The sequence below is a fragment of the Enhydra lutris genome, unplaced genomic scaffold (genome assembly GCF_002288905.1).
Source record: "Enhydra lutris kenyoni isolate GAN:26980312 unplaced genomic scaffold, ASM228890v2 scaffoldscaffold13, whole genome shotgun sequence".
Lineage (NCBI taxonomy): Eukaryota > Metazoa > Chordata > Mammalia > Carnivora > Mustelidae > Enhydra > Enhydra lutris.
Genome location: NW_019154097.1, coordinates 37,132,443 through 37,200,797, shown reverse-complemented (window position 1 = coordinate 37,200,797; position 68,355 = coordinate 37,132,443). Strand labels below are relative to the sequence as shown.

The following is a 68,355-nucleotide window of genomic DNA, read 5'->3' as shown; positions in this document are numbered from 1 at the left end:
CTCAGAAGGAAGCGAAGGAGCCCAGCATCACCTCATCATCTCCTGGGAGAGCGCGCAGAACCCTCCCCTCCCGGGTGCCCAGCGAGCCGCTTCGATCAGCACCCAGAACCAATGGGGCCACCCCGGACCCCTCCCCTACAGATGGGGAAACTGAGGCCCCAGGGGACAGTGGACAGGAAGAGTCAGAAGCAGATCTACACCCAGGGAGAGCTTGGCTTTGTGCACAGACAGGAGCCCCGGAATCCAGCCTGCATGGGGACGGCCCTGGAGGGTTGGCTGTCTGCTGGACTGAGCTGTGTCCTGGGGTCCGCCAAGCCAGGGGACTCCCCCAGAGCGCCAGCCTGCCTGGAGCTCGTGAGGCTGTGGACCCCTGCTCGTGCCCAGGCTCACCGAGTGGGGGTCTCCAGGCTGGAGGAGGCGGCGGTCCCTTGCTCTCCTGGTGAGCCACGCCCAGCACATCCTGTTTGACCACATCTTCCCCAATTCTGTGGACCTCCCCTGGGGGCCGGAGCTGCAGATGAAACGTTGCGGGCAGGTCTGGGCCCCGGAGGGTGTCGGCCCGCCTTTCCTCATTCCCGTGGCAGCCTTGTTTCCAGGCCCTCGGTGGGGCAGCTGCCTGCGGAGCTCTGACCAAGGGCACTGGAGTCTGGGCCTCTAGGAACAGATGCCTAGAGGTGGCTGGTCACGGGTCCCCCGGTGGAGAGGTGGCCTTCCCCTGTTTCAGGTAGCAGTGTCCCTCCGATGCCCCATCCTGTGCTCTTCTTTGGGGGGAACACGTGGGGCTGGTCCCAGGGAAGACATTCCCGGGGGAAGAAAGAGCCAGAGGGCAGGCAGCTCCCTCGTGGTCCTGTAGAAGCCAGGCGGCTTGCCTTGTGGCTGAGCGCCCCACTGCCCGCGTCCCTGCAGGGGGACACGGCAAACCCTGCTCGGGCCACTCGGCTCTGGGAAAGGCTGCCCTCAGGAGAAGGTGTCCGCGTCCTGTTGGAGAAGTGAAACCTGTGGAGGGTCAGCCCATTTCCCCTTCCGCTGTGCAGAGCCCCGTGCCTGCTCCCCCATTAGTTCTGGGGCTAACACACCTGCCTCCCCGGTGGTCTGCACAGTCGCCCCTCCCCTGCAGGAGCTGAACACGGGACGTGCTCGGAGCCTTCTGGAGTCACCCTACTCTGAACCTTCCAAAGCGTTCCCCTGACAAGTTTGAGTACAAGGTCGAATACAAGCTGAGTTTGACCCCCGAACTCAGGCAAAGCTGGGCATGGAACCTGCTGAGTCCGTGGACCTGCCTGAGGCCCAGCACGCTAGAAAGCCCCCATCCCTCACCCCAGAGGACCTGGCAGGACGGGGGGTTCAAATATCCCCCCTCATCACCTGGGAAGGAGTAGACATCCCCCCAGCCGGCCCTGGGAGACCTGTGAGAAGGGCACGCCACTTCGAGACCACTGTATTTCTGGGCACTCCTCCCTTGTGGTGGGGAGGAGACGTGCTTGCCACGCTGTGACCTGTGTCCGTCCCACTCTGATGACGGACCGGCCGGTCTATCCTGGGAAGCCAGTGCACAGGTGGCCCACGGGCGCATTTTCCAAAGGACGGATGAACTGTGAGCCCCTGTCTGGGCCCTACCTCACCTGCTCGCAGCCCCGCCTGCCTCCACCCCCCCCCAGGCCTCCGCTGTCCCCACTGGCAGCCGCGCACAGACGTCAGCCAGGAGGGCAGGGGTGGGCCCTGTGCACAGAGAGCAGGGCCGGCTCTCGGGAGCAGGGAGCTGGGACAGGCCGGGGTCTCCACCCCATGGGGCTGGGTTCCGGCGACTGGCACCCCCGACCCCGGGACTCCTGAGGCCCCGCGGAGCCTGGACCTGAGCGAGAGGGGCAGGATGGTCCACGCCTAGGCCGCCAGCAGAGTCAAGTCCCTTTTGGGGAGACACAGCCTCCAGCGGGAGTCTCACATGTGCCCCATCCCGCTGTTCCGTGGGACCCGGGCACTCACAGACGTGAGGCCCAGAGGCCCAGGCTGGGTGCAGGCTACCCAGGGCTGGTTGTGGCCAAGGACTCCCAGGACTGGGCTCTGGGGTGGCGAGGAGCGAGGACCGCGGCAGATGGAGCATCCGGGAGCAGCACGCAGGGCGACCCAGTCCCAGGCTGGGTGGGAGCCCTGCTCCCCACGAGCCGCTCCTATCTCTGGGTGACCCTGGGAAAAAGACGCCTGCCTGTGGGGAGGGAGGGAGGGGAGGAGAGGAGGGCCCAGAGGGGCTGCTCCGCTTCCCTGGGTGGGGCGGTGGAGACCCAGGCCTGGGGCCGTGCTGGCCTCTGTCCTCCTGGGCTTCACCCGGCGTGGGGAGGGGGGCAGCGGCTGAGGCCGGGCTGATTGTGTTAGACAGACCATTATCGACCCACCTCTGGTTTGTCCCTGGTGCCTCATTTCAATAAACAGCGGTTTGAAAGAATTAGCAGTGGATCCGGCTCTCTCCACCCCTTCCGCTTGGCCGCGGTCTTCCTCGGGTACGCTGGGATCGGGACGCCAACGCTGGTCCCGTGAGAGTCTCATTTGTTCCTGGGACGCAGCCCCTGCGCATCAGGGTCCGGCAGCGGCCTCGTTGTTTACGTGCCCTTACACAGACCGTGGGCAAGGCCTGCCGGATGGGGGGCCGCGGCAGAGCAGCGAGGAGATGCCCTCAGACCGCATGTTAACCCTGGGGCCAGCCTGGGGCGGGAGAGAGCAATCCCAGAGTCGCGCTCGGGACTGCGGCCAAACAGGGCCTGTGGCTTAACTCCTCCTCTGCAAAGTGGGGGAGATGGCAGCTGTGTGCATGTGTGTGCCTGTGTGAGAGTGCACGTGCGCATGCCTGTGTGTGAGTGCACGTGCGCATGCCTGTGTCCGAGCACGTGAGTCCCCGTGTGCAAGAGCACGTGTGTGAGCCCGTGTATGAGTTCATGTGTGCACCAGTGTGTGAGCGCACGTGTGTGCCCGTGTATGAGTGCATGCATGTATACCCATGTGTGCGTGCACGTGTGGTGCCCGTGTGGTGCATTGTGCTCATGTGTGCATGCAGGTGTACCTGTGCACACAAGTGTGCGTGTGAGCGCACGTGTGCGTCCGTGCATGTGCACACGTGTCTATGCACATGCACAATTGTGTGCGTCTCCGTGTCCGTGCACACATGTGTGTCTGTGCGTAGCTGTGTGCACACGCACCGTGGGTGCCATGGCATAATGTGTCACATGGCCAATTTCCTGTTTTCCACTCACAGCAACATTTTCCCAAGTTCATCAATACTCTTCAATGGCTGCACAATCCTCCGTGGACTGGTTGTAGCATAAAACCCTTAATGGTGGGGCGCCTGGGTGGCTCAGTGGGTTAAGCCGCTGCCTTCAGCTCAGGTCATGATCCCAGGTCCTGGGTTCAAGCCCCGCGTCGGGCTCTCTGCTCAGCAGGGAGCCTGCTTCCTCCTCTCTCTCTGCCTGCCTCTCTGCCTACTTGTGATCTCTGTCAAATAAATAAATAAAATCTTTAAAAAAAAAAAAAAAAAAAACCCTTAATGGTGTCCCCCACACGTAGACTTTTGGGAGGACGCTGTCTCCTCACTATGATAAATAATGTTGCTAAAATGGGCCACACGGGACCCAGCCCCGAGCTCCCTTGGCCTCGAGACTCCTCCTGGCACCCACAGGCCTCACGGTCCCCAGAAGCGAAGACTTATGCCTGTTGCTCCTCCCTTCTTCCTGAGAGTCGAGAGCCGTCCCAGGTGTCCGTGTTGCTGGTCTCTCCCGCGCAGGTGAGCGGGGCTGGGGGCGGGCAAGGTGGTTTGCTGACCGCACGTCCAGAGCGGTGCCTGGCCCACGGTGATTTTCCCATCGATTCCGACAATCATTGTCTTTTTCTTTTCTTTATTTTTTAAAGATGTTTTTATTCGAGAGAGAGCTTATGAGCGGGGGGGAGGGAGGGGCAGACTCTCCTCTGAGCACAGAGCCCACACAGAGCCCTGAGGTTATGACCTGAGCCAAAACCGAGACTCAGTCACCCACTGAGTGAGCCACCCAGACGCTCCTTCATTTCGGCCACTTTAAAGGTACGACTCAGTGGCATGAAGCACGTTCATGCTGGTGTGTGTCCGTCCGCTCCATCCGTCCCCGCAACCTTCTCATCTTCCCCAACCGGACGTCTGTCCCCGTTAAACGCTGATGCCATCCCGGCCCGGAGCTCCCGCGGCTGGTGTCCTGCTTTCTGTGTCCGGGAATTTGACTATTCTTGGTGGGTCTTAGAAACGGAACCAGATGGCGCGGGGCCTTCTGCATTGGCTTCTGTCGCGGGCCGGTCATCCTCAGGCTAGCGCACCCGCAGCACGCAGGGAAGAACACAGTGCCGGGTTTTAGTGGGGCGCTCAGGCCAGTTGCATGTACCGTGCTGGATGTCCCCTGCCATCTGCTGTCCCTCCCTCCGTCGGCTCCCGCCCTCTCCCCACGCCTCCTGCCTCCTTCGCTGGATGGGATGTGTTCACTGTCCCACCGTATCTCCTCCCTTGACTTATTAGTGATGACGTTCTATTTAGTGTTTTTAGTGGCCATTTGAGGGATCGAACACCCTTAACTCACCGCGGTCTACCTTCAAGCGCTATCTTATCGCCTCCGTCCACCAAAGCACCTCGTTGCGGCGGACCTCCGTGCCCTCCCCAGCCCAGGTGCCGTCGTCCCACACTCCGACATACACCATACACCCCGTGACACATTATCACAATGTTTGCCTAAAACAGTCAATTACGTAACGATTTTTTATTAGAAAGAAAGCATTTTCTATCACCCGTAGGGTTTCCATTCTCTGTGCTCTCCATTTCTTTGTGTGGATGGATCTTCCCACGGGGAATAACTCACTCTTTGTCTGAAGGACTTCCTTTGATGCTTCCTGCGCTGCGGGTTTGCTGGGGAAGAATTCTCCCAGCTCTCTCTTGCCTGAAAAGCCCTTCTCTCACGTCGTTTGTGACGGAGATATCTGCCTTTGTAGAATTCAGTGGCGACGAATATTTTCTTTTCTTTTCTTTTTTTTAAAGATTTTTATTTATTTGACAGACAGAGATCACAAGTAGGCAGAGAGGCAGGCAGAGAGAGAGAGAGGAGGAAGCAGGCTCCCCACCCAGCAGAGAGCCCAATGCGGGGCTCGATCCCAGGACCCTGGGATCATGACCCGAGCTGAAGGCAGAGGCTTTAACCCGCTGAGCCACCCAGGCGCCCCGTGATGAATATTTTCTTTCCGAGCCTCCGAGATGCCTGCCCTGCTTCCGTGGAGGCGTCCTCTGCACGGATGCGCCCTTCCCCGCTGGCTGCTTGCCTGGTGTGCTCTTTCTTCATCGCTGGTTTTAAGAAACAAATGAGCTTCGGCGTCATTTTCTTCCTATTTCCTGTGTTTGGGGTTTGTAGAGCTTCTTGGACCTGTGGGTTTACAGGTTCCATCAAGTCGGGGAAGGTTTTGGCTGTTAATTCTTCATGTACATCCCCTTCTCTGTCTTCAACCTCAAGGACTCCAGCGGCAGGTGCATGAGGCCAGCTTTTGTGGCCTTTTCTCTCCGTGTTTCTGTTGCCGTGTCTCTGAGTTCACGTGCACCTTCCCTTCTCTAGTGTTCATCTATCCCAGGCAGTGGATTTTCCTCTCCAGAGATGTGACTCCGGTCTTTGTGTCTTCCAAGCCCTCCTTTGTATGCCCAGCCTTCCCTCCTCCTCCTGGGGCATAGGGAACACGGCACCAGCGCCTGTCCCAACAGGCTTCTTGCCTCATTCTCTCACCTCTGTCCTTTCTGACTCATTTTGTTGCTTTTGCAGTGTCTTGGGACATTTTGTCCTGCTTCTTTGCCTACCTGGTAATTTCTGCTTGAGTGCTAGACAGTTAGATTCCCGCTAGTCAGGCAAAGGATATTTTGTGTCCCCGGAGATCCTCATGAGCTTTGTTCTGGGACATAGTTCAATTACTGGGAACAGTTTGCCCCTTCGGACGCTAGCTGCTGAGCCCTGCTGGTCTGTTAGCGCGTCACTAGCTTGGGGTTAATTTGCCCCCAGAGCTGAGCTGAGGCCCTTCTGAGCATTTCAGCTGATGTCCTGGGAATTATGAGGCCTCTCACCCGGGTCATGGACACCTCTACACTCCTGGCCCTGTGTAAGTTCTGAGGATTCCTCTTACTTTCCCATGGTTCTCCGGCCTGGGCGCCCGCTGCACATGCCCAGCTGGGCAGGCAGGAGACTCCGGGTGATGCCCCGTGGCTCCCGGGAGCCCCCTCTGCCTGCTCAGCCTTCTCTCAGAAGACTGCTGGCGCTCTTTGGGTTCCTCCGCCCACACCAGCCCTGACAGCACCTCGTTCGCTCCCCATCTCCCTGGATCCCTGTCCGGAGCCGCCTGTCTCCCAACGTCAGACACCTCCTCCGTGTCCCAGTGCGCGGCCCACAGGAGGTGGGCGGGGCTGGCCAGCTGGGAGCTGTCCCCGGAAGTGCAAGCAGCAGAGCCACAGTGTCAGCACGTGGGAGGGACTCGAGCACCTGGCTGCTCCCAGGGCTCTCGGAACAATCCCCGTGTTCAGCCCAAATCCCGAGCTCGGGCAGCTTGAAGCCCAGGAGGAAGGGCTGGGGGTCTCCCTATCATGCTCTCATCTGTCCCGTGGAGACAACGAGGGTGCCCAGAGAGGCCCCTCCCCCAGAAACACCACTGGCTTATAGAGCAGGGTGTCCAGCTCCCAAGCACTGGCCACATGCACGGGGTCCCCCCATGGCCCTGCTGGGAGGCTCCGGAGATCTGGGCCGCGGCCGCTCTCTCAAGGGGCCTGGACACAGGCTGATTGCAGGCAGGGTGGTGACGGTCTGTTTCCACCTAACATAGGAATAGTGACCCGAGTGCTGTATTGCAAAGGAATTCTAAGAGAAAAGTGGGTGTCTTGGGGGCTTGCAGACTCCCCAGGTGTGTGCGGCGAGTCCTGGGGGAGTTCTGGGGGCTCTGGTCTCCTAGGGACGCATCCTTGGCCTGCGGTCCCAAGACCGGTGCCTGGATGGGGACCTCCCTGGAGGGGGTGTCTGGAACTCAGCTCAGTGCTTTAAGGTTCCACATGGGTTATAGCCGTGCTGGGGGCGGGGTCGATGGGGGAGCAGGGTTCAGGGTGCCCGCTGTGGGGGAGGCCAGACAGAGAGGGGAGGCTGAGGATGGGAGGGGGTCCATCTCCTCCCGCAGACTTCCTGAGGCCCCTGGCTATGGACCCCAGGGTCCTCATGGGCACTGTGAGAGGGAACCAGCAGAGCAATGGGAGCCAGCAAGGAGAGGCATGGAGGGCCCTAGTCCTTAGGGAAGGTGAGGGTGGGCTCGGGCAGGGAAGAAGCAGGCATGTGCGGGCTGGGGGAGCAGAGGAGCCTCCATGGGCAGAGGGCCCTGTGCCCATCGCCTCCCGCCTGCTGGGCCGGCCCCGAGCCCCATGGGCACCGTGGCCGTTCCCGATGATGGATCACAGAGACTGCCCTGATGTAGCAGATGTGGGGCTGCACTTGGCCTCAATCGCTCCCCAGGGGCCCCGATCGATGGCGGCCTGTGATGAATGGCTCCGGATTGATTTTCACTTAATTGACAATTTGGTGAACCTGTTTGCAGAATCCCAGGTTGGGCCCGAGAGGGAGCCTTGAGGCAGTAGACAGTGGGGTCGAGGCCCTCTGGGCTGGGGTGGCCGCCAGAGGGCAGCAGAGGCCAGCCAGCCATGGGGAGGGGGCGGCCGCGCCAGGGCTCACCCCGCCCCTGCCCCCGACGGCCCCCCAGCAGCCCTTCCCCTGCCTGGGGACTCACGTTCGGGAGTGCGTGTTCAAGGCCTCTTGCCCAGTTGGAACGGCGTCTTTAGTCTGGTCAGGAACCCCCAGAAGAGGGGTTGCGGCAGCACTGATCACAGAGGAGGATTGAAATCCCCAGGCTGGGATTTGCTCCCAGCTCAGCTCATTAGCTGCATCACCAGGGTGCTGCCTCCGGGCCACTCTGACCCTCAGCTTCTCTTCGGTCAAGTAGAGCCCACTCCAGCCTGCCCATCCCCCCACAGTGCTGTCTTATCACTGCGTCTGTCCTTCCCCGCCAGCCGTGGGGCACCCTCCCTCTCCCTGCCTCAGCCTCCTTCCAGGTCCTGGGACACGCCTCGGTTCTCCCACCTCAGGACCTCTGCGGTGGATGCTCTTCGGCTGGAATGCCCCCAACCCCTGGCCTGCACACGGGGGCCCATCTGCCCTCCCTGCACCCCAGGGCAGGCCTCGCTGGGCTGACGCTGACCGTGGAGCCCAGAGCACCCAGGTTGTTCCCAGGACAACAGGAAAACAGTCCTCAAGCTCACCTCTGCTGGGGCCCCCGAAGGCGAAGCCGTTGTAACAGGAACCCCGGGTAATCCCCCCGGGGGCCAGCCAGACAAAAGCTCAATTAAGTCAACAGGATTGCAGGGGGGACTGGGAGGCTGGAACTGACCCCCAGGAGCAATCAAAGAATGTCCCCTTCTCAGATGTAGGTTGCCCAGGGTCTGATTTCCCTCCTGCGAAATCGATGCCACCTGGAGTCAGAGGACGGTCCTCCCCTCCCCCAACGAGACAGCCCAGGCACCCAAGGTCCTTGGCAGAGCTGCCCAGCGGCTGAAACCGGCCCTTCGGCCCCTGCCCTACTCCCACACCTGCCCTCTCCCCTGGCCCAGAACCCACACCTGCCCCCCAGGGGCTTCGTGGACAGGAATGGGGCAAGGTGCCTTGGGGGAAACTGGGGCACCAAGTGGTGAGCTCTGGGCTGTGGAGGGTCCCCACCTTTCTCACACAGTATTCGTGGGTCCCTGGAGCCTGTTTCCCTCCGCCTCCGGCCTCCGAGGCTGTTCTGGGGAGGCTGATGGGCCCCTCTGGGGAGGTACTGGCCACTCTGGGGGCTCCCGTTCTGCTGTGGATGTGGGAGACAGGGGAAGGGGGCAGCAAGCCTTTGACATCATCTGGAAGTGGCCTTGGACCTGGCTCCCTCGTCCCTAGCCCCTCAGGCTGCTGTGAGTTTGAGTGGGTGATGTCATTTCGGGGAGGCTCAGTTTACTCCTCTGTAAGTGGGCTTGGGGCTCCACAGTGTAAATTGCTACAAGGATCCACAAAGACGTCCGGGGCCGCAGGCTTCCCTTGGTACCTGGCGGAGTCCCACCACGCAGCTCGCGGCCACGACTGCTGCTGGTGGTGACAGCCTCCGGGCTGGGAAGCCCCCGCATGCAGGTGTGAGGGGGTGCGGGGTGGGGGGTGGGGGGTGGGGGGTGGGGCATCCCCACCCCCCACACTGTCGGAGTAGGTGGTTGGTGAGCAGTGGGGGCTGAGGAAGCCTTCGGTCCTCTGTCCAAACCCGGCATGTGGGAGCAGGGCGGGCGGGCAGAGCGGGGGGGCCCCGGACCGCAGACGCACGGGCTTCAGTGGACAGAGGCTGCCTAGGGCCCCGGTAGCGACCCAGAGAGGTGACCAGCACACCCCGCTGGGCTTATTATTTTTGACCCAGAGCCATCCATTCCCCGCGGACTGACGCCTTGACCGTGCAGAAATTGCTAGAAACAGGGGGCGCCTGGGTGGCTCAGTGGGTTAAAGCCTCTGCCTTCAGCTCAGGTCATGGTCTCAGGGCCACAGACCAAGGGACTCCTGGGGCCACCAGGAGCTAGGACAGGCGAGTGGAACCCCTCCTCTACAGCGTCTGGAGGGAGGGCGGCCCTGCGGACCTCTTGGTTTGGGGCTGCGGTTCCAGAGCTGTGGAGAGTATGTTCCTATTGCGTGAGGCAATAGGTCTCAGGTCTGTGGTCACTGTTACGGGGGCCAGGTCAGTGATACAGCCCCAGGGGCGTGTGGCCCCAAAGCTGAGTGCCTGTGCCCTTGCCGCCCTGGAATCCGGCTCCACACAAGACCCACACCCGCTCACGGGAGCAAGAAGTTTCGGCGACCCTCTTAGCATCCCTGGGTCTGAGAGGTCAACAGACAAAGACAGACGAGCAGAGGAAAAGCACACGCGTGCGTCTTCAGTTTAATCTGAGTTTTCTGTGACGAGGGAAACTTCACGGGGCAGCGAAGGCCCAAAGCGGCTGGTAACTCGCGCGGTCGACGGAGGGCAGACAGGCCCGGAGAAGCACGACAGACCGGTCAAGGAGTGGGGGGCCGCGTGGTGACCTGGGGTCCGCTGAGCAAGGCCTGCTCGTTCGGGTTCTTCCCGGGGTCCCCTCGCCTTTGGAGGTAAGGGTGCTCCCGTCCCGGGTGTGGGGAGACCGCCTCTCACAGGAGGTCTCGGGACGGATTCAGGGAGAGCCTCCGCCAGCATCAAGGCTTCAATATGCCCGGGAAATGGCATTTTGGAGCAGCGGGCCCCAAACCCCGCTGGCAGCCCCCTCCACGCCCACCCCCCACCCGTTGGCCCCCGGCTCTCCTGCTCTGGCCGGACCCATCCACCCAGCATGCAAGCCAAGACCCACTCCGGTGACCCCAAGTGGTGCAGGCCACACACGAGGTGCCCAGGGAGCCAGTGCAGAAGAGTGTGCCAGGCGGAGGACACAGCAGGTACAAAGGCCCTGAGACCGGAGAGTCAAAAAGGATCCAAGGCACTGGGGGCCAGGGTGGGGATGGGTGAGTTGGGCTGTGAGGGACTGGGCATCGGGCTGCCCGCCCTGACCGTGAGTTCCCCGAGGGAGGGGCAGACCTGAGGGTCCGGGGCAGTGATGTGGCAGGTGTGCACCGGCACTAGGGCAAGCAGGGGAGCGGCCTTTCTGGGGTCACCTTTCTGAACACAGCCCCAGTAGCCGGGAGCCTCTGCCCAAAGTGTCATGGGCTAGCCTGGGCGGCTGGGGTCCCAACTCGCTGCCCGTCTCAGCTTCACCCATGGTCTGTCCAGCGAGACAGCCGTCCCCAGGGCCTGGCCCAGAAGCCCAGGCATAGACCCTCCTCGCTGGGCAAGAAAGCCTGAGCTCCTAGGACATTGGACCCAAAGGGTCCCCAGAGCCCTGCCGGGCCCATTCCTGCCCCCCTTTCCTCCCTGAACTATGCCGGAGTTTGCAGGGCTCAGAGGCACCCCCGTGTGTAGTCGGGAGAGTTATGGGTGTTCATAGGGGCCTCCCCTCACCAGCGGCCTCTGACCCTGGGTGGCCCCCCACCCCTCCCAGATGGGACTCCCCAGCGGCTCCCGGAGGGGCGGCTCTCTCCCGAAAGCAATCAGCCAAAAAGGCCTGAGTGCCTCCGAAATGACTTGCTTCATCAGCATAATGGAGTCCCAGGAAGCCTGGGGTTAGGGCTTTTGTCTCTGGTGCCAGAGCCTAAGCCCCTGGCTGGGCCGGAATGTGGGCGCGAGAACCACCCTGAAACCCGAGCTCCCCATTCTGTGTGGGCTCCCGCCTAGTTTGCTGGGCGGCTCTGGGAGATTCCGTTCTGTGGCAGAGCAATCTCCCCGGCACTGGCCCTGGGGTCAACTCGAGCAGGGCCGTAGATGTTTCTGTTCCAGAATGCAGACCTCGTTCCTTTTGGTTTCTGAGACAGGTCTGCTGTATTCCAAGAGCAGGCGGGTCTAAAGTCCTGGGTCAGGGGCGCCTGGGTGGCTCAGTGGGTTAAGCCTCTGCCTTGGGCTCAGGTCATGATCCCAGAGTCCTGGGATCGAGCTCCCGCATCGGGCTCTCTGCTCAGCAGGGAGCCTGCTTCCTCCTCTCTCTCTGCCTGCCTCTCTGCCTACTTGTGATCTCTCTCTGTCAAATAAATAAAATCTTTAAAATAAAATAAAATAAAATAAAGTCCTGGGTCGTTCTGCGAACCGCTTTCAGATGCTCCTGGGGCCAGAGGCCTGTCCCGAGGGGATGCCGGCCACCTTCCGCCCAGGGTCAGGCTGTCCTTGGTGCAGACCTCCAACGTACATCCCTGCAGTGGCCCTGGCTTAGCTCCCAGGTTAGGGACCTAGGCTCCGAGGATGCGGGGAGGTGTGGCTGGAGAAGCTGGCCCCAGGAGCCCAGTGGTCTGACCCCTGCCCCCAACCCCAGCAGGGAAGGTCCCAGAAGCCAGTTCTGGAACTGCCCAAGGCTAGCCCGCAGGATAGGGCCTAGGCAATGGCCCCAGGTCTCCTTGCGCAGGTCCTGTCCCGTGCCACCGTGCCCTGAGAACGGCTTTGTTCTTCTTACTTTGGAAATCTGCAGACATTTTCGACCAAGAGCCCAAATGTCCCAAATGTCCCTCTGCGGGCAGGCAGCTGGTGGGGGCCAGCAGGGAGCCCCGCCCAGGGCCCCTTACCGCTCACTCTGGACGAGCACAGTGACCTGAAGCAGAGCCGGGAGCACCAACCTTTTCATCAAGAAAGATTTAATTTATCGGGAGTGCGGAGTCACAAATCATAGGCCTGGAGATTTATGGCCTCCAGGAGCGGAATTGACCACCGAGAGGAGGCGGCATTCCCAAGCTCCACACTCTCCTCTAATAAAGTCGGAAATGTACAGCGTGCCCGGCCCACACCAGGCACCGCGGCAGTGTGCGCCCGCCTGATGGAGGAAGCTGAGTCGTCACCGCATGCGGGGGAGAAAGCACAGTGGGCACCTCCCCTGCTGGGCCTCCGGGACTTCGGGGACAGCCCAGGACCCTGGCAGGGGAGGTGGCAATTCTATAAGGGAATGGGGGAAGGTTTGTGTCCTGAAAGTCGTCTCCCCAGCTCTCAGCGAGGAGCCCCGTGCCCGGAGGGGAGTCCTGGGGGAGAGGATACTGGAAAAGGCTAATCCCTGTCCCTCGGGACCCTCCTCTGGAAATGCCGGCTCCCCAAGGCCGCCCCGCGGGCGTGCTCCTGGCCGGGACTGTGCGGGATCAGGCCAGGGTGGGGACCTGACCCTCAGGCAGGGCTCCAGAATCAGGCGCTGGAGACTAGGCTTGAAGGCCCTCGGACGGTCCACTGAGGAAGCTCTCCAGACACAGCTGGGAAAACCGAGGCCCAGAGGGACAGGATCTGCAAAGCCGCAGGCGGCCCCAGCGGTCTTCATCAAGGGTCATTGAGGGCCAGACACTCAAGGGGGCTGTGCAGGCTGGGGTGGGCCTCCTGGTGCTCTCCTCCACACACAGGGCCTGCCTCTGCCTGGGGTCAGGCTGCCCGGGGGCGGGGGGGGGGTGGCGGCTGCCTCGTGCCCTGGTATCAGACTGGATGGCGAAGCCCTCCTGGGCCCAAGCCCGTTCCTACCAGACAGTGGTGCCCACCCCGCCCCGTCACCCAACAGAATTTATCTAGGTGACAAAGTTTAGGGTAACCCTTTGACCTCCACCCAGTCCAGGACACAGGTGACTTGGAGCCTCTGTCGGGGTGGGGAGCTTGGGATGAAGACCTCTCTTCGGCCGGGAGCTCAGAGAAGTGGTTTTGGAGCAGGAGGTGGAGTGTGTGCATGTGGGCACGGCACGGCGCGAACGGGCCCGGGCAGCGTGTGCGCTGCGTGGGGCAGACAGGGCATGAACGTGCAAAGGGCACACACATGCACACGCGTGTCCGGCTTCGCCTGGGCTGTATGTGGATACCCGCGGGGAGACCCACCCTCGCCCAGCAGCGAGGACGCCCTGGGGTGTCCCCCTGTCCTGCCCGCTGCCTCCCCCAGATGCTGCTCAGGCCCTGGCGGAGCCCCACCCTGGCACCCCGGACCCCCTCCCTGTGGCTTCCCCCAACCCGCGGCTCTGGGACCACCCACTCGTCCAGCCCCTGCCCCCCACCCAGCACTCTACTTAATGTCTTTCTCATAAGCAGTTTTAAATTATAAGCCCAAATGAGGTCTATAAATTTGAGTTCATAAAATTCCACGCACATCATTTTCCAGCAGAAAAGGCTCTCTAAGAAATATTTTCCCTGAGACCCCCTGTGTCCCCTCCCTTTGCAATATGACATTTATTCTAATATTAAAATGGCACGTGTTCTATAAATCGTGAGTCATTAGTACTCTCCATTGATTTTCCCCACAGCCCCTCGCCCGGGGTAGGAGTCGTGTGCAAATACCAGTCTATTTGATTGAGATTCATGCCCTATTTGGGGGTCAAAGAGCGAGGCCCTGTGAGCTTGAACTTCTATCAGCCTAAAGCTGATCGATACTCAGAGATCTATCAGGGCTGGCCGCTCGCACAGATTAAGTGGCCATAAATACGGGGCGGGGGGTGCGGCAGGAGGGGAGAGGGGCAAGAAACTGGGGCCATGCTCCCCGTCCAGCCAGGGTCCGGAGCTCTCCAGCCTGGGGTGCTGGACCTGGGGGGAGGGAAAGTGGGGCACGGGGCCACGATGCGGGCCGGAGAGGCTGCTGCTCTCAGCCGGGTGAAGGGCTCCCCCTGACTCTTCTGGAGGTGGGGGGTCCAGGGAACAGCCACTGGGGCCTGGGGGAATCGCCACGGACCCCAGTCATGGCCCAGGGACTCCATCCGCGGAGCAGAGGGGCTCACGGGACTCCAGTGCTGGAGGACCCCACGGTGGAAGGGCACACAGGGTGGGGTCCCTTCCTTGCAGTGGTAACTGGGGATTTAAATTCTAGCTGCGGATCCTTGCCTTGGTGTAGGGGCCTCCCAGGACTGTGCTGCGGTCTGCCTGGATGCTCCGTTCCCGGACTCTGGCCACATGTCCTTCCTCCCAGGGCTGCTCCCCAGGGCGGGGTCGGGGGAAAGACAGGGGACCTCCTTCTCCCCCTGGCCCTTCAAGGCCATCTGCAGCCACCTGCCCAGCACTCCCAAGGACATCAGCCTGCAGGGGCCTCTCCCCACCCTGCCTGGGATTCTGGTTCATCCCATCCCCCCCCCGCCCCCGCCGTCATCCCCAGGGCAAGCCCAGCTTCTCCCCTCCTGCCTGCACCCCTGGGAGGCCCCTCAGGGGGCAACACCGCGCACCCAGCATTGTCCAAGTATGTGGTTTGTCCCAGGTCTAGGAAAAACAGGAGAAAGGGGGCCAAAGCCAGCCCCTGACTTCAGCTACGGCAGACGGGCAGAAACCCTAAGGAAACGTCTGTGCCCTGTCTGTCCTGCATTTTCGGGCTCCCTCCCTGAGCCCCGGAGGCCCCACCTCTCCCTGGATGTGGGGGGGATCCCCTGCTCTGCGGCCATCTCTAAGGCACGTCCTTGCCGTGCCCTTGTGGTGGGGTCACTCCCGGGAAGCTCCCACGCCGCCGGGGCCCGCCTCCTCATGCATCACCGGCCGGCCTGGCTCGAGGCCGCTCGATGCCTGCGATCCGGTACGTTATTAGGGAGATAAATAATTTGAACTCTGGCCTTTTACCTTTTCCCCCCAGGCAGGCGGGCCACTCCCACCCCTGCCCCGCCGGCCGCCACCCAGAGGAGTAATTTCATTAGGACCTTCCTGGCAGCTGGCAGAGACCACCCCGGGAGGCCCGCAGGCAGAATTTCTTTATGGAGATGAGAAATAGGGATATGAAAATTTAAGCCGGAGTGGATGTAATTTAACTTCGCATTATTTATCGGGGACACAAATCCTTTCTAATATTGGCGGCTCGGGGAGGGCCAGGCAGGGTCGCGGGGACCTTTGTCGGGGGAAGGGTCAGCCAACGTGCTTGCTCCCCACCCCCTTGGCTTATACAAAGGCCCTGGAAGACTCGGGGCGCCGCTGGGCCATGGGCTGAACCTGCAGATACCCACAGGCGTGTGGCTACCGGGCGCGCGGCACAGGAGGGAAGGACAGGCCCGGCTGGCGTGCACAGGCTGGGGAAGGAAGGGGCAGACCCCCAGAGGACCCGCACCCCTGTGGGCGCCCCGGGCTCCACGGCCTGTCCCAGTGCCCCCCATCCCTGCCTCAGTCCCCACACAGCCGTATTCCTACGTGTCTCCTTCTCGAAGGACACCAGTCACTGGGTTAGGACCTACCCCAACCTGGTATCTTTACTCAGTTACACCTGCAAAGACCCTTTCCCACAGCAGGTTCCACTCCTGCCTCCCGGGGGCTAGGGACTGGAACACGTCTCTTCAGGCGACGCAGGAGAGCAGGGGTGAGCGAGGACGGGGCTCTGACCACCCAGAGGACACAACGGCCCGGCCTGAGGTTGGGCAGCAAAGACTTAATTTGTTCAAAAGCCATATTCTGTGTTCTTGAATGCTCCTAATTTTTTTTAGCATTAAAAAAAGGGCATTCAGTGTAATTTACTTTGGTTTTTACAGAAATTCAATTAACTTGAGACTTGTGTTGTTTCCTAAATTCCAAAGTTCAGTTTGCAAATATGATCTGCCGCGCTGAGGAAGCTTAGCAAAGACCTTAAGAAGGATGTCCTGAACGGCCACGACTCAATTAAATGACCTTAAACCCTTAACGCGGCCTCCAGCCTTCAGCCCTGCCCCCACTTCCGCCCCGGACACAAAGGGAGGGCTCCTCGGCCCGGAAAACACGCGCTGCACAGAGATGTGGAGACTGGCTTCTCATGTTTCCGAGAGCTCACAGAGTTAATAAGAGATCGGCCTAAAAGCTGAAACCTGTTATTTAATTAAACATTTTAGTGGGAATCACAAACTAATGGGCCGAATTATTTCAACCCAGACGAAAACAGGAAGCCGCAAATGCACAGCCCCCCTAAGTCCGACACGAGGTTTTCTGTCCTCTGAGTTAGCTTGTGCCCACTCCTAACCAAACAAGTTGTTCGGGGTTCCTTTTGCAAGATACCCGGGGCAGGAGGGGTTTCCAAAACGCAGCGCTCTGTCACTGAGGGGCGGCCAGGATTTGGGCCGACCTGTGGGGGGCTGGGGCAGCAGGGTCCCCCCCTCCCCCGCTCAGCTCCCCAACCCCCACTGCAGCCCCCCTCCACCCGGGCCCATGAAGCCCTCTCAGCCAGAAGTCAGGAAGTCAGCTCCATTGAGAAATTCCTCTGAGGGTTTGCTAAAGGACCGTGACAGGAGGTGGGCCGGCCAGGCCCCTGGGGGAGGTGGGCTGCAGCCCTCCTGGACCCTCGTGGAGCACCTCCCCACCCGCCTGGGGCCCACGCACAAAGGGCCAGATGGACGAGAAGGAAGGCCAGATGTAGGGGCTGGGTGGGGTGAGCCACCAGGACGGTGAGAGCTTGGATGGGCCTCTTCCCAGGGCTACGTTCCGAGTCGGCCTCTGGGCCCATTGGGTGCCCTCCAGCTCATGGGCCCGAGGGGCTGGGATAGGCCTGCGTGTCCGGGGACGGGGGGCAGCATGAGAGGCCCCCAAGGAGGCACGAGGCTAGGGCAGAGGAAATGCAGGCAGGGCTCTGAATGAGGACTGGACTGGTGGTCCAGCTTTCTTGGGGGCTGGGAAGTGCCTCTTGGTTTCCACCCCTCAGCCAGCTGCCCCGCAGGGTCTGCTGGGCTGGTCCGAGCCCACGCCCCAGAGAGGTCAGCCTCTGACCCTGGAGCAGACCCTCCCTGATGGGATGAGTGCCTCCACTCGCTGGACCCCAGAGCCTCCCCCACCCCCAGGCTGGCCGCCATGAACTCACACTTTTAAAGACTTGTGAGGAGCCTCTGAGAGCAGACGACCCTTCGGTACAGTTTGAGAAACTTCCCGTTCTCAAGCCAGGAGCCCTAGGGGGAGGGGAAGAGAGCTGGGGCTGGGGTGGGAGCCACGAAGTGACCACAGACTCCCCAGACTGTGCTAGGACCCCATCAGAGACGGGTTGGGGGGCAGGGGCGGGTGTTACGGATAGGGTATGGGGAGTGGCCTTGGCATGGAACATTCTAGAAAAGAAGAGGAAGGCAACATGGGGCTTGTTCCCTTTGGTCGGGGAGATGCCCCTGGAGAGGAAAGATGCTGACCCTTTCCCAGGACCAGGTGGGTCCAGTCCGACAGCTCCAGACTCTGGAGCATGGGGGAAGGGGTAGGTGAGCGGCCCTCCTGCCCAGGCTGGACGGGGTCCCCAGGGGGCCGGAGCTGACGTCCCCAGGAACCGAGCAGAAACCATGCAGGGGGCCAATAGCCAGTCAGACCTCAGGTAAGGCCACCAGCAGAACGCATCTCGAGGGACATTCGGGGGCCCAGGAGATGGCCCCGGAGTGACCCAAAGTGAGGACGACGCAGCTTACGGAGCCAGTGGGCACACGCGCATGCCCCGAGTGTGCAGGTGTGAGGGGCGCAGCGGGCGGCTTCTTGGTTGGAATGAACAGCAGGGGGAGGGTCCGCGCGTTCTCCACATTTTCTACAAGGAGCTGCTGAGAAGCCGCGCACGTTGCGTTCTGAACGCTGAGAGTGGCCGCCCCTCCCGGGAGCTCGGCCGGGCCACCCCAGGCCTGTGAGACGGGTGGGGGTCCCAACGGGCCGCAGGGATGGGGCAGTGGAGACCCTCCCAGGTACCTCTCCGGGCGGCGGGTGGTGCCCTGGCCACACCCCCCAAGCCTGTGGCCCCTCCCTCTGGGTCCGGCTGCCGGTGTCCCCTGAAGGACGGAGCGGGAGAGCGGCCGCCCCTGCTGGCAGGAGCCCGCGGAGGAGGAGGAGGCTCTATATGGCGTCAGCCCGAGACCCACCCCCAGCCCCCACCAGGCTTCATTTTAACTAATAGGACACTTAGTTTAATGAGGAGAATTTGCATAAGAGGAACTTGCTAATTAAATTTTAAACCTTGTCATTCTGAAGATTAGCGGGAGCTCTGACGGAAACATTCGTCAGGGAGAGAGGATGGCCGCCCCCTCCCCCGGGAAAGGCCTGCTGGGGCCTCAGCTGTACACTACAGAGGGGTTTCTGCCCGAGGTGGCTGAAGGGGGGTCTTCTGGAAGACTGGGAGATGTGCGCGCAGCCCCAGGCCCCAAGGCAGCCCCCAGGACGGGCCTGGCTACGAGGGAACGGGTCAGGGGGCGTCCTCACCAAACCCTGCGCTGGGTGCCAGGACCCTGGGGCAGGTGTCTGCCCTGTCCCAGGGAGTCAGGCCACGTGAGATGCCAGCGCCCCATGGGGCTCAGAGGTCCCAGTCCCTTTCTGCCCTGCCGGCTGTCCCTGGAGGTGCTCCCCTCCCAGCGCAGCTCAGGGCTGGTGGCAGCTGACTGGCCCGCCTCCTGTCCTCCAGGGAGGCCCAGGGAGCCTCTCCAGAGTGCAGACGGGCCGCCCCATCAGCGGCGAGCATTGTTCTCCCGGCACAGAGAGAAAATGAGGGTGGGGGGGGGCCTGTTGCCCTGAGACATCTCAGGTCTCGACCTCTACCCTTTCTGGAGCGCCAGCAGAGCTGGAGGTCTGGGCGGGCTGGCCGGGGGACAATGGTCAGGGTTCTCTTGTGGAGCTTTAGGCTGGGGAACAGGACAGAGCCACTTTGTAGACTACCACAGGCCTGGGTGGGGGCAGCAGGGCTGGGGGCTGGACGTGCATTTCTCTGCTCAGCCACCAAGTCAAGCCTCTTTGGATGGGAGCCCATTCCTTGGAGAGGGCCTCGAGCTCCCAGCCAGCGGCCACCTGCACTGTTCCCCTGCCGCTGGGAACGTGCGTGTCCAGGTGTCTGGTTGGGTCCCTGCGTTCTGTCTCTTGGGTGCGTACTCGCGAGTGGAGTCGCCGGGGCATGTGGTACCACGGTGCCCATGGTGGCGGCTTCTTAGAGCCCCAGCAGCCATGCCAGTACTTGTTAGTGTCTGGTGTGCCTCGTGTTGTCGCTCTGACTCAATTTCCCCAGAGACCAGGGGGTATCTCTTCCTGGGTTTGATGACCAGATCACCCCCTCGCAGATGAGTGGGACGGCTTGCAGAGAGAGACACAGAGTCATCTCTTGGCCCACAGCTGATGGCCACGGACGTGGGGGACAGAATGATGGCTGCCCACAGGTTTGGGGGACACCCCTCAAGGATGGGGGACTCCTCTGGACAGGGCACCCTTAAGGTTTGGGGGAACATTTTGGGATGGGAGATCCCTCAGGGATGGGGGCCCTTCTGTGATAGGGGAAACTCAATGACGGAAGAGCCGTCGGGGACAGGGGACTGCTCCGGGCTGGGTTTTCCCAGACCAATCACCTTGAGCAATGCCTTCCCCCAGCAGGTCCCCGCAGCGCCTCCTGCCGCCCACCCGGCGGGCGCACACTGGCTGGAGGGGGCGGGTGGACGTGAGACCCTGCTGCTGCCCTGTCTGGGTCCTCCACCTGGCTCAGGGGACAACCAGACCTGGGCGCTCTGTTCAGACGCAGGGAGGGCACCGGAGCCCCCAGCGCCGGTGCACACAAGCCCCGCTTCCCTCACGGCGACTGAGGCCTCCAAGTTCAGGGAGAAGGCACAGGGGTGCGGAGCGTCTGGGGGTGGCATAGGTCAGGGGGCTGTTTCCTCTGCGTCCGTGGGATTTGCCCTCAGCCCCTGAGAGGGGTTCTTTCGTTGCTGTCCCCAGCGTTGCCCAACCCTTCATCGGAGCCTGTCCCGTCAGGGCAACCCTGGAAGGGAGGGCAGGATGCTGCCCTGTGCCGAGGCTCAGAAGGGTTGAGCCCCTCCCAGGGTCACCCAGCTTCCCTCCCGCGGACATCAGCCTGCCGCCGGCCACCCTGCACATCACATTGCACAGCCCGGCCGAGGCGGCCACCCGGACGGTCTCTGGGAACACGTGGAGGTCAGGGCTTGGAGGGCTTAGCCCACATGCCCCCTCTCCCCCTCGGCCCCAGGCATGACCTCCACGCCAGCATCCACACACACTCCTGCAAACGCGAAGCCATGCTGCGCACGCACCCTGACTCTGGGGTCTGCAGCACCTGTCGCTTCCCCCCAGGTCCGGTCGTGGACCCCATCCCCGCTCCGCCCCCCGCGACAGCCGCTCCTTAGTCCCACATCGGGTGGGCGTGCCAAGAGGGGGCTCTGCTGGTCAGGAGGGAATCTTTTTATGGTAAAAAATGAGGCTTGTGGCATCAGCTCCAGGAGCGGTGAGAACCGCCAGCGCAGGTCGCCCCGACAGACTGATGGAAACCCTGCTTTATGAAGCCGCGGCTCCCCCATTAATTAGGGGGAGGGGGCCCTCCGCGCCGCCCGCGCACCTCGCCCGTGGCCAAAAGCTTGTCAACATTTTCCACGAAGAATGAAAATGTAAATAACTTTCAGATTATTCAATGTCACCAAGGTATGGAAAAAGGTCGCAACGCTGGGTGTCATTTATCTCGTTGTGGGTTTAAAGAGCTTTTTTCTATTAAATTTCTTAAAATTAATGTTTTATGTTGCTCAGAGTAATTTGAACAATTATGGGCTTAAAGAATTGATCATTACAGCCCCTGGAATTGAGCGCTCCAGACTGATTCCTGTGAAACCCCATTGATTTATAGTCTTGGTGCTCAACCAGGAGAGTCCCCAGGGCTTGGATCCCCTCCTGTCCACATCTGGGGGGACAAATCCCTCAGGACAAGCCAGCTTGTGGGGGGAGTGAGGAGGGAGATGGGCAAGCCTGGGAGCAGGTGCGTCCCCTCCTCTCAGGGAGACGCAGGTCCTGGGTTTGGGAGTGTCCTTTGAACTCTTGCCTCCTGTGTGAATTTTGTATTTAAAAGGAGAGAAAACCCTTTGTATATTGGTCGATATTGTTATTTACGTCATTCACGCATTCACATTTGATAATGTCAGACATCTATGGGTTCAAAGGTTAATAAGCCTTACCTGCCCCCCCGCCCCCCAAAAAGGTTAGCAAGCTCAAATGCTGTCCCCACCCAGGTGGCCCCCCAGCCCGGGGGCACCTGATGCCTGCTGGTAACGCCGGTCTGGGTCCGGGCAGTGCCCGCTGCCATGCCAGTCCCGGCGAGGGCCCCGGGCACCCAGCTTCGTGGTGGCGCCCGGATATGGAGCTGTGTTTCCACCCAGGGGGTGCTCCACTCAGATGGGGACGCCAAGGCCAGAGACGGGGGCGAGTGAGCACCGCAGGCCGGCTGCGGGTCTGACGGGCAAACACCTCCGCCGGGTGCCTGGGCCCATCGCGCCCATCCCTCCAGCACACCAGCCGGGGTCTCGGGCTTCCCACACGCGGGCTGGGCCCAGCCCCCAGGGGTCTCAGAGGCTGCCAACCCCGGGGCCACCGCCCCGACTCGGCTCCGGGATTATCGACGCGCCGCCAGCTGGAGCGAGCTTGGTGGGCAACTGCCAACAGGCGGAGGGCCCCTTGGGGACACTTAGCACTTTATTAACCTGTCAGCGCCTAAAAGGCCCCGGGTGGCCTGGGGGAGGGGCTCAAGGCGGGAGGAGGGGTGTCGACTTGAGGATTTACACACGTACACCCCCGCCCCCCACGGCGGCCGGGTCAGACAGCGCCCACCCTGGTGCCCCCCCCCGCCCGGATCACAACTCAGCCCGGGCTGCTTTCCTTTCCAGGGGCTCCCCAGCCCCCGGGAGGAAGTGCGAGGTCGACCGCTGCAGGACCCCGCCCCACCAGCCCCGGGGCCTTCCCCTGCCCCACCCCGGGGAGGCCTGACCCCTGAGCACCCCCTGCCAGGCCAACCCAGGCCCGTCACACTTCCCGGCGCCACAGCTCCGCTCACGGTGGGCGCTGTCTCACAGACCACCGTCTCATGGGCCACCGTCTCATCCTCCTGCTCCAGTGCGGTCTGGACACCCACAGCTACACTCCCTGTTTGCAGCCCCAGATGGAACGGCCTCGGGGCCCCTTCACCTAGCCTCGACTCCTCTCCTGGTACCTCCCCATTCCCAGTCCCCGGGGCTCCCGTGAGTGCCTCTTTGATGTCGTGACAGCGAGGACAGCTCCCATGGAACACCCCGCCTCCCTCCCACCATCCACCACTCCTCCCCTGCCCTGGGGGCTCCGGCTTCCACCCACCTCCCTGCCCAGCTGTCCCAAGGGAGGCCGCAGTCCTGCCCTCCAGGGAGCACTCACCTGCTTGGTGAGCATCGACTCTCTTCATACGCCTCCCCTCGGAGGAGCTGCGAGCAGTGTCTCCACTTCGCAGGACGACAGGGCTCAGAGAGGGCAGCTCACTTGCCCAGAGTCGCACAGCGAGTTAGCAAATGGCTAGGATTGGAATCCAAGTCGGGAGACACCCGGGACCTTGCGCCGGAACCTCCGGAGGGGCTGGCTCTGGCTGCCCCCTCCCCCACCCGTTGCTGCCGCTCCCCGGGGGGGAGCACACTCCCTCACCCCAGCCCCCGCCTCTCCCAGGGCCCGGGTACCCGGGCACCAGCCCACCCCCTAGTGGCTGGGCACAAGGTTTTCCCACCTCCCCTTCCAGTGCTCAGAAGTTTGGCCAAAATCCAGGGACAGAGGGGCCCAACTCACAGCAAGTGCCGTCCCTGCCACGGACGGCTTCCCGCTTTCGGAGAGCCGCTCCACCCCCAGCGCCCCTGCGCCCGCGCCCCCCGCCGCACTAGAGACCCGGACCTTCTCGACTGTCACAGACAACTTTATTGAAGCCTTGGAAAGAGCCGACAGTCAGAGAGTGAATAAAAACACGGGATGCCACAGAGCTGACAGGCAGCTCGGGGTGCAAGTTTGCGGGGAGGCTGGGTCTCACCCACCGCTGGCCTCAGGGTCTGGGGCAGGCGGCCACAGGCGCTGGGTGGAGGAGGCCGCCCAGCCCTCCCGCCGCTAGAGCCCAGTCCGAGAGGGAGGGCCGCCGGCTGTTTGGCAACGGAAAGCAGCGGACTGGGCGTGGCCTGGACGCCGAGGGCCAGGGGCAGCGGTGACGGGGGAGGGGATGGAAATTTGGTGTAGGCGGGGAGGGAGGTCCCCACGGCCTTAACCTTAACGCGTTGCTCCTGGAGAAGAAGGGCGGCCCGGTAGGGGCGTCTCCTCCCGACAGGTGGTAGAGTCCCGGCAGGGGCGTCTCCTCCCGACAGGTGGTAGAGTCAAGAACAGAAAGCTCCAGAGCCAGGTCCCCAGGGAAGACCAGAGAGGAGCCTCCTGGGCGAGGTGGGGGTTGGGACCAGAGGGACACGGGTGTGGTCCCTGCTTGGCCGCCTCTTGCCCGGACAGAAGAGGCCCATCTCTGACCTAAAGTGGGCCTCCGTCAGGGAGGTGGAGCCCGGGAAGAGAAGCGTGGTTCGTGCTCTGCGTTTTCATTTCAGACTGTAAAGCCTCCTCCGGCCCAAAGACGCCGTGGCCCTGGGCTGGAGCGCGGCAGGGGGAAGGCCCAGCCTGGGTGGGGGGACGCTTCGTGTCTAGAAACAGCAAGCGTCCAGTTAATTGGTCGATCAAGGGAGAAATCTGTTTACAAAACACGGCTCGCTGGCGGCCACCAGGCCGGCGGCCCTGTGTCTGAGACGGAGCGGGCACGGACAGGAGCCGCAGGAGTCCCTCTGCCCCCAGGGAGGGAGCGGGGTTGGGCGCTCCGCAGAAAGGAGCCCTCCTTTGAGGTCTCATCCTGTCCCCTGCGGGCGCCCGTGGCACCTGCTTTCCTGCTAAGGTGCTGGGCTCTGGGAGAGGAGAGGAGGGTCGCGCCGGGCCCCCCAGCCAGGGCCAGCACTGCTTTCCACACCCCTTGCGTCCGGAGCTCGGTGGAGCCGGGGGCCTCGGTCAGAACTGGCCGTGGTCCACCTCATCCAGCCAGGAGGCGGGGCTGGCAGGGAAGTCGGGGTAGCCCCCGCTGCTCCCTGTGGATAGGTCGGAGCTGGGTCCGTTTCCCGCCAGCACCCTCATGGGTGGGGGCCCACCTGGGGCCCCCGCAGGCACCAGGCCCAAGCCGGCATCCGGGTATACTAAGCCAGAGAGAAGGGGCTGGGGGCCAGGGAGGCTCTGCAGGGCAGCTGGCGATGGGGGGACACCATAGGGGCTGCCGGGGCGCAGCTCGCGGTACTGCTCCGGGCCGGCCAGGCTTCCGTGCTCCAGCGGGAAGCTGCCTGGGGCTCCCGCGGGCCTGCCCAAGGCCGGGGTGGACTCCCCCAGGCTTCCATAGAGGCCATTGGCAGGGCCCATTTCGGCCACGGCTGGCTCATCTGCAATGGAAACAGACGGCGCTGCTCAGGGCCCGCCCCTCGCCCTTCAGCCCCAGCGCCCCTCCTCTGGGGGACTCGTGGCCAGCCTGCATCGGCCAGCCCAAGCCTCTGCGGCTTTCAGAACTTAGGCCTCCCTCTGCCTCCGTGGTGCTTGTCGCCTTTGTTCAGCTCAGTCCCACCTGCTGTGTTGGGGGGATCCCCTTGCAGGATCCAGGCGAGGAACAGGCTAGCCAGGGCCCAGGGTGACGGGATAATCTGCAAGGCTGCCTGGGGAAGGGCGGCCCCACGCCCATTTTGCAGACGACTTAATTGAGGCTCTGAGTGGCAGAGCGAGTGGCCTAAGGTCACGACGCAGCCAGAGAGGATCTCTTGCACACACTGTCTGTGGATGGGCATTAAGGGGTAAGTATGGGGTCACTCACAGATGGGATAAGATGATTAGATCCCACAGAGACGGGTGGATCGCCCCCCAACTCCAAATCCCCCAACTCCAAACAGCAGAGAGTTTTTTGTCACTCACCCCGAAACCACTGCCCACTTTCCTGAAAATCATTGCAAGGACCAGGAGCCACAGAAATGGTCGGACCCCTTCCCCAGAGAAAGCCTGCTGAGGGTCACGTGGGTCTTGGGGGCTGTTCCCCACCAGGGGGACAGCTGAGCGCCCCAGGGGCCAAACCGCAGGGCTTGGGGACAGGAGACCAGAGTCTGTGAACGCTTTTAAAAGAAGGCCAGGGCAGCCCCTGACTGGGAAATTCCCATTTGCAGGCTCCCGGGGACCGCAAGGCGCGGGAGCTGCGGGCCTCCCGAGTGGCGTCCTGGGGGCGAGGCGGCCCGCCGTACCGGTGAACGAGACGTCGGCGTCGCTGTCCTGCCCCTCCTCCTGCACGCTGTCCTTGTCCGACTTGGGGCCGCCGCGGGCACGCTTCATGCTGCGGAAGTACTGGCCCCAGCGCTGCCGGCCCGCGTCCTTCTTGAGCCGCTTCTCCTTGGCGCGGCGGTTCTGGAACCACACCTGCGGCGGGGCGAGCGGCGGAGGGCGGGTGAGCGGGGCGCGCGGCGCGGGGCGCGGGGCGCGGGGCGCGGGCGCTGACCTGCACTACGCGCATGTCCAGGCCGGTCTCCGACGAGAGCTGCTCGCGCACGTGGCGCGCGGGCTTGGGCGACGTGTTGTAGGCGCTCTTCAGCGTCTCCAGCTGCTTGGCCGTGATGGTCGTGCGTGGCCGCTTGGCCGTGGCCTCGGCCTCTGCGCCGCGAGGGATGGAGTGAGTCTGGGCCCCTCCGCCGCCCGACGGCCCCCCACCCCGCCGGGGTTCCCCTTTGTTCCAAAGCTGTGGGTAGGGACGGATCTTCACGGTCAAGGGTTTGGGGCGATAATCCACACATTTCAGACCAACCTCCCTGTGCCCCCGAGGGTGGAAGGAGGCCGCTAAGGCCCTGGAGCCAGGCTTCCTCGGAGCCGGTGGATCGTCCCTACCGGCGCGGGTCCCCACCCCTCCCGGCCGGGGTTGGGGAGGCGCTTAAGTTTGCGCCCCTGAAGGAGCGCCCTGCGGCGGGCGCTGGGCGTGGGGATCCCTCCGCGCCCCTAACAGACGGACCCCAGCCCCATTTTGCAGACAGGGAAAGGAGGTGGGTGGACCCTCCCACTGACCGCGCTGCTTGGCCGTCTCATAATCCGCCTTGCACACGAGTCGGCTGTCTTCCATGAGGTAGAACTCGTCCCCCGTGGCCAGCTGCCGCTTGCACACGACGCAGGCGAAACAGTGCAGGTGGTACACGAAGTCCTGGGCGCGGCGCACCACCTGCGTGGGCGGGATGCCCAGCTGGCACGCGGCGCACTTGGTTCCGAATCGCCTGCGGGACGCACAGGGCGCGGCTCAGCGCAGCGTCCGCGGCTCCTTCGCCCGGAGCGGGTTGGAGAACGAGGAGCGGGAAGCCGCCCAGGGCGGTTCAGTAGGGAGGCTCACCCGGGCCCTGCCCCTAGTCGTCGGCCCGGCAGCCCCCACAGAGCCGCACAGAATACGGAGAAGGGAACCAGAGGCCCGGGGCAAGAGCCTCGCCGCCCTGACCTCCGTGTCCCAGTGGGGAAGCGGGATCCATAGGGCAGTTCCCTTAGACCCCAGAGGCCTGTGCTCGAAAAGCACCCCCTCCCCAGCATTGAAGACAAAAACAAGACCGAAATAAAGACGGAGTAAATCCAATCAAGTTCTGTAAACTTGGGGTTGTCTTTTTGAATGACTGTGTTTCTATGATTTGCAAAATTAATTACTTGGAGAGAACTGAGCTGCCGCGCCAGCCAGGCCTAGCCGCCTGTGGAGATTCCCCGCCCGCACCCTGGCCTGGGTAAGAGGAGGGGCCCGCCTTGCAGGAGCAGACCGCACCCCTGCCCTCCCGCACAAGCCCGCCGCCCCGCTCACTTGAAGAAGTCGTCCTTGCAGTAGACGTTCTCCCCGCGGCTGAAGCAGCGCTCGGCCAGGGGCGCGTGGCAGTCAGTACACTTCAAACACTTGCTGTGCCAGTGGCGGTCCAGTGCCTTGAGGATGAAGCGGTCCAGGATGTGCTGGTCGCAGCCTGCACACAGCGGGATTTCTGCAGGCCAAGGAGCCACCGAGGTCAGAGGCACCGCACAGAGTGGGAGCACTGGAGTCCCCTTCCTAGTCCAGCCCGCGGGGCCCGGGGCTGCCACAGGAGACCCCCTTCCCCGCACATCCCCTTGGTTCCCGGGTGTAGGGAGTGCATGACAACGAGGTCTGCAGCCTGGCCCACAGTTAAAATCTGGGAAAACTGAAATAGGTTTAGAAGTGTGCCCGTGAGCAGGAAGGGGCCCCGGCCATTCCATTCGGCCAGATACCGTCAACTGCAAAATGTTTCCAGCGACCACCAAGGGTGCACATTGAGCTCAAATGAAAACCCCACCACAGGAGCTGTCTAGCAGGAGGTAAGGTGCTCGTGGTCCGGGGGTGCGTACCGCCCAATCCCCATCGCTATTTTGTGAAATTAAGTATCCTTGCAGCTGGAGGTCCTTTGTTGAAGCGTGGCCACCCAACCCTGCTCAGGCACCAAGGTAAAAACGGGTGTCCTCCCCATCTCTGGGAGCCCTCGCAGGTCCTTGTACACGGACTGGACAATTGGATCACTGTCACCATACTCAAGTGTCGGTGCCTGACATGAGTTCCTTGACACTTGGCTCTGCCACCGTGGGACTGCAGGCCTCTGGGGGAACAAGGCTGGGGAAACTCGAGGGGTGGTCTGCAGGAGCCACTGGCCCATGTGGGGCTTTGCAGGGTGCTCACAGGGTGAATCTCCTTGTTGGTTTAGAAAAGTCTTCTGGAGAGGAAAGAACCAGCAGCAGGAGCTGGAGCCTGCGCAAACGTTGCACCCACCTGGCCATGCTCCCCTCCCCGGCCAGAGACCCCTCCGGCTCCAGGCCAGCCGGCAGTGGGTGGGAGGACCAGAGAAGGGCCTCCCTGCGTCCCAGGCTGAAAGCGCCCTGATTGACTGACCTCCCTCGCCCAGCAGCAGGAGACTCGCCGAGGATGCGGTCCCGCATCGGACCAAACTGCGGCCCCAGTGCCAGTGGAGCATGGGGAGGCGCCCTGCTCCGGGGGTTGGGGTGGGCGGGGGGCCCTCGCTGGCGGCACCGGCAGAAGGGCGAGCGCAGCCGGCCTAGATCTGGTGGCTAGACAGGCCCGCGAGCGCGGATTCAGCACCGTGGCCGGGACAGCGCCGGGCCGAGCTGCCCTTCGCCCCGCGTCCAGCAAAAGCTGCTCCCACGGGCCCCTGTTGCTCCCCGATGCGCCCTGCGACCCGGGCCTTACGCTGCATGGTGACTCCAGCCTCGGCGGGGTCTCCACCCTCAGCAATGGTGGGGCGCAGTGGAGCCTCGCGCCCGCCCGCCTGCTCAGGGCCAGCTCTCCTGAGCGATCGCGTTGGGAGTGCGCCTCCCCTCTCTCCCTCTCCCTCCACCTCCCACCCCTTCCTCCCAGCCCCAGCGGCCAACCCCTCCCAGGAACCGTTGGAAAAATAAATAAATAAATAAATAAATAAATAAATAGGGGACGAAAGAGACCCCACAGCTGGATGTAAGCTCTTTCCCACCTGCTGGGTCCCTGACACTCCCCACGGCCAGGCCCGCCTCTGTCTCCATCCTGTGGTCCCGCGGGCGACGAAGCCCGGGAGAAGGACTGGGGATTGCCCTTCTCCAGAGCCAAAGCGTGGGAGGGAGCCGCGGGGGCAGGACTGGTGCGGCAGGAGCTGGGGTCTTTCCTCCGGAAGGGTCCTGAGGACCAGCCCGGGAGCCGCTGATGAGCAGGTCCGTGTGGGGCAGACAAGGAGACCTCAACTAGGGACATCTGCCAGCGGGCTCCAGCTACACACGCCGGCCCTGCCTCTGACTCTCTTCCCCCGAAAGTGTGGACTATCTGGGTGCCGTCAGCCCTGTCGGGCATCTTCTTGTCCAGTGGTCACCGGCTCGCACGGTTGCTCTCCACATGCTCTCCGGATAAGGGAGAGGCTTTCCTAAATCGGTCCTGGGACCCCAAGTACTCTCTGGCCTGGGCTGTTGGGCGCTGCGACCGCGCAACCGACAGCACGGCTCCAGGGGCCCCGACGCGCTACTGAGGCGTCCGGTTGGGGACGTGCTGGGGCCCTTGCGTCCATGCCCGCCCGGGTCCCCCGTCTCCCGCCCCCTGTGTGGCCAAGCCCGGAAAGGAGCGAGGACCTCCGGGTCTCCCCGTGCAGCCGCTCAAGCCCGGGCACCCACCTCGGCGCAGGTCCTCCCTCCGCGCCAGAAGCGCCAGCAGCAGGTCGCCACCCGCCGACTCGCGGCCCGGGCCCAGCTCCCCGCGCGCCTCCATGGGTCCCGTCGCCTGGCGCCGCGGCTCTCCGGCCCCGAACTTTCCCCGCGGCCCGGGGAGGCCACGGCTTCTGGGGCCCCAGGCCGGTGTCCGAGCTATTCCCCGCGCTGCTGGGCGCTGCGCCCGCGGGCCGCCCTGGGGCCCGGAGCCTCAGGCCGCGCGGAGGGCGGAGCGGCGGGAGGCGGGGCCGCGGCGCGGGGCGGGGCCGGGGGGGTCGCTGAGACGCGCCGCGGGCGTCCGCTGGCTACGCGCGTCTTTGCGAGGGGACTCGGGGTGCCCAGACGCCACCCGAGTAGCCGGCCCGAGGAGGGCGGGGACAGTCAGGGGAGGAGCCGGGCCAGGACTACCCGCGGGAGCTCACCCGGGCCCCGCAGCTTCGGGCCCCGCAGCTTCCTGCCCCGCGCTGCGGGCCGCGGGCGGAGGCCTGGGCTCCAGGCGTGCTCGAGTGCGGGAAGGCTGGGGGTCCCGGGAGGACGGTCCGGGAGGGAGCCGCGTCCCACCGCCGCTTGAGAGCCGGGTCTGGGAGGCTTGGTGACAACGTCTGGTCTGCAAGAACGCGACTCGGGACTCAGAGAGGGTGAGTGTGGCACCCAAAGGCTCAAAGCAAAGCCACCAGGAGCCAGACACGACCTTAGACCTCCCAGCTGTGACCAGCTTCTGGGCCCCACCCTGGGAACTGCCACCAGAATGGGCACAGAGAGGGGCGATTCTCGGCAGGTACAGCCGGTGTCCTCCGCCCAGTCATTGGCCAGGACTCAGGTCAGGAAGGACAGAGCTGGGGGAGTTGGAGGTCCGTCCTCACTTCCCTCCACACAGCTTGCACAGAAGGCAGTCCCACACCTGATCTTCCGGCATTTTGTCCCCAATCCAAAGGGTAAGCCTGTAGGAACCCACCCATGCTTGCATATAGAGAGATGCACCCCCCACCCAGGGCAGCTGCTCCTGCCCAGAGGACACCCCGTCCCCAATAATTAGGAAACAGCAGTGTGGGGTCTTTGCAGTGTGGGGCATGGTGAGGGCAGGGGTCTCAGGCAGTGATGGGGGTGAGCAGATTTCTGCCAGCCTCCCCATCTCTCCACCTGGGAGAGTCCCGTGGTATAGGACAGTCTTCGCCCTGCTCCGTATCCTGGCCTCCGGTCACCTCGTCTGTGTGTTTTACGAAGGAGGCAAGCCTGGAAGGATGTGGGCAGGAAAAGCACAGTGCCCTCCCAGATCCCCAGAGTCAGCCCCATGGATCTGAGCAAAGGCTCATACCACCAGCACTGCACGCTTCCCTGTGTAAGACACTGTTACCAGAGGACAGGGCCAGGGTGCACAAGCCAGTGAGCCGGGTGCTGGGTGCACTGGGATGTTGGCCGTGGAATGTCAGCTGCTGCAGAGCCCTGCCTAGAGGGACCATGTGTGGTTTGAGGGGGGAAGGGGCAGGCGGGTAGCAGGTCCAGTAGGCGGCCACCCCACATGCTCTGCATCTGGCTGGCCTGCCAACAATGCCTCCATTATTTTCCAACGTCCATGGCGATCGAGTGGAGTGGTCCTTGGGAGGGCAATTTAGGTGGGAGACCCAGCCCAGGGCTTCCAGTTCTGCACTGTTGGGCAGTGTGGGAGAGCTGAGGGGTGTGGGGTCTCTGGAGGAAACTGATGTCTCCACTCTGCCCTATCCCTTCCCCTCAGCAGTTCCTGCAAGGCCCCTTCTGTTCTCGGGGTCCTCCACAACAGCCCATGGCCTCTGGAGCCACCGCAGCGAACTCCAGGCCCTCTGCCCACGGGATCTGCCAGAGTTGCATCCCCTCGCCACTGGTCCCATCTCTCATGGGTGCTGCCTCCCCCCCACCCACCGTGATTTCTCCAGAATTTCTTCTTCTCCGCTGTGTCTGGGTCCCTCTCTCCCCACCATCCCTCTGCCTGACTCTGCTGTCCTAGTCATTTCTCCCACTGGGGTCATCTTGCCTGGGCTGGAGGCCGAGGGGTTCGCGGAGGCCCTTACCCCGAGTCCTACCGACGCTGCAGGCAGCAGTGGCCATGGAAGCCTGTTGCAGATCTCGGTCTCCACTGAGCTCGGTTTCTAGCAGCATGACGACTGCCAGGCCGGAGACAGGAGTCCAAGTGGTCCAGGCTGCCCCTCTCCTTCCTCCTCTGCGACCCTGGGAGGGCTCAGAACTCCCCAAGGCCCAGATGCCTCGGGACCGCGACCCGGTGTGCGCAGCTTGGGCAGCGGGAGCCTCGGGCCTGGGCGCTGTCCGCGGTGCTGAATGAGCGGACCAGCCTCCCATCTCCCCAGGGCCCCTGTCCCCCACTCTTCCCCACCTTCCCTGACCACGCCCACCACTCTGTTCCCCTAGCTCCCCTCCCCACCATCCCACCTCCCTAAGTCTGCCGTGGCTGTGCCTGCCTCCCCCTGCCCCGCCCACCTCCCCGTCTCCCAAGGCCCCTTGTCCCCCACCCCCTCTCCGCCTCCCCCAAACCCTGCCAGCCACTCTGTTCCCCCATCCTGCTTCCCCACCACCCTACCTCCCTAGGTCTGCAATCCCCTCACCTGCCTCCCCCAGCAAACCCACCACTGCCTGCCTTCCAGCTCCCTCCTCACTTTCCCCACCTCCCTTGGTTTCCAGTCCCTCCACCAAGCACCTGCCAGATTCCCCCTACCCACTTCCCCTCCTTAGGCCCTTGTCCGTACCCTCCCACCCCCAGTCCCTCAGCCAGCCTCACCCCACCTTTCCTCCCATCGCCAGGGGCAGCCAGTTCTGCCCAGAGGCTTGGTCCGGGCTTGGGAATTGGAAGCAGGGTGGGGGGGGGCTCCACTCTGCCCTACAGGGCAGTGTCCAGGACTCTGCCGCTTCAGCCCCACCGGCCTCCAGCCCCAGCCCCCATGCCTCTCTGGCTCTAGGTGTGGCCCGGCACGCAAGGCTGCTGCTGTCCTGAGGGACCTGTTGCCCACACAACCTTCCCCAGGTCTGCAGCAGCCCACCCCTACGCCCACAGGGCAGCTGAGGAGGGGCACAGGGGCGCCCCCAGCAGGAACTGCTCAGGACACAAGAGCTGGGAGGGGTTACCAGACGGCGGACCCTTGCCAACACAGCACCACACAGACCCGGAATGGCAGAATGGTCCGTGCCCTGCCTGGAGGGCACACAGGGGCTCCCTCTCTGAGGGAAGGGGTTACCTATAGCTAGCACACAGCCTGGCTCGGAAGGTGAATCCACGGGAACCACCTCCATCAGGTCCCTCAGAAGCCACCATGACCAGAGTGCCCGCCCCCCGCCCCGCCCCGCCCCCAGCAAAACAAAACAAAACAAAAGGTAGAAGCAGACGGAATCAATAGTTCAGAACCCGAGGCAGCAAACAGGTGTTGGGGGTAAAGCCCTGGCTAGAGGCCGTGCTGGGGTGTGCAGATGGGGTGGCAGTGGGGCGGCCAAGGAAGCCGTGTCCAGCACTGGCTGGGCCGGGGGGCTCCAGTCACCAGGGCGCCCCTGGTGCATCATGAAGTCACAGGACTCCCACGTATCCATCCCTGCTGCGTCCCATCAATCTACCGTGTGACATGCGTGAAGGCTGTGGTCCTGTGGCCGGTCCCCAACTACATCAGCCCTGAGAAGATCACCTATAATTGATCTTCCATCTTTCACTTTCCACCCACGTCTTGGGCTGTCTTCCAAAACCAGAGGCTCAATACAAGGAACCCCAGGGTTTCAGACACCCGGTCCACGAACTCCGGAAGGGAAGGAGGGGTCCGTTCTGCGCCCTGACCTATCCCCGCCAGAACAAGCTCACATTTTCGAAAGAATTACAGTCCTTCCAAACGTCAGGTTTATTTTAAGATGTGCACATTATAGTTCACTTAAATACAAAATGTTTATTTTTCTTACAGGTAAGAAATTTCAGAAGTTGCCACATCAATGAGCTTTTTAATCAAAATCCTTTCATTAAAAATAAATACACGTTTAAATTACCGAACTATTCTATTCATTAATCTAAATGCTTACAACTTTAGAAAATAGACCTTAAACCTTGCCCAAAGTTAACGTCCAATTCCTAGCAGGCCACGTGAGGCATGTGGCCACGTCCACACCCACACACCAGACACATGTCCCGTGGCTGCCTTGGCACACCACCTGCCCCTGACTGCTCAGGGTCTGGGGGAAACCTGGCCCTCGAGTAACGGAGACCTCCAACTGCAACGTTACCCCGAGAGGCCGTCCCTGGCTTTTGTGGTGGTCATGGCCTTGGCGTCTTGCCCTTCATCCCAGACCACGCCGCGTGTGGAGATGTACTTTGGGGAGGAAACACACTGGACGTGAACCAGAAGGTAGTTTCATTTGTGGTGCTGGGCACCCCCCTGTGGATTCTGTGGGTGGATCCGGCCAGTTTCCAGGTTCCGGGTCTTCAGTAACTGGGGGCACAGCCACCGCCGGAGCACACAGGCTGAGCACACGGGCTTCCAGGGGCAACGCACAGCCCGACGGGAAGAAACCTCTGGAGAAGCCACGGAAGCCAAGCAGCTGAGGAAGCTGCAGATGGAGCCCCATCCCCCGTCCCTCATCTGTATGTCCCTGTCCCCTGCCCCATCCCACACCCCGCCCCCAGTCACCTGCCCGCATCCCCCCTTTCCCTTTTCCCTTACCACAACCCTATCCGGTCCCCCTGTCCCCCCACCCTGTCCTCACCCCATCCCTCATTCCCTGTGCTCTAGTCCCCCATTCTGTCCTCCATCCTGTCCTGCCCCCATCCCATGCCCATCCCATTCCGTCCCTCACCCCCGTCCCCCGCCACCCCATCCCCCAGTCAGTCCCTGTCCCCCATCCCATCCCCCATCCCCCTGCAGGAACTCAAGCTCCTGACAGCTCGCCTGCTGCCCCCCCAAGACACGCCCCTGGTCAACAGGCATTAGTTCGTGATCACAGCGGGCGCTGGGCGAAGTGGAGAAGACGGTCGTACCGTCCTAGTGACAGGAGTGGACGGACGCAGCTGTACTTGTGGACAAAGCGACGTCATAAAGCATCTCCACGAAAAGGCAGAGCCTGCTCATTTTGTCTATTTATATCTCCAGGAGCAAATTCACCTCTAAGTGATTTGGGTTTTACACACAGTGTGTGAAAAATCATTAAATGGTAAAAAATCAATCACCAAAGCCTGGGGGACCGGGGTCCTGGGTCAGGACCTTTTGTAAAACAGCTTCTGGGAAATGAGATTTGGGGTTCAGCCTTAAAGGCTCTGACGACCGTACACACGTCAGCCCACCAGAACGAGCTCGCCGGGCGCTGCAGCTCCGCCGGGCCGAGGCCGGCCACGTGCCATCACCCCCCAGCCTCCCGGCACAAGGGCTCGGTGCTCTCGGAATCCCAGCCAGGCTTGCGGAAGGTGACGTGCGTCTAGAAACTTGGGACGAAGGCAGCCGGGAAAATCTGTCTGGCCTGGACTCCCCCTTTTCTTAGACCGAGGAGAGCGAAAATACAGAAACATTTTTGCTGTCAGCCTTGTATAGGCGTCCAGGGAGCACGCCAGGAGGGCACGCGGGCCCACGGCAAACGCCGGCCTGCCCGCCACTGGAAGTACAACTGGGTCTCGCTGTTAATAAAATCCCTGATCTCCTATGAAAGCTGCAGGTGGCCTGGTGGGGCTGTTTCCCCAAAGGCGCTTCTGTGGTCCCGCTCAGTTCCTACACGGACGGCCGGTGATGTCTGACCTTCCACCGCTTGGACCGCACTCGGAAGAAAAAGTACATCACCATCAGGAACAAGGAAGAGGCCACGTAGAGCACGACGCAGAGGCTCATGTCCAGGCCAGAGAAGCCCATCCCGAGGAAGGGCACAGCCACCTCCGCCTCCCTGCGGCCCTCAGCTCCGCGTGCACTCCGCAGTCTCCCGTCCAGGCCGAGCTGCGAGCCGTCCGACAGGCGGGGTCTGGGAGGCAGCACGCTGGGTGGACGGAGACTCTCGGAGCGCTGGTCTCTCTGAGGCTTCCCTGGGGAGGCGAGGCCTTTCTCCTGCTCCCCGCCCTGGTGTGGGCCGCGTCCTTCGCTGGTGTCCCCCAGGTCTGCTGCATACGTGTCCACGAGGTTGTCACCGCTGTAGTGCTGCTTCAAGAACAGAAGCACCTGGCCCTCGTTCCAGCTGTGCACGCCCTTGATCTCCTCGTAGCAGGCTGGGCAGAGATCCGGGGTGGGCCACGGAACCTTTGGAAACTTGGGGTCCTCACTTGGATGACCTGGGACAGGGAGGGAGAGCAACGGTGAGGGGATCTCTGGTGACCCAACTGCTCCATGTTCCGCAGACGCCTCCCCTGTCCAGCCGCCTGCACCGTGACCTCCCAGTGCTCCTGGCCTCACATCCGTCACTCCTGCACAGATGCCTGTCCCCCAAGCTCCCCACACAAATGGCGTTCCCCCCCGGAACCTCTGGCAGGGCCTCGTGGCCACAGCAAGGGAAGGGTCCTCACTTGGACAGTGCCATCCACCTGGCCAGACCCCGCTCCCACCCGCAGCTACTCTGTCTCCCTGTGACCCCGAGGCCCCTGCTCATGCCCCGTCTCTGCTTGTCCTCTCCCTTCTTAAGGTGCATCTGAGGTCCACGGCCACATAGACCCCCAGAGTCCCTGCCCCTGGACACAGGCTGCCCAGACCATTCCACGGCACTTCAGGCACGTGTGGGCCCTCCCAGACCCCCAAATCCCGTCAGGACCTCTAAACCCATCCTGGGAGTGAGACCTGCTGTGGGAACCCGCGCAAAGCCGGCCGCCCGTCCTGCTCAGGGGCGGCACGGCGACACAGCACTGTCCTGCCCCCGCTGACCACACTGCCCGGGGTCGACTCGGCCGGCAGGACCGCTCCTCGCAGGAACCGTGACCCCCCAGCACTCCGACAGCTGAGCGCACGCCAACTCAGACGCAGAGTGCTCCCAGGTTTAAAGTCACGCTACTTCTTGCTCAACATCCGCTCACAAGGCGGTTCAGTCACGGTCCTGCCAGCCGTCCACGGAGGCCACGGCTGAGACTCCTCCTGTCCTTGGGTGAGTGCGTTCGCTCCTCCGGGTGGTGGAGCCCATGGAGCAGCAGCCTGACCTGCTCTCTTCCCTTCCCTCTCTTCCGTCTGGGTGAGCGACGCCCTGCCTGACCCTGCAGCTCTGGCTCCCGGCCACGCAGATATGAGGACCACGAGGTGCGCCACACTGTGCCCCTCGGCTCCCAGAGTCCCCTGACCCAACGTGGGGTGCCCTGCCACTCCAAAAGTGCTTCCGTGAGTAGGCGTGGACAAAATCGCATCTACTGGGTATGACCCAATGGAGACGCTCTCCTCCCGCCTGTGAGCACAGAGCCGGGAGGCAGGGGCCGGTGCCAGAGGCCCAGGCACCACCCACCAGGGTCTGCGCCGGGCATGAGGCAGAGGCGTCCACGAGGAGTCCACGGAGAAGCTACCGGGGCCTGGTGTCACACGCCACACACACAGTGAGGCCCAGGGCCGGTCTCTGAGGCCTCCAAGGAGTCTGGGCCTCCATGCAGAGGCCAGAAGTGGGTCTGGGGGGACATAGGGGGACGCAGAATTGAAGCAGGGACACGACGACTCGGGCTGCGGAAAGCCCCATTCTGCTGCAGCGCAAGCACATGGGGGGCACACGGGGCTCCTGGACTGGGGCTGCCCGGGACAATCCCCCCAGGCTGGGGTGCGGTGGGAGCAGGGGGGCCGCACACCCGGAGGTGGAGGGTCCCAGAACTAGAGCCGTGGTGGAGGCGTACAGCCATGGACAGACCCCCGGCAAGCAATGGTTTCATGGCCTTGCGGGCCGAGCCGCGGCAGCTCTGAGAGCGAAAAAAAACCAATTCTCTTTAGTGCTTCGGTCGGAGCGCTTCCGGACAGCGGATTAAATAAAACCAATAGTTTAGTGGTTTTTTCTACTCATCTCTATTAAGACTTACCCGTCAGCAGAATTATTTTTAAGCCTAATTTCAATCTGCTAGTGATTTGGGGGCAGAGTCTGAATTAACTGGGAGGCGACACACGTGCCGCATTCACACAAGCCGCCTTGGCGGTGCGCTTCACTCAGAGCAGACCGCAGCACGGCCAACGGCTTTCCGGACAGCGGTTCGACCCTCTGCCGCCCACTGTCTGCGGGGCCTGGCAGGCTCCCCGAGGGGGAAGAGTGGGAAAAGGCGGGGACGCCGGCGGCCTGAGGTGGCTGCGTTCTCGGCCATCCTCCGGGAAGCCACCCGTCTACACAGCCTCACTCTGACGGCCGTCTGTGTACACGGCCTCACCCCCACTGCGGCGGCCCCTCTGGCCCCGGGCCTGGCGCCCCCCAGGGTAGCTTCTGCTCACCTGCCAGACGACTGTTGACTAGGTTGTGAGTCTCCCACAGCCAGAGAATCGCTCGGTCTGTGGTTTTCACCGTGCCCATGGACTCTTCAGCCACCGCCTCGAAGTGCTCGCTGCACGCCTTACAGCCAAAGAAGGTGCGCACGTACCTCCGGATGGTCTGCAGCACGGCCTGGGGGTCATCCTCCAGACCTGTGGGGGGGCAGGGGACAGAGCACGTCGGCACTACAGGAGCATGTCCGCAGGCCCCAGGGCTCGGGCTGGCGTCAGGAGCCAGGAACGGGCCCCGTGCCTGCCCCGGGGCCTGCGGGACAGCCCTGCTGGTCTGTGCGGGAAGGACACAGGGAGAAAGCAGCACCTCCTGGACACCTGCCACGTCCAGAAGGGGTGGCTCGTGTCCCCTGGAGAGCAGATCCACGGCCCGTGTCCAGCGCAGCACACGCTCCAGGGCATGTACCACAGCTGGGAAAACCAGCCCGAGGCTGCGACGCACCAGGGCTCCCTCCAGGGCACAAGAGGGCAGCAGGAGGCGAGGACCTGTCCCCTCTCGAGAGGCTGACCCTGTCCACGAGCGGCAATGCCACATGAACTGTGTGCCCCGGGTGTGGGCGCAGGTGCCGCTGGGACACGGTGTGTAAAGACACTGAACGCGGAACATGACCGTCCGAGGACACAGCCCCCAATGGCAGAGGGAAGCAGCCACCGTCTCACTAAAATGAGGACCCCTGAGAACAGCAAACAGAGGGGCAGTCACGGGGCTGGCGCCGGCGGCTCCCTTCAGACAGCTAATGCGGGGGACTGAGCCAGCGAGCGAGATGCCATGAGATTAAAGCAGATTAAATGTCAGCATTAAAAGAAACGCAGGAAAATAATTGGGGGGAAAAAAAAAGACATGCTTTTGAGACAGAATCCATCTTAATCGAGAGCAAGCCCTCCTGCGATCCCCTCCTTCCCCACTGTGTGTGATTCCGCTCACGAAGGGCCAGTGCCCACCCCCGTCGTGGACCTGGGCAGGCCTCCCCAGGCGCAGCAGAAGGCCCGGTCGAGCGGATGGCCACCGTCTCCTCAGCTCGGCGCGTCTCCGAGGGCGGCGTGGGCCCGTGTGCACGCGGTGAGGACACGTTGCCAGCCAGCCCTCCCGAGGCTCGGCTCCCAGCCCTCCTCTCCCCGCCACCAGCTGCCATGCGTCCCCGGGTAATCCTCCTCTTGTCGCCCCGGCAAACCACTGCGGCCCGGACGCCCTAATCTTCAGAGAGAACAAGAGCCATAAAGCCCTACCTGTGGGGGATTAGAGGATGCGGCGGTTTAGTCGATGGGGTTTAAACACGCACTAAGGAGAGGAAAAACCTTCCAAGACCTAATCCGGCCGTGTCCATCTGACCCAGTTCTCTGGGCACGAGCTGCGCTCCTTGATGTGGCTCCGGACACGTCCCGGAGAGCTTCCCAACGGCGTGCCCTGCTGCTGGGCTGCCGTCCTGCCCGGCGCTGTGAGCTCCCGCAGAGCGGAGCGTGCACCCTGCCAGGTCCCCGGGACATGGCCGTCCGCATCACCCCAAGGACAGCCAGGCTGCTGACGGTTCCCACACACAGCCCGTCCCCTGCAGCGACTTCACGGACTCCCCAGCACCAGGGAGCCGCTCTACCCCACCACGGACCCGGGTTGGGTGAGGCCCGTTTGAGCAATGGGCCGTGGCACAAGACGCCCTGTACCGTCCAGCCCAGCCCCAAGGTCCTTCCTAAGCCCCGGGCCGTGGGGAGCTGGGGTGACCCGCACTGATTCCTGAGCACATAAAGCTACGGTTCTCTCAAGCCCCAGCGTTTGGTTCTCTTCGTTCTGGAGCAGGACGTACTGCACGTTTCAGTCTTTCTGGACAGACATCGGGGAGGGAGGGAGCCCCCACCTTCACTCAGCAGAGCAGCGTCCGCAGTTGCCCAGTCCAAGCGCAGACTGGAGGCAGATGGTCGGGTACCTGGTGGCTCTGTCGGCAAAGCGTCTGCCTTCGGCTCAGGTCATGACCCCAGGGTCCTGGGATCGAGCCCCACCGCCACGGCCGGGCCCCCTGCTCAGTGGGGAGCCTGCTTCTCCCTCTCCCACCTCCCGGCTTGTGTGTGCCGCCCCCCCCGGGTCAAGTAAGTATGTAGAATCTTTAAGAGAATAAACAATAAATGAAAGGTGATCCGCCCGCAGCGGCCAGAGGCCAGCGGCCAGCTTCACAGGGGAAGCGCGCACAGCGGAGCCCGGAGCGGGGGAGCCCCTGCATGTATTCGCTGCTGCACTGCCAACGGCTCCGCTTTAGTGACCGCCCGGTGACGAACGCTATTAACACCGACCTAACCTCTTGTGGCTTTTAACCTCTCCATGCGGGCGGCCTCTGCGACAGCCCAGGGCTGCAGCTCCCACAAGCTCGGCGGGCCCGGCCCTCCCTGGGCAAGCCGGGCTGGCTGCGCCCCGCTAACCGGGCCCACAGCAGAAGTGACCGGCTGCACACCGAGTACACGCCGACTGGCCTGCAGAGCCGGCTGCCACGTGGCAAGGAACCGGGAGTGCCGCCGGCCGACCTCCAGCAAGGCCCCGAGTCCTGCCACCGCCCACGAGCAAGCAGGGGAGGGGCTCCCCCCAGGGCAGACTCCTGATGACGCCCCGGCGCCAGCCGACACTGGGCCCGCAGGCTCGCCAGACGCCAGCAGCCGGGGGCCCGGGCCCAGCGCCATCGGAGCCCCTGGCCCACAGACGCCCACCGAAAGCGACGCTGCCGGCCTGTCTCGCGACCACACGTACCAAGCAGACAAGTCAACGCGCTCACTCGGTCATGCTTTTGCGAGAAAGGAGCTCCTGGCCGTTGTGCCTGCATTCTGTGACGCTGTCCCCACAGGTCAGCCGCACACAGGCTTGAGAGTTCTGGAGGACCCGGCGCCCGAGCAGGCAAGACGCTCCCCTCCACGCTCCTTAGCCCGCGCCACCGCCCCCCGCCCCCCCGCGCCGGGCAGCCCTGGGGACGTGTCCCCTCACACACAGCTGCTCACGATCCTGAAAGGCCCCAGCACGGTGAACGTGGCAGGTAGGCTTGGCGCGCCCTGGGCCCGCGCGGGGACAGCACGTACCTGTGCCATCCAGCGCCTCTGGGCGGGCCCCGGCTTCGACAGTCAGAGTGTGGAACAACCGCCAGAGAGAGCACGTGTAGCCCCTGAGCTCCGGCCGGCTTCCTTGACATCCAACCCACGTTACGTGATTAGTAAGGAATATTCCAGAGATCTGGGGGCAGGGAGAGAATGAGATAACTGAAGTATTAAAGCAGTTGGCGAGCTTCCTCCGGCTTGAGCGGGCGCTGGTTGCGCCTGGTGTTGATGCATCAGAATCGTGTCAACCGCACGTCTCCTTACGCGTGTATTTAAGTTCAACACCGAACAAGCGAGAGAACAAAGCCTCTATTCCACCAAAGGAGTTCTCAAACTAGGGGGCGGAGCCTGTGCCTTTCCTTCCCCCTGCAGGGACGGAGGGTTCGTGGTATCGGATCAACGCAGCTTCAGGCAAGCGTCAAGGGCTCCCGGCCTCGTGTGTTAGAGTCACTTAACCCAGCCCCGCCACCCACTGGGGCAGGGTGAGAGGAAACCACCCAGTGGCCTAGCGGTTCTCAGCCAGAGCAGGTGTGGCCCACGGCGGCATCGGTGGAGCGCCGAGGCCCTAACAGCCCAGGGACCACGTGCCCGCAGCCAAGCAGGGGCTTCTCATGCCAAGTCCACAGCCACGGCCTGCGTCTCGCGGCAGGCCGGCTGGCACAGGGCTTGTCCACGGGGCCTGAAGCACGTGGCTCCCACAGGGACGTGCATGCGGAAAGACCCTGTAGCCGAGGAGCCTATGGGGGCCTCCAGGTTAGGGGGAGGCCAGGGGGAGGTCAAGGCCAGCACCCAGCACGTCTCTGTGCTGCCGGACAGCGCGGCACCTGTGAGCACCCGACGTGTGGCTCGCGCGGGCTTGCATCCTGCCCCGGGTCGCATCCTGACTGGAAGGCTTCCGAGAGCTGGGATAGGAGGGAGGAGAACTGGCCTGGGGGCGCTCCGGTGGGGCTTCCTGCGTCTCACGGAGCACATGGTTTTATCAGCCTCTTGCATGTAAGACTGAAGCGTTTACCACAAATACAAGTAGCACAATAGGCCGAGCACCCACCGTCCGCCGTGTCACAGCACGCCTCCCGTGGCCTCCCTCCATGTCACAGCACACCTCCCGTGGCCTCGGCCGACCGCGCCACAGGCAGAGGCAGCGTGTGCAGAGCACGTCCCAGGAACAGGGACAGTGGGACCTGCGAGGCGCAGCTGGGGGGACGCGGCCGGGCCCCTGGGCAGTGAGGGAGAGCAGGAGGACGTGGACAGGCGGGGCGTGGGCTCACCCGCATCTTGTTGTTGACGAGGTCGAGGACAGCGTTGTAGGGGATCCTGTCCAGGGGAAGGCTGGCCAACCACTCCTGCAGCGTCTCCAGCAGCTTCCTGACCGGTGCCCGGCCGGGGAACAGCTGTGCAAGGAAGGACCGTACTTAAAAAAAAGACGGTTCGGGGGAGACACCGCCCATGGCACAGCCGTCCCTGGGGACCTAGGCCAGGTCGGGTCTGCCGGACACGGACCCACCAGTCTGCTGGGAAAGGTCCCAGGGCTCTCCCCTAGTACTGGGGTGGGGGGGTCTGTCCGGAGCACAGAGAAGGGGGACGGAGGAGCCGCAGGCGGGTCCCCGGCTCTCACAGCCGCCTGTGCCTCGCCCATCAGCTCGGAGCCCCAGCCGGCAACTGCTTCACGGTGACAGACGACATGGCCACGACCTGCCTTTTGCATCAAGTGGTGGAGGGCCCTGCGGCCCTTTCTGGAAGCACCGCGACTGACTTACCCGGCCCGGAGCTAACACACGCAGGCCCGCTGCGGCACTCCATGCTCCCTCCGCCTGCCCCCTGCTGTCTGACTGCGGAACCACGCGGAAGAGACGCATCCCACAGGGGCTCTCATCCCGGAGGGTGCGCTGTGCTGGTTAACGAAGCGTCTGTGCCAGCCACGCAGCCGCGGCCCCTCGCGCTCAGAGCAGCATCAGCTCTGCAACCGGCGGGCGCAGCCCTTCCCCGAGCACCTGACACGCCGCCCAGAGCTCAGAGACGGCGAGGCCCGCTGCCCCGGGGCCAGCACAGCTCGTGGCTGCAGAACCCTGTTTCCTGCGCGCGTCACAAAGTGCTGCTAGCGACACGCCGGCCTCCAGCTTCCAGGTCCGCCACGCTCCAGAAAGAACAACGGACAGTCACCCTGACCACAGAGCTGCATGCCTGAGGCAGAGGACGAGGAGGCAGAGGAGGGAGGACCGCGGGGCTCTGGGCCGGGACCGGCACTGCGGGCCACACACCTGCCTACACAACCTTTCTTCACTGGGAACACGTCACGTGACTCACTACTCCTGGGGCTGTGAGTCTGGCCTCCTTCCTTCTCTTTCCGAAGTCATGGGACACAAGTGTGCAACACACCATGGAAGTGCTGAACGGGAATTACTGTGCCAAGCCCCTTACCGCCGCGAGAGAAGCCCCTTATCTATTTTTAAGTCATCACTATGCCCGGTGTGGGGCCTGAACCCCCAACCCCGAAATCAAGAGCCGCAGAGCTATCGACAGAGCCAGCCAGGTGCCCCGAGGGAAGTCCTTCCGAGCAAAGCTTCCCTCTTCGAGACAACAGGCATGACTGCGATGCCAGACACGGGGCAAAGGGCTCTGTCCTCAGGCCACTGTGACCGAGGCTTTCCCTGGCGTGAGAGCGCAGAGGGGCCCCAGGTACTCCTTGGGGAAGAGGAATGACCTCCTGCTTCCCACTGCTCTGGCCCAAGGAGAACAGCAGGCCTTGGGTTCTTGGCCCGGGAGCTAAGGGCTCCCGGCAGAAAGGTGACCCGACAGCCACAGCTCCCGACTGACGACAACCCGCCCATGTACCCTCACCGCTCCGCCCACCAGTGAAGGTGGGGTGCTGCCCCCCCCGCACCCGGCCCACTGGACACACCCTGCACAGGGAGGGCTGCTGGGAGGCCTCCTCCTGCCCTCTGCCTGCCGAGCTTCCCTGCCCACACGTCCCCAGCCCCGCCCTGACACCTCGTCTGGTCACCCGGCAAGCAGCCACCTGGCCTCCGCCACATGGCTGGGGCTCAGAACTGGCGCGTGCTGAGCAGGGGCAGAGCCAGCGCAGGCCCGTGCCGCTGTAGACAGCAGTCCTCCAACTGAGGCCGGCTGCGCTCCCCGCCACGCCCCCGGGCGCCCTCCTGAGCCCCCCTGCAGCCCAGGTGAGATGCAGCGCACCCTGGCGAGGACGGTGACGAAGTCCTTGAGTGTCCGCAGCTCGGCCCCCGCGAGGGACTTGTGGGCGGCCAGCTCTACCCTCAGGAGGTGGTGCAGCCCCGACTCCAGGTCCGCCGTGTAGAGCTTCGCCCTGAGAACAAACACCGCGAGGCCTGCTGAGCCCCTTCGTCGCCTGAACGCACCCTCTCCCTGCGCCCGCCCCAAGGGACCCCCGCACCCCACAGGATGACAGCGACAACTCCCCCGCAGCCGGCAGGGCTGTGTCTGAGTGAAGCCCACCACTCAGGGCTGCGCGGGCACCCGTGCACGCAGCCTCGCCTGGGCCAGCTCAGGCCGGAGAGTACCTGCCTGTCAAATTCTCTCCAAACCACGACTTCGGGATTCTCTTCCTTGTTGGGTTTTTCAGGCAACAAAAGCAATTTTTTCCTCACATCCGGCAACGACTTCAAATAAGAGGAAAAAAACGATCGGAGGGGCTTCCCGCTGCGAGAAAGGGGGCCAGGTGTGGGCGCAGGCCAGGGCGCCTCCAGGGGCCTGGCCACCCCCCCACAGGTGTCGGAGCACGCGCCAGTCACCCAGACACTCGGGTTCCCCGAGCGAGAGGAGCCCTCCCTCCACAACGCACGGAGCCTGCCGGACCCCCCAGCCCACCCACGCTCTGGGCCTTCGTTGCAGGCGCCGTGGGCGGCAGGGCAGGATGCTGGCAGCGCGGGCATCAGCAGGCCGGCCCCCCGACCTGGGAGGTTAAGACAGAGCCACAAATCACCGAGCTGTAGCCACGATGAGGACCAGTAACAAGTTTCCTCAGCTGCGGCTTCTGGCATGCCCAGGGCCCCTGCCAGTACCCTGCCAGCTGCAAGTGGGGTGTCGGAGAGTCAGGGCTGCAGGGACATCCGGGGACCAGGGGGCCCTCGCCCGGGTGGGGAGGAGCTCACACTTGGACGGTATGTAAAGGCGATTCCCAAGCCCCTGCAAAGGAGCTCAGGGCTCATCAATGACATTCATGGCTCCTTCTGACTCCAATATGCGCGTCACTTCATGTGGAGAAGTGCTACCAACAGGGCTTTTCATGTAAAACAAGCATTTTTCTTTAAAATGGCATTCTGCTCAGGGACACTCTGTCGGGGATAGTTCCTGCTGCAGATGTGGCGCTGGCACCCTCTGCTGCGGGCCAGCCCCAGGGGGCCCGGCTGGGATGAGCCCGCTCGCAGAGGACAGCATGAATGACCCAATCCACGGAGGTGGCCACGCCCACCCTGACTTCTGCTTCTTAAGAAGGGAAACCTACCCAAGGACCGGGGCGCATCTGAGGCTCTGGGGAGGCCGCTTCCCAGACGAGCCAGGAGCCCAGGGATTGAGGAAGCGCATCCTGGCTGGGCCGTGTCCCAGCACAATGAGATGCGCCAAGAGTGGCCAAGTCATGGCTGGCTATGTGGGCACCTCCAAGCCAGGGGCTGGGCGGGCAACCCCCAGGGCAGGCAGGCCTCCTGGGGCTAGGGCAGACACCACAGGCCCCAGGACCCCGTCTCACCTTCCCATCTGTGGCCCTTGCCACCCTGCTTCGGGCTGTTCACTTTCTAGTGGCACTTGGGGCGTGCAGATGGCGTCCAGGCGGGTTCTGTGCTCGTAACTGTGACAAGGCGCATGGCATCTAGCCCAGAGGCAGCTCCCACACTTGGAGGGGTCCCCAGATCCTACCAGGGGTCGCAACACTCCTGAAGCCAAACGGCACTTACACATTAATTAATCCACGTGTCCCATTTGGGTAAATCAAGTAACAGGAGGGAAGGGAAGAGACACCGAGTTTCTCCAGGAAGCCCTTCTCTGCGTTCAGCACTCTCTTCACCACAATGTTCTCGTACGGAAGCAGGTCTAAGATCACCTGTGGACGGAGAAAGCAATGTCACCTCCCCTGTGGGGGGCCGTGTCTCAGGAAACATTACCTTGACCGATCACAAAGCAGCGCGAGCATGAAAACCATGAACAGTATCGTCTGGACGAAGCCCGTCCTTCCCTCCCCCGTCCAGCCTTGCTTAGGCTGAAGGCACCGGGACAGGGACGGAGCAGCAAAAGGACCACAGCAGCAAAACTGTAGGAGCTGGAACAGCTGGAGAGATGACCCCTGAGCCTGTCGCGCCACTAGTGCGATCAGGTGTGGAACCCACACCTGTCAACTTCTTTCCGCCAAAGGGTACGCATGTCCCAAGCGGGGGCGTTGCCGGAAGTGCGCACCACGGTCTCAACACCCGGCCCCACTGCAGAGTGCCCTCCGGGAATGGACGCAGCCACCCACCCTGGGGAGCAGCCCCTGCCCGTCATCCCTGCGTGCGGGAAGGGAGGGGCGCCCGAGGACACAAGCGCACAGCAGGGAGAGGCAGCTTTGGGACAGCGCGGGGGGTGCCAGGTGAGAATGCTGGTCCTGCTGCTGGTGGCTCCTCCCAGCCTGCCCGCCACCCGGGGAGTTCCGGTCAGGCACAGAGATGGCGGCACGATGTCGCCGGAACTCGGAGGCACAGGCACAGTGCGGTGTTCAGACTGCTGACACTCGTAGCCTCCGCGTGAGCGCGCACTGACGAGCGCGCCTGCCAGGAGCACACGGTGTCCCGCCTTCCCGCCCAGAGCTCCCGGAGGCGGCGACATGGCCAGGAGGCAGGCAGCAGGGTGAGCGGAAGGAGGAGGAAGGCGCTGGGCACAAGCAGGAGAGCCCCAGCAGCCAGCCGCTCCCTCCGCCCTCTGAGGGACCTCCCATCCTCCACGCTGGAGTCTGGCACCAGGGGCAGAGGCTTCAGACCCCACGTATGGAAAGAGAACAGAATAAAGTTCCACTGTAGAAATGACGTTTTATATAATCTTGGACCTGGTGGAAAAGTTAAGTGTTTCCAACACAGCCAAGAAAAAATTCTAATGGAGATGTCTGTGAGTAAGAAATAAAGAGCCTTGAGGGAAGAGGCAGGGCGCCCTGAAATCTGGGTCTGGGGGGCCCCGCTTGGGCCCCCGCTTGGGCCCCCGCTTCGCCGTCGAGGCCCCTTCTCACAGTGTTTTCTGCGAACCAGCCAATCCGCTGAGCGACACCACAACATCCCAAGAATTAACGGGAGTGAGATGCGGGAAGGCCACAGGCAGGAGGAAGAGGTCATTGCCGTGGGGGAACGGAATCGCGGCACGCTCACAGAGACGGGGATAGACACGGACACGGTACCTCACGGCCGACATAGGAGCCATGGCTCTCAAACAGGACGGCCACGTAACGGCCACCGTGAGTGTCCACAAGGGAAAGGACGTCGCTGGGCCTTTGAGAGAAACAGAGGCTTTCAGTGCTTCCGAGAGCAGCGGGCTGGCCCTCCCATGCGGCACCCACACACTTAATGCAAATCTGTGTTCACGAAATTCGGCTCCAGTCCCAACACTCCCCTCTTCACGCAACTACGCACGGAATGGGGTCCAGTGGTGGGCAAGCAGGCGGCCTGCCTCCGCCTGTGTGGTTCTGTAGGAAGTCGACCATGGTCCGCCTCACCGTCTGCAGCTCTCGGTCGGGCCCTGCAGGGAGTCGTGCCACCGTCACCGCGTGGAATGCCACTGCCCCAGGGCCCCAGATGGCACCGCACGGACACGGGCAGGACGCACCGATGGTCGTCGACAGACCACGGTGGGGGCACAGGACAGAGCATATGGTGACTGGTGTGGAACCAAACGGGCACCAGGGGCCAATCTCCCACACAGGGCGTGGAGACGGAGTGTTCAGAACACACCCAGCGACCCTGCTGGAGACCCGCCGTCCCCGGGAGCCTGACCTGGGCACTGGCTCCCGGTGGGGGGGGGGGTCCCTCATACAATTCACTAGGCAAGCACGTGGTTCATGAACTTCTCCAAATATTTTTTGAGTAAGGAGTTTACTTAAAAAGATTTCACTGTCAGATTTAACAAGGAAGGCAAAACCTGGAATAAAAAATTGTTGCCGAAACTATGACACTGCTTGAGCCGTCCGAGGACAGGTGGTCAGAGGTGCCGATGCAGATTCGCTGACGCTGGCGTGGAGGCCCACGGACCCCGTCCCACGGGCTCCCTGCTCTCCTGAAATCACCTTCGCTTTAACGGGTTTATGAGGCGACTCTTGACAACAAAATATAAAACTCGTCCTTACCTTTAAAATTTTCTCCAGTTGTAAAGTCCTTTGTAAACGCCTTGAAATACTAAGAGAAAAAACACAGAACAAGTAATAAACAACCAGACCTGGTGTCTGTGCACATGTTTAATCTCTTGTTTTTTTTAAAGATTTTTTAAAAATTTATTTGACAGAGATCACAAGTAGGCAGAGAGGCAGACAGAGAGAGGGGGAAGCAGGGTCCCTGCAGAGCAGAGAGCCCGATGTGGGGCTCGATCCCAGGACCCTGAGATCATGACCTGAGCTGAAGGCAGAGGCTTAACCTGCTGAGCCCGAGGCACCCCTTGTGCAAATGTTTAATCTTGAAGCAAGAAAATGACCATCGTCTTAAAAGAGCTTGAGTTAATCTGCTCCAGCAAGTTCCCGTTAACTGAGAAGGAGCCGCCGTTTCCATGCACGCCGGCAGCCATCCGTGTTTCCAGGCAGACGCGTCGGGGCTCCGTGATGTATGCTCTCTGACCCAGCAGGGCCAGAAGCCAGGCCGCGCAGTCGGCGCTTTCCCTGACTCCCGGCACCAACATGCATCCTAGTGGCCGGCTCCGACCTTCGGGGCGGGTGACAGATGCCACAGGACATCTTGGGGCAGAAGAAAAGAAACTCTTCAAGTTAAAAACCTTCTTCGCTAGAAGAGATGTGGAAGAGGGTGAGAACTGCAAACCGGGGGAAGAGCCTCTCCGTTCTCGCAACTGAAAGAAAGGTCAGCGTCGAGAACGTGCCCGGGACGCCTGCCGATCAGTCACGAAAGCTGCAAAGCCCCGAGCGCGATCGGGCACACGAAGGAGCAGCTGCGGGACACAGCGCCCGTGAACAGAAGATGCGGCGGCGGTCACGCAGGCAGGCGTTCTCAGGGCTCCGGAGCCACCGCCGAGGGTGCGGGAGCTCTCGGCAACCCTGTTCAGCGTGAGACGGAAGGCCTGGGGCTCACAGCCGGCACAGCACCCTGCGTGTGCAGCTAAAACACAATAAAACTCACACAGGGAAGGTGAGGGTGAGGCCTCGAAGCTCTGGAGGAGCGTCCCTAGGGGCAGAGGCACAGCTGCCACTGAGCCCAGCCAAGGGAGCAGCAGGACAGCACCGGGCCCCAGGCCACACAGAGCACAGGGTTTTGGGGCTGGAAGACTGAGGGCCTCCAAGCTTCCTCAGAGGCCGCATGTTTTCTGGGATGTAAATACCGTCCCGATGCACCCGTGCTCCCACGCGGGACGGCAGCGCGCACACACGCGCACACACAGGTGCACACGGCCCTTCGGAACCTTCTCAACAGATCTGTTCACTCTCGGCCTCCCCGTGGAAGAAAAGGGTAAAATCGGGGCGCCTGGGTGGCTCAGTCATTAAGCATCTGCCTTCGGCTCAGGTCATATCCCAGGGTCCTGGGATCGAGCCCCACATTGGGCTCTCTGCTCAGCGGGGAGCCTGCCTCTCCCTCTCCCACTCCCCCTGTTTGGGTTCCCTCTCTCGCTGTGTCTCTCTGTCAAATAAATAAAATCTTAAAAAAAAAAAAAAAAGAACACAGTAAAACCTGCCTGTAGGGCCACCCGAAGGCCACCTGCCAGGGTCGCTCTGACAACCTGACCCACCACATACATGGTGGGCCAGAGGGCCCCGAGCCTGACACGGGCCACACAGGCAGGGGAGCAGGGAGGACAGACCTGACCTGGGGAGCCCACAGCGGCTCCCTAGCATGGCCATGCCCACCGGGTCTGTGGGCTGCAGACCCCACCCTCCTCTGCTACTGCTACAGCCCCCCACAACACGTACAGCCTGAGAGGGTGGAACGCCAGGGGTGACCCTGTGCAAACGAGTTCCTGCCAAGCCCCAAGTGACACCCCCCACATGCCCGGGTGCAGGAGTTACACACGCAGTCGATCTCATGGGCAGGTGCCCCTCGGGCGGAACGGGAGGAGGGCCAGGGTGGGAGAAGCGCCGGCCGCGGGACAGGCAGGGTGCTCACCCGGAAGGTGGGGTAGAAGTGGATGTCATAGGCTCGGCACACCTCGTAGTTCTCCTCCTCCCCGCAGTCCAGAGCGGCAACGCGGATGGCAGCAGACCAGTCTGAAAAGCAGGAGCGCGACCTTCAGTGTGGGTGTGCGCCCACATCCACACGGCCCACCGGCCCACGCCCCACCTCAGGTCCTGGATCTAGCCCTCACGCGCCCAGAGCATTCCTGCGTCAGGCTGGAGGGGAGAACACAGCCTCCCCAGGCTGCAGGGCTCTCCCATCGCGGACAACACGGCCAACGGACTTCTGCCCAGTGTGCAAGCCGCCCCGCTCCCACCCGAGCACGGCTCTGCCGGATGGAAGCTGGCGGGTGCCGGCCTTCCCCAGGGGCCGCCGAGAGCGCCCACAGGCGGAGAGGCCCGGCCGCACGTGCTTAGCGACGACACTCCCGGGCACTCGTGCAAATGAGAACCTGTGGCCGCAGTGTCTGAGCCACAATCTCTCTGGGAAGCGACTTCTACTTTCCGTGGACGCTTCCCCCAGACCCTCGAATGCTGGCGCCGGTCCTAAGAGTAGAACAGGTGCAGTTTTACACATATATTTTGCTTATCTTTAAAGATTTTCTCATGGGAATGTCGCCACATGTGACTACCACAAGGTCTCCAGCCGGGCGGCCCCCTCCCTCCAAACACGCTTCCACTCAACAGCCCCGCCACCCGGTCACAGCCAGCAGCGGCCGCGGTCACCCCGAGTCTCTCTCACACACACACTCTCTCTCTCTCCCCCCCCTCAGGATTCAACCTCTCCTTAAGTTTCACTGGTCAGGAGGCTGTGACTGACTGTGTGTCTTTCCATCTACAGCCCTGTGCCCCACGCACTTCCTGTCGAAGACCTCGGGTCCCCCCAACATCAGGGCTGGGCTGACCGCACGTCTCTGCTTATCTCCCAGAGCCTGCGTGCACCTGCATGGAGACTCGAGTCTGAGCCTCTGGGGAGATGGCTTCCCAGCTGGCCCTGTGGGTGGGTGACCTCTGGCTCCCTCCCTTCCTCCCTTCTTACTGACAGACCGCCCTCCCCTCCCCCAAACGTGGGCAGCATGTCATCTCACCCCCCGTCAGGGACGGGCAGGACACCTGTGCACAGAGGGGCCTAGCTCACGGCAGCCCCGAGGCGCGGTGTGCACAGGGAGACAAGTGCTTGGCTTGGCCCTGTGGTTGCCAGTCTCAAAGGCACGGCTTCCCCAGTATCCTCCAAAAAGTGAGATTCTCTCTTTAAAAGATTTGATCCCACCCCAGAGGATGTCCGGTTCACGCTGCCAGACACCTGCCCGCTCCTTAGGGGCAGCCCGAGGAAGCAGGACACGGAGCGCGGCGGTCTGCAGACACCGCAGCAGAACGCTCCCCAGGCAGGGTGCTCCCAGCGGGACCCAGGTGCTCCACGGACACTGCCCATGAGGCCACCAGGGGCGGTGGGCGGGTCCACTCCTGGTCCCCTGCAGCTAAGGGAGTGCCACGTGGGGGCTCCCGCGGGTCCTGCACAGACCCTGAGGAGGCCCCGTACTGCCGGGCGTGCTGACGGGGCACCACCGGGCCAATGCCGTCATCTGGTTAACAATCACGTCGCACAGGTCTGCCCAGGGCCTGGCTACGATCTTGAACTTCAGAGGCTGCATCGAACACGGGCCTGGGAGGAGAGAAGCCACCAGACATGACCAGATCCCGTACCACACGAGTAGTTCTGGACGTGGCCAAGTCCGTACCTTCCCAGTTTCCCAACTAAGGCACCACTTGTGCTAAACTACTCGCCTCCCTCCTCCTTCCTCATGAAGCCAGTGACCAGTGTCCACGCCGTGGGAAGACCCTCCGCCGGCTTTCACCACCGAGGACCGAACACTGTCCCGCTCATGTTGCTTCCCGAAACCAAGTCCTGTCCCGAGGCCACTTCAGAGGGCTCCAGGCAAGAATCACAGAACCTTCGGGAACCACTTTCCGGAGTCTCGGATTACACGGAACTAAGGAAGGACAGTTAATACTCGCATCCAATTAGGGCAGCAGATGGCCCAGGGCGGGCAGCTCGGTGCGGTGCCAGCAGTGCCCTCCACCGCGGCGCCCCCCCGCATGCCGCCCCCTCCACCGCGGCGGCCCCCACCTGCACACGGGGCCCTCCAGGGCGGGGGCCCCCACCTGCACACGGCGCTCGCGTCGGCGGCCTCCATCCTGCACGCTGCCTCCCGCACGCAGCTGCCTCCGCCCTCCGTACGCACCCCCACTGCCCTGTTGGGGGGCCTCCCCCAGCCTGTCATCCTCCCTTCTCTTCCCATTCATCTTGCGAAAACGCCTCCTGTCTGCCTCCTCGTCCCTGCCTCACAAGCGCAGGGTTTCACTGTTTACTGGCAATTTCCATGACACGCTGTCATTTCATGCTTAAAAAAATAAAAGCACCCACTGCCCGGAAGAGCGTGTGAGAAAATGAAGACCTGCCCCAAGGGCTAACCCTGAACGTTCGGTAGAATCACGATGAATAATCCAGCCCGGCGCGGAGGCGGGAAAGCAGCGGAAGGAACGCACTCCTCGACGTCGGCGACCGTACGGTTTTCGCGGTGGGACCTGGTCTGACTTCCTTGTTCTCCGAGTCTTCTAAGCACGTTTCACACAAAAGCGAATGCACCCCCACCCCCAGTCTGCAGGGGGCCGGTGGACCCGGAGCCCTGAGGCTACTCGTGCTGTGCTCAGTTCCCACCTGCCGGAGTTCCCGGTGTAGAGAGGCTCCAAAGAGCACCCCATGAAACAGCCCCAGGTCGTGACGCTGCACGGACAACGATGCTGAATGGAACCCGACCCAACGCCACAGCAGCACCAGCCACACTGCAATAACCTTCCTGAGTCTAACAGGGCACGGAGACAGCGGGAACACGCCGGCTTCCCCCGCGGAGGTAAGAACGGCTGTCAGCCCCCGTGAACACCCTGGTAACCCCGAAGGCAAGATCGCATGCTGCTGTGCCCCAAGAACTAGAGGCTGTCCAACCTCAGGCTCAGCCTGCAGCCCCAGATGAGAGGAAGGGCTGGAAATTGGCCACTGGTCCCTGCGTCCCTTTGCAGCCGCCCCCCTACCGTGACTCAGCAGTGCCATCCGGGTGCCCAGCTCTGAGCACACGCAGGATAAAGTCTGTGTCCCCAGGCAGCGGCCAGCAGCCAGGCTCCTGCACCTCCTCCAAACCGGCCGTGCTGACTGGGCTGCTCTTTTTCCAGGCTGACCTCCCCGGGGCCCCAACATCTGCCAACTGTTCCCACCTCCTGCGCTTCCATGATAAGAAAAAACATTCTGATCGAGATTGAACTGTGTGATTCTTCAAATCCTAACCTTAGCTGGAAAGGACCCCGGAGGGTTGCCTAGCCCTCAGCAAGGCATGTATGTCTGTAGGCAAGATCACTTTCTGGGTGTCCTCAGAACCTTCCAGATTCTGCACATTTCTGCCATTTCATCAGCTGACTTGTACACTCATCTCTTCCTCATTCATTCCTCCCCTCAAGCCACAGACAGGTCCAAGCGCACTCCTGCCCCAGGACCTTTGCACCTGCTCTTTCTTGGGGGAACACGCTTTCCTGCAACTTGTACTTGCTGCCTTATTCATCAATTTCAACACAAATGTCACCTCCACAGAAAGGCCTGCCCCGACTTTCTGCCCAGGCACAGTTAAAATGGCAAGAAGAGCTCCCCACCAGTCTTGCATCCAAAACAAAGTCAACTACACCGTATTTTACAAGCTTTCTTGCCAAGCCACCACCTACCGAAGTCTGCCGGGTCAAAGAGGCGGGATGTTACAGCAGAGGGTCAGAGAGATTAAGGGATCTGCCCGGGGCTCACAACCCGCTTGGTGGCACCACTGTCGCCCGCCGTCACAGGCACGCGGAGCACACGCAACACGAGTGTGCCGACTGGCATATTCTCAAGGTTCTGCTCTCCCTTTATCCTACCAGCTCCAGACGAAGACCCTCCCTCCTTCAAATCCAGCCCACCCCCGCCATGCGGCACACGCGTCCTCCTCTGACCCGCACATGGTCACATGTGGAACGAATCAACCACTTCCTCAACGAGCCTCTGCACTGTGTCTCCTGGAGAAACACACAGAAAATCAGTTCTTTGGAAACACCACTCATCCTTGTATTGCCAGCATATTTTCTACCATCCCTCCACCAGACCACGGCCCTACGTGCACTGGCAGGAGCTGTGTCCGCTCCACGGGGAGCCCCGCTCCGAGCCACAGGTGCAGCTGAGCAGCCGGCGCCCTGCGCAGCGACACGGCAGAGGGGTTGCTTCCCACTCCCAGTGCCCCCAGGGCTCGCCCCGACCCCCAAGAGCCACGTTGCTCTGCAAGGGCGGCCACGTCACCGCCTGCATCTCATGCAGGACTCCACAATCTAGAACGCTCTGACCCACGGCAGCCCAGCTCAGCTCTGTGCCCACGACTGTGACGTGACTTTACAGGCAAGAGAGCCGGCGCCTAGGCCCCACAGGCTAAATGAGGGGCACCCAGTGCCACCTCCCTTGCCCAGGCCTCGGGGCTGCCCCAGCCACGAGGAGCCTTCTGCCCCAGAGCTGGGCCATCCTGACTTTGAGGACAGTAACCAGGAAACTGTCGCTTGGCATCACAAAAGCGCCAGGTGGCTGCCGGTCCTCACCTCCTCTGCTCCTTCCTCCCCGTGACACTTGCGACGCCGTTTTCACCTGAGCAAGGCTGTTCCTACTCGTCCCCACGCAGGGCGAGCCACACATGACAGGCCGATCTCGCTCTGCCAGCGCAGTGCTGACGACGTGCCACCCCAGGGACATGGGGGGGCGAGAGGGGGGATTCTTCTCTGCCTGACAAAGGGGAGGTCTGCGTGCAGAAGCAGGAGACGTCGCCAAGGCAGGCTGTGCTGGCGATGGGCACCAGCAGGGCCCTGGGAGCCGTCCGGGGTGGAGGCTGCCTCTACCTGCCACACTCCACGCAGATGGCAGCAGGCTGGGACCAGGTATGGCCCCAAGAGGACCCTGATGGCTCCCAAGGAGCAAGGCCATTCTCAACCAGCCACACAGGACAGGCCCCCCTCTTGCCTTGCTGCATTTCACCTCACACCGCCAACAGCCACATGACACACGTCCTTCTTCTGAGGTCACGTCCTGACATGTCCTGGCCTCTGCCCCCTTTACTAAGCTCACTCCCATCAGGCCTCCAGGTGTCCCTGGAGTGGCGTGTCCTATCCCCGTACCAGCAGGCCCGTCTGGAGCAGACAGAGGGCAGGCGGTGTCAGATGGCACCAGGACACCCATCAGGTGGACCGTGCAGCCCACATCCTGCTCTGCCTCTTACCGGGTCTGGAGAACCTGAGCAGCCTCGCGGGCACAACACAGAAGCCACATAACACCTCCCTCCAAGGGAGGTGTGAGGACAGGTGGGCTGACAGCCCTGCGCAGGGCACGGCTGCTTGGCGTCTGCTGCTAGAATGTGTCCTGAGCACTCACCACAGCCAATGGGGTGGCAGGGGACACCGCACTCATGCAGGCCAACGGCAAACTCCCAGTGACCCTGGGAACTGCCGTCCTCACAGACGCTGGCGACTGAGCAGGGTCCCAGAGGCAGGGACGGAAGGGGAGAGGCGAGCGGCGGGCAGCTTGGGTGGGGGGGTGGCCAGCATGAGTGGCTCCAGAGTCAGGGGCTGGGCCAGTCCTGTGAGGGTGTGGGTCTCGGGAGGGACTCACACACTGCAGGGGGAGGAGTGACATCACTCTGACCAGCAGCGTGGGGTCCTGGTGGAACCGAGACTGCAGACTGGTTGCCACCTCCCATCTTGGCACCCAGGAATACGGGGCAAGGTGGCCCTCCGTGGGCTCTGGCAGCTATGCTGAGCGAGGTCGGGACAGTTCCTCTTCAGGTCAGTGCCCAGCCCAGCACCGGGATTCTGGGTAGACAGTGTCCTGACCCACCCTGTACCCCTAGGCAGGTCCAATGTTCACATGTGGCCACCCCTGTCGGGCCCCACAGACTCTGGACGAACTGGGCACAGGTCATTGTCACCAGAGCAATTACCCTCTAAAGTCCCCGGGGTTAGGGCCAGGGTGTAGGGCGGCTGACCCATTGGATGTGGAGCCTGAGCCCTCCCCACAAGCCCCACCCGGCCCAGGCGGTGTGCATCCCCTCCCTACTTGCTGTCCCCACTAGGCTGTCGCAGGCACAACCTCCCAAAAGACAACAGAACGAGGTCCCTTGGTCCTGCCCTGCTCTGCCCCCTGGAAGTGGGGAGCCAGTGCTCCTCTCAGGGGCGCCGCCTGCCTTCCCAGGCGAGGAGGAGTCGGAGCTGCTGGGCTCGGGGGATGTGCAAGGTCTGGGCTGCAGATGCGGCCATGGGGCAACTAGAGGTGGCCCAGACTACAGTCACCAACTCTCGGCTTTTCAGCCTCCGAAGTCCTCCAAATTTCCCAGGCACCCAGGAGGTGGACCCTGCCTTTTGAAATAGGGCACAACTGCTGATGGCTTAAAAATGAAAAAGATAAAAGAAAACCTCGGTTTCCCTGGATTTCAACCACTGCTTGTCCTCATCCCGCGGTGAAAGGGCCAGAGGTGCGGCATCACCCACAGAGTGCAGGCGCTCGGGATGCCGACTGCTGCCCAAGAGCCCCACGGGGGCTCCGAAGAAACTTCGCGCCCAGGAGGCCCCCCTCTGCCGCCTCTGGGAAACCAGACACTTGGTAACTTTGCCAGTGTGAGGGCTCCAGACCCTGCATCCATGCGCAGCGAGTGTCAGGGCCCAATTTCCAAACAGAGGCATGACTCGTACAAACACAGGACAAATGGGCACCCAAGGTGCTCCCAGACTGAGCGCTGAAGGAGCGGGTCAGGGGCACGTGGACGGAGCACCGGGCCTGCCAGGAACTGCCGGCTCTGAGACACAGCAGGCTAACGCCCAGCAGGGCAGGAAGCCCCCAACTGCTGGGTTCCCCTTTCCACCGGACAGGACTCTGTTCCTCCATCAGATGAGGTGGGTGAGTCAGAGCCCTTAACCAAGAGTGAGCACGCCGTGTCCAACACTGGAACGTCCCTTGGAAAACTAGCCCCAAGGGGAGACCGTGACACGAGGCTCGATGACATGGAGAGGACACGCCAGCCCTCTTTTTTCATAGTTCCAGGTTTCAAATAATGTTTCATAACGGCAGGATATAGAAGAAAACTAGCCCAGAGGCACCTGGGTGGCTCAGTGGGTTAAAGCCTCTGCCTGCGGCTCAGGTCATGATCTCAGGTTCCTGGGATCAAGCCCCGCACTGGGCTGCTCAGAGCGGAGCCTGCTTCCCTCTCACTGTCTGCCTGCCTCTCTGCCTACTTGTGATCTCGGTCTGTCAAATAAATAAATAAACTTTAAAAAAAAGAAAGAAAGAAAGAAAGAAAGAAAGAAAAAGAAAAGAAAACTAGCCCAGTGTGGAAAGTGGCCCAGGGCAGGGACATGGGGTAGGCCCTTGAAATACACGCGGGAAATCCCCAAGCCTGCTGTGCTCCCCAGAGGGAAGACGTCCCACTTGGTGAGCTTTGACCAAAACTCATGGATCCAAAAACACAACACTGCCTACAACACAGTCCTTCTTCCTGTCCACAAACTACAAAGGGTCAACTCCAAGACCCTGCCTGCAGCGGAAAGACAAGTGTCCCCACCCCCGCGGTTCTTCCGCCAGAATCTGCTGCCCCAGGTCTGTCAGTGCCCCCTGGAGGCGGCCGGCGCTGGTAGGGCAGGCTCACCCCGCCCCAGTCACTCCTGGCCCTCGGTTCTCCAGGGCCAGCCGCATTTTTAAGCCGAGACACCAGATCATATAACCGCCTACTTAAAGCTGTTCCTCCTTCCTGCAGTCTGTCCAGCCTACAAGCCTGGAGCCACAGGTCCCGCTGGCTGCCTGACACACCGGAACCTCCCCCGGTTCGCCACCGGACAGCCGTGGTGGCCCCTTGCAGTCCTCGGATGCCCGTGGTCCTGCCCGTCTCGGGGCCGTGGCACACCGGCTGTGGTGCGCCCCTCATGTTCTGAGTGTCACACGCCACCCGACGCCTTCCCCCGCCACCTAGTGCCCACGTGATCTTCCGGTTTACTCTCCTAGGACTCATGACCTTCCATTAGCCTCATTTTGTGTTTCTGTTCACTGTCCCTTCCTCTGAGGCACAAGGCTCCACTCGGATCTGCGCGGTCCTGTTCACGGTTTCTCGCACCTACCAGGGCCACAGAGAACATACTCAGGACAAGTTCCAACACGCAGGACCGACGCAGGGCAGACATCAGACTCTACTTCCGTAGGGAGCACGCGGGAGCATGGACGGGGCGAGGACGGTGCCACGGGCCAGCGCACAGAGGCTGTCGGGACACCAGTCCTCAAGCACTCCGCAGAGCTCAGCCGGCTGACCGGCCCGCCCGCCCGCCCGAACCCGGCCGCTGAGCGGAGGGGCGGGCTGACACCTCACCAGGCCTTTGTCCGGCTGGGAAAGGAAGCCTGCTCGCGCTGGCGGGAAGGCTGGCGGGCGGGAAGGCTGGCGAGGAAAGCAGCAGAGGGAGAATTTCGGTTTCCGCTGGCAGATGGAGGCATTCATGCAAACACAAAAGAGTCAGTCTATTTTATCAAGTAAAATGCAAACTATTTCAAAGGTCTAGCTTCAGGGTACTTGCCTCATTCAACTCATACCCTCCCCACCTCCTGCCTTTCCCACCTGTCTAGACCCCACCATACAAAGGACAGAAACACTCTAAACTGAATGCAAACCGCTTGGTTGACAAAATGTCAGGCCACCCCAACCAGACGGGGGGAGGGCACCAGCTGGGAGGCCCTGCGGCCTCCAGGGGCACCCACAGGAGTCTGCAAGCCACGCTCCACTCTGCTCTCAGGCCTGCCCACTTTCAGTACCACAGGCTGAAAACCTATCTGTCAAAGACGTAAGCTTCTGTGTAACAGCAAACTGAAATTTATTTCAAGTTTACTCTTCAAGTAACTCTATTCTTAACTTACAGGATTGAACCTCGTACCACTACTTGCCAAGTTCTAATAAAACGTCTTTGTGACTCTGATTTGCAGGCAAGCATCAATCTGTCCTAGAAAACGATCACAGTATGGAGTCGTTCCCCCCTGGGGTTGGAGAGGGAGCAAGAGGAGGGTTGTCTGGAAGGCACTGGGGCGGGGTGGGGGGGGGGCCCTCCCTCCAGGTGAAGCCAGGGTGGTGGGGTTTGCACGTTCTAGCCACCGGAGGACACTCTTTCCCCCTGTGCAGGCCCTTTCCTGCTTCAACAAGGTCTTCTTGGACAGGCTCCAAGTTCAAGAGCAAGTTTAAGCTACACAGGCCTGGGTAGGGGCGCCTGGCTGGCTTAGTTGAGTGTCCGACTTGGGATCTCGGCTCGGGTCACGATCTCAGGGTTCAAACCCTGTGCTGGGCTCCACGCTGGGCAAGGAGCTTACATTAAAAAAAAAAAAAGAAAGAAACATATGTAAGTCTGGGTAGAAATCAAGCCCACGTAGTGAGCAGGCAAGTCCAGCCTGAGCCATCCAGAAGTTACTAGAGGTGGATGGAATCCGGGCACACTCTGCTAAGCGTCCTCTGGCAGCAGAGGGAGGGTCTCCGCGGCGCTCCCACCCCAGCACAGGGGTGAAATGAGCTCCACACACAGTCCTGGGCGGCTGTTCCAGAGCCCGATGGGACACTGCCGTCCTGGCCGCGAGCCTCTCTCCTGGCAAATGGCTGAAGCCTCACAATGCTGGCCAGAGAGAGGAAAAGCCCCCATTACCCCCACCCTGATGACCCGGTTCTCACACCTGACATCACTGAGCTTGGCATGCCAAGTGGTGCTCCTCTGGCCACAGGCATCACACAAGTCTGGGTCTCACGGGCGTGTCTCACTCGGGGCTAACCACAGCTACCTGGGCCAGGGGTGGGGGGCACAACAAGCTTTCCTGGGGCCATAACAGGTGGATGTCACCCCCTGCCTGCCTCCCACCTTCTGTCCACCCTCTCCAGGGTCCAGGCAGACTCCCGGAAGCCTCCTGCGGCTCCCCACCTTGCACACCCCTGCAGGTGCACTGACCAGTCGCTCTTGCTGGTGTCGTCACCCCTCCCCCATCAGCCACCACCCCTACTCTCCACCCTCTCTGCTTGAATGTGGGCCCATGGGGGACACCAAGCAGTCCTAGCTCATCTCCAACAGGCCAGCATGGGTGGGAAGACCAGACTGCGTGGTGAGGAGCTCAAGGGGGGCAAGCCAGAGTGGACTCTGGGCAGGAATGAGCACCTGCCTCATGGCCACCACGCAGAGGGAGCCATAGGTCTCGGAGCCACAGAGCCTGTCACTCAGCTGTGTGACCCTAAGAGAACGACCTCCAGGCATCACCATCCAGGACATGGGTGACACCAACAAACAACCCCTCACAGAGCAGGGAGAGGAGGCGTGCGCTGTGACTGCCCGCCAAGTCTCCGGCTCCCCTTTGAGCCTTACCTAGGACTCCAGGGCTGATACAGAAAATCTGCCTGCTTCCGCAAGGCAGGAGTACATGCGAGACCCACAAGAACAGAGGCTGAGGCCTCGGTGACCCTGACCCTGACAGGGACACTCTTCGGGATGACCAAGTGTCCCTAGAGCTAGTTCAGAGACAGCTCCCGGGCGGAAAGCGGTGGGTGGCAGCACCACAAGCGGAGCTCAGGGCTAAGTGATTTCCAGGAACACAGCAGGGTTCTGTTTTGCAAAGGATTTAGAACTGACAGGCCTAAGCCAGATCCACAGAAACACTGGCAACACCCAACAGTAGACCTTTTGTTTGTTAAGCCTTCTTACAAGGAAAAACACTTATTTCAAAACCTTGAAAATGTCAGTGAAGTGTTAAACTTCAACCTCTCTTTTAGAAAAACAAAGGCCCCCCTCAGCTGTTCCTGGAACTGGGAGGAGCCCCACCCCCTGCAGACCACCCCTCCTGCGTCCTGTCCCTTAGTCGCTTCGGAGCAAATGGCAGAGGCCCCTGAGGCAGCAATGGTGGAGGGACGCAGGGGAGACAGAGCTCCCCTGACCCCAGGCAATCTCACCGGGGAGCCAAGCCTATCCCACTTTCCAGAAGCCTTGAGATGGGGCTGGAGGAGTGGTGGATGGAAAAACCTGGCTGGGTGCTCTCCATTTTAAGAGCGGTGGTGAGAGGCCCCTGTGGTGGCCCAGGGCAAGGTCTGTGTGCCCCAGGGACCGGACAGCCGAATTCACAAGTGACTGATGGGGCCAAGCGGTGACAGGGGGAGGAAAGCCTGCATTCACATGGGGAACAATGGGCATCTGCTCCCCTGTGGGCGGCCAGGGGTGGGGAAAGGGTGCTTCTTCCCTGTGATTCCATGGGGAGTTGGCTGAAATTAGGCACAAAAAGGACCCTGTGGTAGATCAAGCGGGAAGCAAAGGCTTAGACTTAGCGCGCTCCTTTCCTGAGGAATTCTTGTGTGTGGCAGACATCCACGAGGAAGAGGTCATGTGCTGTGATTCCTGGCGCTCTTGGCCATGAGCCTTACCATGCAGGTGTCTCCCGAGGCCCGGTGTCCCTGAGAACAGTGATCCTGCAGGGATCCTGCTGGGCCTGGATTGGGGCCCTCGTCTTTCTAACAAGTCCCCAGGTGACCTCTCTTTGGGGATCCCAAGTGGGCCACTCCCCAGTGCCAAGGGCTCTGCCCAGGTGTTCCTGCAGCTGTCCTCACCCTCCCTCAGACCACAGCTGCTTTTCACTTCCAGCCACATCTCCCTTCCACCACAGGCCTGACTTGGACAGCGTCCAATCCTGTTAAGATAACCGTATTCGGCTAACAGCTGAGTTAATTACCCCATTAGGTATGGATTTTTACCGCCCTCATTTCTAGAAGGAACCTTCCGTCCAAGCCCCATGGCCCCTTACACGCTGGTTCAACACAGAACAGTCTGCAATGTTCGAATCCGGCTCCAGCGTTTGTTTCAACCGCCCAGTGAGCGAATCAAAATACGCACAAAATAGGTGACAAACGTTTCGCCATAGACAGATACCCGCATTTGCATCTGAATTTACATGTCGCTTCTGCCACTAAAAACCAAGTGACAACTGAAAAGTTCTGTTATTAAAATGCTTGTTTGTTCTCAGAGAAAAGGCTTTAAGAGAACCTTTAAGGGGCAGTCTGTCCACCTCCTTAGCCTCTGACCTCGGGTCCAAACACTGGCGGCTTAAGAAAACGAGATCAGAGAACAAAGCCTTCAGAATCAAGAATCCCAACACGCAGGGACTCCCCGAGCCAGGCGGTTGGGCGCCTGCCTTTGGTTTGGGTCATGATCTCAGGGTCCTGGGATCAAGCCCCGCGTGGTCAGGCTCTCTGCTCATTGGGGAGCCTGCTTCTCCTTATCTGTCTGCCGGCCTCTCTGCCTGCTTGTGATCTCTCTAAAATGAGTGAATAAAATCTGTACAAAAAAAAAAAAAAAAAGGCTCCCAACACTCCAAAGTAAGAGGAGAACACATTTTAAAGATAATCATTTGCTGGGGCGCCTGGGTGGCTCAGTGGGTTAAGCCTCTGCCTTCGATTTGGGTCATGATCTCAGGTCCTGGGATCGAGCCCCACTTCGGGCTCTCTGCTCAGCAGGGAGCCTTCCTTCCTTCCTCCCTCCCTCTCTCTCTCTCTGCCTACGTGTGATCTGTCTCTGTCAAATAAACAAATAAAATCTTAAAATAAAATAAACAGATAATCATTTACGATTTTGCACAAAAATCTTATTTAGGCTTTTAAGTAGTGTATGAGTCTGTCCCGTGATGGAGAAAAAAAATCACAGCAGAGGAAGACGTCAGACCCAGAAACAAAAGCGCAGAAGAAAGTGCAGCAATTTGCTCCGCTCCTGCCCACGGAAACGCGTAATTAGAGGTTAGCGAGCGCCAGCTGGACCGCGGCCGGCCCTCCCCGTGCGGAGAGCAGCTCCGACTCCCGGGCCAGGGAGCTCCACCTCAAAGCTCTGCCAGCTGGCGGGCGGGTGCAGCGGACGCCCCCCACCGCGCCCCAGCTGAGCCGTGCGGGGCCGGCGAGGAGCCCCGGGCCCGGCCCCCGGCGGGGGGCGAGACCGTGCGGTCCGGGGCCGGTGCGGGCGGCCCCCGCAGGCGTCCGGCGCATCCGGAGGGCTACTCGCTCCGAGCACCCGCCGTACGCGCCGCCGGCGGGAGAGGGTTCAAGGGCGCGCCTCACCTCGCACGTCCCCGGCCAGGGCCCGCCAGGTGGGCGCGTAGCCGATGCAGTGGCCGCACCACGAGGAGTAGAACTGCACGAGCCACGCGGCCGAGCTGTTGGCCGTGGCCCCGCGCACGCTGCCGCTGTCCAGCACCCACACGGCGTCCTCGCCCGCGCGGTACAGCCGCGCCGCGCCGCCCGCCCCGGGGCCCGCCGCCGCCGCCGCCAGCAGCACGAGCAGCGGGGGCAACCGCCGGGTTCGGGTCGCCGCCGCCGCCGACCCCGCCGGGGCCGGGGCTCCCAAGCTGCGGGCCATCCCCGCAGCCGCCTCGGGCGCCTCGGCCGCCGCCATGTTGGGAGTGCCGCGGCGCGCCTGACCTTTCACCCTGGCTACCGGCGTCACGTGCGCCGCGCGCGCCCGGCCCCGCCCCCGAGCATGCGCCCGGTCCCGCCCCCAGCCCCGCCCCCAGCCCCCGGCCCCGCCCCCTGCAGGGTCGCCGGGTTTAGCGACTGAAAAGGTTCCGTGTCCGAGGTGCGGGCCTCACCGCACCGTCTTCTGGCCGGAAACTCAGTCCCGAAGGGCCCCGCCTGGAGCTGCCCTGAGCTCGGTTTCCGGGGCATCTCAGTCTGGGCCGCGCTGCGGGGCCGCGTCCCCGCCGCCGGTCCGCGCGCGCTGCGGGAGGGGAGCCGCCGGCTCCCCCGGGCAGGGCCGCTGACCGCCGACCGCTCCCCCCGGCCGGCCTGGGGACCTCCCTGTGTAGGGCCAAGGCGCCCGGTCCTCGCTTCCCGGGACCCGCGGCTCAGCGCTCTGTGTCCCCGCGGCCAGAGAAACGCGGGCCCGCGTGTCTGCCCCGATGTGCCCCGATGTGTCGTGCTTCCGTGGTGACCAGAGGGCTCCGCCTTGGTCCCGGGGAGCCGTGTGCTTGGAGGCAGCCGGGGGCCTTGCTGTCAAGAGCCACACGTTGACCCAAGGAGGGGGTTCCCTGCATGAGGGGATCCCCACCGCAGACCTGGAGAGCCTGGAGTAGTCGCTCAAGTCTGCAGCGGCGGGCATGGACCCTCCAGTGGAATGACAGGTTGGCCTGCGCCCTGGCCCACTCCGTTGAGTTGGCCGGTCAGCCTGCAGGTGCCTGGTGGGGACGGCGCACACACGCCAGCAGTGCGGAGCGCAGACGGGTGTGGGCTGCGCACCACCACACACTTAACGGGCTTAAGGCTGCCCTTCTGCTCCCAAATACAGGTGCTGGTGGGTGCCCAACCGATGAGTTCAGTGGGCCCAAGGCCAAGGTAGCCCACAGGGCTGAAGCTATGAGAAGAAAGGAGCGGGGGCGCCGGAGGGGCTCAGTCAGTCGGGCATCTGACTCTTAGTTTGGCTCAGGTCATGATCTCAGGGTGGTGGGCTCCGCAGTTCGGGAGACTGCTTGAGATACTCTCTCCCTCCGCCCTTCCCCCAGCTGGTGCCCGTGCTCTCCAAATAAATAAATAAGTCTGTATAGGAAATGCAGGAGCAGCATAACCAGGGCCTCTGACAGGTTCCCACTCTAGGGAGGCGCTGCGTGTAATCCCGCGGCAAAGAGAAGCAAGACAGCACCTAAAGCTGTGAATGACCGAGAAAGACTAATAGTCATTACTTTTCTGGCATCGAGGAAAGGGCTTCGTTTTTCCTGAAAAGAAGCTTCAGATCTGTTCGAGGTTCATCTCCTATGGAGGGGGAATATTCCTGACCCTTAACAGGACGTGGGCAGCAGAGCGGGCCATGCAAGTTGGGTCTCCTGGGGGAGCTCCCCGAGGTGCCTCACCTAGTGTGGAAGATGGTGGTAGCCGTCCTCAGGAGGTTGTCCTCGGGTCCGCGAGGAGATCTTTGTAACTTTTCCTAATGTCAGAGGTAGCCTGAGCAAGGGGAGCCTGGAGGGCTCAGTGGTTAAGTGTCTGCCTTCAGCTCAGGTCACCATCCTGGGGTCCTGAGATTGAGCCCCGTGTCGGGCTCCCCGCTCAGCGGAGAGCCTGCTTCCACCTCTCTGTGCTCTCTCTCTCGATCTCTCTCAAGTAAATAAAAATATATATATATGTAGATGGGTGACAAATGTGTCCTTAAGAGTAAGCTGTCCCTAGTAATTATCAGGATCCAGATTGTTAAGTTTAATAGTTTACTCAGGGCCTCTCAGAACTTTTCTAAAAAGAGGCCTATCGCATGTGTGTTCGAAATGCTCAGTGACGCATCGAGGGGGCATGTCTGGTCCTCCATCTCCCTTCCTCAGAAGCATAGGACCCCTCCCCCCCAATCGGGACAGCCTGGTTCCCAGTGGGACGTGGAAGGGTGTCAGCCTCCTCTAGAGGCTCTCCTCCTCCTCTTCCTTGTGTGGAGCCTGCCGCTCCTGCTCTCGGGCCTCCCCCCCTCCATCTGAGGGGGGCTCAGACGGAGGCCGGAGGTTTCGAGGAGGGCCGGGGTTTCCCGTTGTCCATGGCTTATCTCCGTAAGTCCTGGCTGCCCACACGGGCGATCCTTTTCAGAGGCAGAGAGGGTCCAATTCGGGAGGAACATACTGTCTCTCCCGGGAAGATGGAAGACCCGGCTGGCTTCTACAGGGACCTCGAGAGTCGTCAAGATCAGCCGAACCTTTTCTTGTGGCCTTTTTTGTTTGCTTCAAGCCCTGGAGTGAGAACGGGTGGGAGACCGGCCCAGGGGTCCCTCCCTCAACCGGCGCTTGTTCCTGCAGTGGGAGGAGAGAGGAATGACAGGGTGCTCAGTCTCCGGTCTGTATGGGGGGGAGGGTGCTTTGGTGGAGCAGCTCCCCAACTGCTTTGGTCAAGATCTGACTTCTTTTTCTGTCCCCACCTTGTTCTGATCTGTTGCACCACGGCCTGAAAGGCGGGGTCCTTCATACATGCCCTGTACAAGCCCGGGCTACCCCGAAGGGCGAAGAGAGCCGCCACATAAATAGGAACCTCCAGACCATTTGCCTTGTTTGTTTGTTTGTTTGTTTTTACAGACCAGGTCTGAGTGCCGAATGGTGTCGGTTTCTCGTCCCCCGGAAGGCAGTTTCCTCCACTTTCTGGTTGGTCCTCGGGCCAGCACAGGGGCAGAAGGCTGTCAGACGCTTCTTTCTGAGGGTCGGTTGTGATGATGCCTACCAGGGGAGAGTGAACTGTGGACGGCGTGTTTCCCACAGAATAAGGACTTCCTGAGGGCCCCCGTGATTCTCTGCGTCTTGAGTGGGGCCTGAACGGGATGTCTCCTCCTACCTCTGCGGCCAGGGGCAGGGGTGAGGCCTGTCGGGGTTGTAGCCGCTCGGTGCCCATGAGCCCTTGGTTCCCCGTGCCCTCCTTCTCCTGTTTCAGCGCTAGAGCTGGCCTGTGTGCGGTCGGCCTATCCCCACCAGGTCCTCAGGGGCATGGCCTGCTGGGCTCCCCGGAGGGAGAGGCCGACCACTGCCTCGGCAGGCAGGTGGGGTTCTGTCCTGACTTAGAGCTCCAGATGAGAGCCTGGGCTGTGTGCTCCGATCTGGGACCTCCCTCTGCAGCAGCCAGGCTTTCCCAGAGAAGGCAAATTGGGGATCCCCCATTCGCCCCATTCACATCTCCTCTCAGCTACCCAGAGACTTACCGATGCTAATTACAGGAGCAAAAGGCCTCCTGCAGCAGGGGTGTGACAAGCCTTTGCCCCGCTGGTGGCTGGAGGTGGGACCGTGGGCCAGAACGAGCCACAGGTGTCATCTGTGGCCCCAGAGAAGCCCCCGCCTGTCGCCTGGTGCAGATCTCAGGGAAAAACTCAGGGTCAAAGGGATGCAGGGGAAAGCAGGGAGGAGAGAAAGCGAGGTCGGGGAGAGGAGATGGCTCCGCTCCGCACACTGCTCACTCGGGACTGCCGCCAGCCGTCCGCTGGGTCGGGTCGCCCGTCGGGTCCCCGTGTCCCTTCTACTTTGGAAGCCCGCAATGAGCAGCCTTGGCCAGGAACCCTCAGGTGCCGGGAGGGGGCGCCCCTTCCCATCGAACAGACTCCGAGCCCCTGACCCTGGACAGAGCCAGCAGTTCCTGCTCGGGGAACAGGACGATTTGCACAGTCTGGGTCCACCAAGCCCGTCCTCCGAGCCTTCAGAACGGCGGGCATGCGGGCTGACGGATTCCTGTGGTGCTCCTGCGCGCCACAGCAACGTTTGTAGGGCAGAGATGGCCCGAGAAAGGAAAGGAGAAGAAAGGAGAAAGTGCCTTTGTCACGGTACTGCTCGGCCTCCCTGACACCCCTAATGAGCCCCCAGAGAAGTCCCCAGCGCCCAGTGGGCATCCCCCACATCCGTGTCTGAGCGCACTGGGGGAAGGAGAGACCCAGACCAGGTGGCAGCTTCACTGAGCAGGAAGGACTCACGCACAGGAGGGAAGGGGCTGGGGGCAGCACAGCCCTGCAGGGTCTGGTCCAGGTGCCTTAGGAGTCTTCTCTGGGCGGGGGCCACTGCTGACCGTTTTCCCCCTGGTCGGTTTAGAGACTTTTCTGTCTACGGCTGTGGCGTGCAGGACCTGGCGGGCATGGTGCTCGGTCCTCGCTTCCCGGGATCCGGGCCCGTGGTTCAGCCTTCCACACTGTATTTTCAACGTTCTGTGTCTGCTTTAGGTCCCTTCATGGGTTCTTTGCCCAGTGGCTGTTTGTCCAGTTTTCGGCATATAGAGCCTGACCTGCAGATGCTTGGTACGACCTTGCTCACTCCAGTTCCCTGACGACCTATCGACTCCTCAACTCCTATCACTATGCCTTTTTGCTTACTTCAACAGGAGACCTGGTTTTTAATTGTTATTTGTAACTGTTATGCATATCCACATTTTCTCT

The 68,355-nt window shown here is 62.1% G+C and overlaps 2 protein-coding genes across 2 annotated transcripts; both read right to left on the bottom strand.

Moving 5' to 3' along the window:
• Nucleotides 1-24,347: 24,347 nt before the first annotated feature.
• LOC111146329 (LIM homeobox 3) lies at nucleotides 24,348-29,629 on the bottom strand. The gene is made up of 6 exons (XM_022501839.1): nucleotides 29,536-29,629; nucleotides 27,191-27,362; nucleotides 26,425-26,627; nucleotides 25,868-26,019; nucleotides 25,617-25,788; nucleotides 24,348-24,776 (listed from the first exon to the last, which is right to left on the bottom strand). The coding sequence occupies exons 1-6, from the start codon at nucleotides 29,627-29,629 to the stop codon at nucleotides 24,358-24,360; spliced, it is 1,212 nt and encodes a 403-aa protein (XP_022357547.1). The 3' UTR covers nucleotides 24,348-24,357.
• Nucleotides 29,630-34,432: 4,803 nt separating this feature from the next.
• On the bottom strand, nucleotides 34,433-63,879 carry LOC111145752 (quiescin sulfhydryl oxidase 2). Its single transcript, XM_022500937.1, has 12 exons — nucleotides 63,555-63,879; nucleotides 50,354-50,454; nucleotides 48,382-48,430; nucleotides 47,672-47,777; nucleotides 47,440-47,530; nucleotides 45,977-46,122; nucleotides 44,589-44,723; nucleotides 44,241-44,370; nucleotides 42,317-42,439; nucleotides 41,034-41,184; nucleotides 37,935-38,123; nucleotides 34,433-35,830 (listed from the first exon to the last, which is right to left on the bottom strand). The coding sequence occupies exons 1-12, from the start codon at nucleotides 63,850-63,852 to the stop codon at nucleotides 35,283-35,285; spliced, it is 2,067 nt and encodes a 688-aa protein (XP_022356645.1). The 5' UTR covers nucleotides 63,853-63,879; the 3' UTR covers nucleotides 34,433-35,282.
• Between the last annotated feature and the right edge of the window lie 4,476 nt (nucleotides 63,880-68,355).

Coding starts and splice junctions, on each gene's coding strand:
- LOC111146329 (XM_022501839.1), bottom strand. CDS start 29,629: ATGGAGGCGCGCGGGGAGCTGGGCCCGGGCCGCGAGTCGGCGGGTGGC. Junction 27,363..29,535: donor GAGGGAGGACCTGCGCCGAG/GTGGGTGCCCGG, acceptor CTTGGCCTGCAG/AAATCCCGCTGTGTGCAGGC. Junction 26,020..26,424: donor TGAGACGGCCAAGCAGCGCG/GTCAGTGGGAGG, acceptor CTCGCGGCGCAG/AGGCCGAGGCCACGGCCAAG.
- LOC111145752 (XM_022500937.1), bottom strand. CDS start 63,852: ATGGCCCGCAGCTTGGGAGCCCCGGCCCCGGCGGGGTCGGCGGCGGCG. Junction 48,431..50,353: donor ACTTCTACCCCACCTTCCGG/GTGAGCACCCTG, acceptor TTTTTCTCTTAG/TATTTCAAGGCGTTTACAAA. Junction 38,124..41,033: donor AGAGGCGCTGGATGGCACAG/GTACGTGCTGTC, acceptor GCCCCCCCACAG/GTCTGGAGGATGACCCCCAG.